Source organism: Symphalangus syndactylus, chromosome 14 (genome assembly GCF_028878055.3).
Source record: "Symphalangus syndactylus isolate Jambi chromosome 14, NHGRI_mSymSyn1-v2.1_pri, whole genome shotgun sequence".
In the NCBI taxonomy this organism is placed as follows: domain Eukaryota; kingdom Metazoa; phylum Chordata; class Mammalia; order Primates; family Hylobatidae; genus Symphalangus; species Symphalangus syndactylus.
The window spans coordinates 10,208,991-10,270,152 of record NC_072436.2 but is presented as its reverse complement, the minus strand read 5'-3'; the positions used below and the strand labels follow the sequence as shown (position 1 = coordinate 10,270,152).

Below are 61,162 nucleotides of genomic sequence, written 5' to 3'. Positions count from 1 at the left end.
CTGGGAGGCTGAGGCAGTAGAATCGCTTGAACCCAGCAGGTGGAGGTTGCAGTGAGTCGAAATTGTGCCACTACGCTCCAGCCTGGGTGACGTGGGTGACAGAGTGAGTCTTCGTCCCTCCCCCAAAAAAAACCAAAATCCCGTCTCTACTAAAAATACAAAAACAAAAAAATTAGCCAGGCATTGTGGCGGTGCCTGAAGTCCCAGCTACTCGGGAGGCTGAGGCAGGAGGATCGCTTGAACCCAGGAGGTAGAGGGAGGTTGCAGTGAGCCGAGATTGAGTCACTGCACTCCAGCCTGGATGACAGAAGTGAGACTCCATCTCCAAAAAAAAAAAAAGTTTTTTGGCCAGGCACGGTGGCTCATGCTTATAATCCCAGCACTTTGGGAGGCCAAGGTGGGCGGATCACGAGGTCAAGAGTTCGAGACCAGCCTGACCAACATGGTGAAACCTCGTCTCTACTAAAAACACAAAAATTAGCTGGGCTTGGTGGTGCGCACCTGTAATCCCAGCTACTCAGGAGGCTGAGGCAGGAAAATCGCTTGAACCCGGGAGGTGGAAGTTGCAGTGAACCGAGATCGCATCACTGCACTCCAGCCTGGGTGACAGAGCAAGACTCCGGCTCAAAAAAAAAAAAAAAAAAAAAAAAGTTTTTAAAGGCATGCATACAAAGATAGCGTCTCCCCACTTTGAAGGGCCTGGTGAGTCCTTCCCCTCGCCTGGCCCTGGCTTGCTCCTTGGTGGATTGAGAGGTTAGAGATGAAACGATCCCTGGGGCTGCTCAACCCTCTGCCAGCCATGACTTTGCATGGCAGCTTACTCACTCCTTGCGCCTGGAGCTCCACACTGATGTGGGCAGCTGGCAGCTCACCTGGCCTGGGACCTGAGCAAGAGGCTTGATCAGACCAAAAACAGTGAGACTCTCGGCTCCAAGACTGCCAGACACAGCTGGGCACATGTGCAGCCCGGCCACAGGGTGGCCACTTGGCAAGTATGCCAGCAGTTAAGCCCTCTGGTGTCCACTCTCTCCTCCAGCTCCGGGGCTCCTGTGGGGAGGCATTCTTCTCCCTGCTGAGGCAGATGGTGGTAATCGCCTCCTTTGCCCTGGGAGCCATAAGCTACCAGGCACCCATGTGTTCCTGATGAGGTGAGGCTTTGCTGCCTCAGGAAATTGCCCTGTTTGTACAAAAGCTCCGCTGCCAGACCCTTGGACCGAAGTTGAGTAGTGACCTCTTCCCTTCACTCCCTTGAACTGCTGAGCAAAGCAGAGGCACCCTCCTCCAGCTGGGCCTAGAGAAGCACAGTCTGGTGGACTGGGGGTTCAAGGAACCAGCTTCCTTCCATTGTCTGCAGGTATACGGTTGGGGGGTAGAGGCTGTGGCCCAGGAATCTGCAGGGCGACCAGGAGGAGGCTCTTTTGGCTGTGAGTCTGCCTAGCAAGTCTGATAAAAAGAACTGAAATGCCAAGGTCAGCCTAGAGAGAAGTAAAAGGTGGCACAGCTTGCCTAACCAGACAAGAGTGGGGAGGAACAGGTACTAGTGATTCCTTTTGGGACTTTTACAGGGAAGGTTTAGAGGAAGCAACTACCAAAACTCCAAAAAACAGAAAACAACCAAATCTTGTGTGTGTTAAGAGAGCAGGCAGGGGCCCGGGCGCGGTGGCTCACGCTTGTAATCCCAGCATTTGGGAGGCTGAGGCAGGCGGATCACGAGGTCAGGAGATCGAGACCACGGTGAAACCCCATCTCTACTAAAAATACAAAAAATTAGCCGGGCGTGGTGGCGGGCGCCTGTAGTCCCAGCTACTCAGAGAGGCTGAGGCAGGAGAATGGCGTGAACCTGGGAGGCGGAGCTTGCAGTGAGCCGAGATCGCGCCACTGCACTCCAGCCTGGGCGACAGAGCGAGACTCCGTCTCAAAAAAAAAGAAAAAAAGAGAGCAGGCAGGATTCCTCATACTAAATGGCAAGAAAGAGAACATACAGGGAGCCCCTGGAATCCTCAAAACCAAGGCTGCCTTAGGGTATCTGTCCCTCCCTCTGAACCATCCCCTTTTCCTGGGAGAAAGCAGACCCACAGCACCAGCCCCAGTTCAGCTGTAGGACTGGTGCTGGTGCAGCCCACTCCCCAGCACCTGCAGCCACCTGGTGCACGAGCCATCCCTGCATTCCAGAAGTCTGCAGCCCAGCCAGTCTTACTCAGGAACTGGTAGGCCCAAGGGCTCTGGGCCTCTCTGCCACCTTTAAGATAATAGCTGTCCTTACTAGCTAGGTCTGGGGACCTGCAGCCCTATTTTGGAGAAATGCAGATCTGACAGAGGCAGCCAGCTAACTGTCCATGCCAAGATAACAACCTGTGTGGCCGCTTGAGAAAACGTTCCACTGGCTGCACCACAGCAGCAGGGGTCTGGTGGCATCTGGCACTGTTCACTGGTCCGAGGGAGAAAAAGGTTTATAAAACAGACAAACATGAAAACGAAGGAACAAGCAGTTCTCATAGCTGCCTGATTTGCCACTATTGTCAGGAAGCTGGAAAGGGGAGGTTAAACCGCCCAGCAGACAGCCACTCATCAGACCCAAACTATTGTCTGAATGGCATTGCATAGACTTAGGAGGACTTCCTGGGAAGGGGAAGACAAGGACGCAGGCTGGCTGAGTGGAAGGCTTTCTCAGCTATGTGTGCCCATCGACTCAGGGTAGAGCAGCCCACACTCTCTTAGGGTCTGGGCTCAGAACGTTTTGGGGGAACCTCCTCACTGTCTCCTCCCAGCAACTTTGAGAGGCAGCCGCCCCTGTTGTACAGGAGCTGGAGCATGCCCAGAGGCAACAGACTAGTAAGTGCGGGGCAGGGATCCACGAGCTCGGAGGACCCTGGGCACCTGCTCTCTCTGTCTCACACCTCTTCTTGGGCAGCATGGGAGGCACTGCCTGGCCAGGACTTTGCACAGCCACACCCATCTCCATTCCATAGATGAGCCGCAGCTAACGTTACTCAGCTTTCACTGGCCCAGGTACCTGCCCGTCATAGCTGGATTGCTAGGTCAGAAGATCCCTGGGGAAGCACTTTGGGAGGCTGAGGCTGTGGATCACCTGAGGTCAGGAGTTCGAGACCAGCCTATCCAACATGGTGAAACCTCATCTCTACTAAAAATACAAAAATTAGCTTGGCATGGTGGCGCATGCCTGTAATCCCAGCTACTCTGGAGGCTTAGGCAGGAGAATCACTTGAACCCGGGAGGCAGAGGTTGCAGTAAGCTGAGATTGCGCCATTGCACTCCAGTGTGGGTAACAAGAGTGAAACCTCATCTCGGAATAATAATAATAATACCTCTAGCGGATGCTTGTAGAGCCCCTCACTCTGTGCCAGATGGTGCTCAGAGCAGAGGGTGGACCCAGAGGCCAGGGCCTATCTACTGTGTGCAACCCACACAGCCTGCCATCCCAGCTGGCCCTGGGCGGTGCCCCCAGCCACGGCCCCTCCCAGGTCCTGCTCCCAAATGTCTCTAACATCTAACAGAATAACAGGTTGGATTCTTCCAGTTGGTGTTGTCAGGATGCAGGCAATTTCCAATTTATTCTCTTTGCTTTGGAACATCGATAAATTTTACAGCTAAATCTGCTTTCCATCTCCTCTGTAGCAACAAGTGTCTTCAAACAAAAAATTAGAACCAACACATATTTTTGCTATCTTTGGATATTTTCCTAGACCTCTAAATGTCCCAGGCTTTTCAAGGCTGCAGATAGAATTGTGCTGTTTAGAATTCTGTGATCAGTTAGCTTTTTTGTGTGTGACTAATGACACCTCGTATGTGAAAAATTAGCACTGCCACAGCGATGACAGTGAACAGAACACAGTCCCACCCTCAAAGCCCCTGGCGTCGGCCTTCCTCTCCTAGGGGGGTGAAGCCTCTGCCTCTGCTTTTGGGAGGAAAGTCCCGGCTCTGGCCCAGGGCCGCTATGGGTTGAGGGTGCCCTGTCATCACAGGCTGTCACCTTGTGGTTGTGGTGACAGGCTCAGGTTGCCACCAGGGGAAGGGGTCGGAACCAAGCCTGGCACCGTTTCATTTCAAAGAGGGAATCCAAGAGTTCTCACCGATTTAATGTAAAACCAGAGAGGAGACAGCACATCCAAACAACATTCGGGAAGAGAGGAACAGGCCAGGAAACCCAGCAGCGAAGACCAGTGCCATCCTCAGCCACCTCGAGCTCCTGACCTCACCCAGCAGGCCTGGTGGGGCTTGCCTGGAAGAGAGAATAGAAACCATGATCGCATAGGCTGGGCGTGTTGGCTCACGCCTGTAATCCCAGCACTTTGGGAGGCCGAGGTGGGTGGATCACGAGGTCAGGCGTTTGAGCCTAACCTGGCCAACATAGTAAAACCCCATCTCTACTAAAAATACAAAAAATTAGCTAGGCGTGGTGGCGCATGCCTGTAATCCCAGCTACTCAGAAGGCTGAGGCAGGAAAATCGCTTGAATGGGAGGTGGAGGTTGCAGTCAGCCGAGATCATGCCACCGCACTCCAGCCCAGGCGACAGTGTGAGACTCCATCTCAAAAAAAAAAAAAAAAAAGGCCAGGTGCGGTGGCTCATGCCTGTAATCCCAGCACTTTGGGAGGCCGAGGTGGGTAGATCATGAGGTCAGGAGTTTGAGACTAGCCTGGCCAAAATGGTGAAACCCCCATCTCTACTAAAAATACAAAAATTAGCTGGGTGTGGTGTCGGCCACCTGTAATCCCAGATACTCGGGAGGCTGAGGCAGGAGAATTGCTTGAACCTGGGAGGTGGAGTGAGCCGAGATTACACCACTGCACTCCAGCCTGGGCGACAGAGTGAGACTCTGTCTCAAAAAAAGAAAAAGACAGAAACCACGATCACAGCCACAGCAGACCTCGGGCAGGCTTTAAAAGTATGAGACTGGGCCAGGCGTGTTGACTCACACCTGTAATCCCAGCACTTTGGGAGGACGAGGAAGGTGGATCACTTGAGGCCAGGAGTTCGAGACCAGCCTGCCCAACACGGTGAAACTCCGCCTCTACTAAAAATACAAATATTAGCTGGGCATGATAGCACACACCTGTAGTCCCAGCTACTTGGGAGAATGAGGCAGGAGAATTGCTTGAACCTGGGAGGCAGAGGCTGCGGTGAGCTGAGATCGTGCCACTGCACTCCAGCCTGGGTGACAGAGTGAGACTCTGTCTCTGAATGAATAAATAAATAAATAAATAAATAAATAAATAAATAAATAAATAAATAAAAGTGCAAGAGGACTGAATGGAGCTCTCTTTGTCCTCTCTTGATGTTGGAGACAGAAGCCTCCTCCAGGGTCAGAGCTTGCTGACAGCACCACAGTCCATCCTGGAGGAGGGACCGGAGCCAGCACGACACGGGAACACCCACTTGGAACAGACCCGTTCGCGGCCCCCAGGGCCTCATCTGCATGTCCCGCTCTGTGGGAAGGCAGGACAGTGTGGCCTCCGAAGTTTCTTTCTGTGAAAACCCCCAGCGAACAGCCTGCAAGGCCCAGGGGCAGTGAGGGCCTGACTTGAAACCTGCTCCCATCAGAGGCAGAGCCGCTTCCCAGGGCCTGAGGACAGGAGGCGGTCCTGCATCTGGCACTCTGCCCCCACGACACAGCCTGTGTAATGTCCAGGAATCCCATGTGAAGGGATGTGCGAGCTTGCTGGAGACCTTGGCCCTGCCAGATCTGTCTGCTTATGTAAACACCTGCTTTTAACACTAAACAGCATCACTGGCCGTTAACAGCCAATGCTGCTCAGAGCGCCTGGCGGGAGCACCGGGAGCAATGGAATTTGCAGTGTGGCCGCGAGACAAAAGCATTAGGCAACCTGAGAAGGAAAAGGTGCAGTTGGGATTAGCCTCCATCTCTAGTTTATAGGTCCTGGGTCCCCACTGAGGCCAGCACTCTAGAGTGGGAGGGGCTGGGAGGGCTGCAGGCAGGACAAAGGGACATCTTCCAGGACGATGAGCGGTTCCCCATGCCTGTCCCCCTCACGATGCTGCAGGCAATGTCCTGAGGCAGGCCTCAGACTGCTGCACACCGGGGCCTGGAATTGGGTTCTTGGAGCTGGAGGACAGCGCAGCTGTCAGCAGAGATGAGACAAGGGAGGTGCAGAATCTTGACCCATGGCCTTGGGGGGATGAGGACATGAAGACCCCCTAACCCCCAAACCGTGGTTCCTCAGCCCACAGGGACACTGATCTGATCAAAACCTAGGACCTCAACCTGAGACCAGTCATCTGTGCTATATATATTTTTCTTTTAAAAAAGTTTTTTTTTTGGTAGAGACAAGGTCTTGCCATGTTGTCCAGGCAGGTCTTGAACTTCTGGCCTCAAGTGATCTGCCTGCCTCGGCCTCCAAAAGTGCTGGGATTACAGGCGTGAGCCACTGTGTCTACCTATCTGTGCTATATTTTCAGAAGGAGGGATGAGGATAGTCCTAAATTTATATGGCATAGATGATGAAACTTTCAATTAAAAAAAATCCCAGCTTCCTGAGGCTCTCCAACCCAAAACAAACCCCAGGGCATCAGGGCCTCTCTGCGAGCACCTCAAGGTTCTAAGCCACCACACAATTCTAACAAGAAGTCTGATGTGTGTCTCACCATCCTTTCTAGCTCTTAGCCCTCCCTCCCTGCAACTTACTGGGAAAACAAAAGGCACAGCCAAGCCCACAGTGGCATTCTAAAACCACCTTTACAAAAATTTTAACGGTGAGATTATTAGAGTGAAAAAGGTCTAGCCTAACCCACTCCATCTTGCTTCTAACCTCCAAGCTGTCCTTGTTCATTCCTGGGAATAAGCCGAACTAACTTTGGGAGAAGCTTACAGTTTAACTGTTTAACTTTGAAACAAAGATGGTAACAGCACTTTCCGGAAATAAACCCCCTTCTTGCCTGGGGACCAGACTGCCTTTGTAGGACTAACAAATTAGCCACAAGAATTGAAATTATGGTTTAGGAGTCATGCAGCCAGAGGACCAAGATTCTGAACCTTCCCAGTTGCTCCTAGGGATGACATCACTGTTGTAAAACCTAAGAATGGTGCTCGAGATATTTTTCAGACCCTGCACTTTATGGATAAGCTGGCACCATCCATCCAAACTGGCTCATCTGGTCTTGTGGCCCTCACCCAGGAAACCGACTCAGCACAAGAGGCCAGCTTCAACTCCCTATGACTTCATCTCCAACTCCCTGACTTCATCTCCAACCTGACCAATCAGCACTCCCCACTTCCTGACCCCCTACCCACCAAATTATCCTTAAAATTCCCAGTCCCTGAATTTTCAGGGAGACCAATTTGAGTAATAAACTCCAGTCTCCTGTTTAGCCGGCTATGCGTGAAGTAAACTCTCTCTCTATTGCAATTCCTCTGTTTCCATGAATCAGCTCCATCTGGGCAGTGGGCAAGAACCCTTGGGGGGTTACAATGCCATCCTCAAACAATGCTCTTGGATTTTTAACCAGTCAGCCTTTTCTTCAAGCCACCGGGTTTGCTCAAAAACTGAAAACATCTAGGCCAACATTTCTCGTGGCGAATTTTCTTTCCTATGTGACAGATGAGTTTTGATTTCCAAAGGGAATCGTTAAGTGTCAGGTACATGTTTAAATCACTTTTATTCCTTGCTTTCTTACATTGTTTTTGTGACTTCTATTATTGATGTTATAATAGAAGTGAAAAGGGATGACTAAGAAAAAACAGGGGGTAACGAAGGGGATTAAAATGTAATGGCATCTAAAAATTACACATTGGGAAGTCCTGAAAAATAGTGCGTCTAACGTGTATCTGGCATCAGCCTCACCTAGTTGCTGGTAAGTCAGGTTACACTTGACCTCACCGGCTTCACACAACCAGGCTCCCGAGGAGAGAACGGGGACTGGACATGAGGGAGGGCACATAAGAAATGGGCACAGTCTCTGTCATCTTTGCCTTTTAATATAAGATTTGGTTTCATCATTTCTGAGTAACATTGTTTCTTCTAAAAATAGAGCTCTCTGCTTGTCTGAAACTTCTTAGCGTTCACTGGGAAGTGAAGGGGAATAAGGCTGACCGTAATTCTGGGGTGACGTTGCCAGTTTCATAGTCATAGATAAACTTCTCAAGGGATCCTGGATGCTCACAGCAAGGATGAGTTCATTTCAAATCCATGGTACTGAAGAAGCATGACAAAGCGTTTCAAGGCCCCATGTGTGCCTGGTGTGGACTCCTGAACGCATTACTGACCAAAGGCAATCAATCACAGCTCACAGGGCACCAGACAGCAGCGGCCCCTCTCCCAGGAGGTACAGGAGACAGGATGAACCCGCACACATTTACCAGAAGACAACAAGGTGCCCTCCTAACACACTACTTAAGAATGTGTACACACACAAGACGTAGGAATGCAGGGCCGAAGATGTTAAACCCTTGCCCCGGGCCAATGCAGACCTGGATTTAATATCATGGAACTTGCTGGGATTTTCTCACAATACAGATTAAGAGTCAGAATCTCCCCCGCCCCCGAGGAAGAGCCTGGTTAGCTCCTGAATCCAAAGATTCCCTTGATGTATCCAGTGAGGCCACTCTTGGTCTTCTGTTCCAACTTGTCCTCAAGGGGTGGGAAAGCCACATGGTTGAGGGCCAGGTCAAAGAACAAAGGCTTGCAGGGGATGGGCTGGAAGCCTGGTGGGAAGTGCACAAGGTTGGCTTGCTTGGTGACAAGGGAAGGGTCCAGGCAGAATGTCTCAAACCGTTCAACCAGAGGCTGGAAGTCAAATCAAAGGGACGTATGTAGCATCGGTCACAGAATACCCTTGGTGAACATTCCTGCGTGCTGACTGCCTGGTTCAGAGCTTTACAGGGGCCATCTCCCTCAATCACTCAATCCCGACAGCCTCCTACGAGGAGGGGCTACCACATCCCTGCCTTGTAGTCAAAGTCACTGAAACCCAGAGAGGCTGAGAGAGTGGCAGGCTAGGACTGGGGTGCAGGTCTGTTGGCCATGTTACGAGTTAGAGCTCTTACCCACGGGTGCTATTCTGCACAGCAACAGGTTCCTCAACCCTCTTCCCAGGGATGATCTGACATCTAGGAAGCTTTATGCAAGAAGCTTTGAGGTTGGGTAAGAGAAGAGAGGGAGGTAGGGGGTTTCCTTAGAAATTTAGGGTCCACTGCTCTATAATGAGCATGCATTCCTGGTTTGTTACTAATCCTGCTTCGTGTTCCTCAAAAACCATGGCCCAGACTTACCTTATTGTCCTTGACTTGGGAGGAGGAGGCCTCTGTTTGATGAGCGTCGTTTGCATCTGAAAGTTTCACAGGGATTCAGTAAGAACAAGGATTTATAATAGCACACTAATCACAAATGAGGCCTATCACACAGGTGGCCCCTACATCCCAAAAGCAAAAGGAGCCAGCATGTGGGGAAGCCAGTCCTGTCTCCTGCTGAGAAGTGGTGGAGATAAACAGATCAATCCCAGATCCAACGCCGTCGGCCCGGTGAAGCCAGCACAGTTGCATGAGGACAGTAACAGGGAGAAGGGCCAGTGTAACAGTGCATCTCAAAATGCTTCTACATGATCTGATGCCCAGCTGGCACAAGTAAAGGCCAGGAACATCTTACAGATGAACCAAGACAACCCTTTCAACCTTAAAACAGTAGTGTGGGGTGTGAGAGAGAAGGGGAGTGGCAGGAAGGGAAGTCTGGGGATACAAAGGCCAGGCAGGGGTCTCACCAAGGATGGCTGCGGCCTGCAGGGAGCACTTCTCCGACCGCACTTGAGTGATGAGCTCTTGCACGTCAGGCAGGTCCTGTAAGATTCAGAAAACGTGTACTCCCGAGCCAGGGCCAGGTCAGAGAAGCACACCAAGCTAACCTGAGTTAAGCAACCCCACTGGTATTTTCACAGGACTTTAGACTTTCTAAACGGTTTTCCCTATTAGAACAAAACAAAACAAAAAACTAGCCTGTTTCAAATGGGAAAAGCTATGCCACGGCTTAAGTAATAATGCCTGGAAATAAAGATGTTAATATTAATAAATTTATCATACACTAAACAGTGTGCCAGGCATTGTTCTAAGCAGGTTACATAATCACTAGCTTAACCTTCTCAATAATCCTGAGGCAGTTTGCACTCCCATTTTACAGATGAGAAAATGGAAGCATGGAGAGGTGAAGCAATGTGCCAGCCATGCCCCCAAGTGGCGGTGGGCTGGGGTAAAGAGCTAGGCCATCTGGCTCAAGGGCATAAGCCCTTAGTCGTTACATCCCACTGCTTCAATGAGGGTGATGAATCTTCCTGGCCTCGATCTCTTGCTTGGCATATTGGGAATGACCCGAGAAGGTCTGGATGCCACAGAATCCTTCATGCCTCCATTCTTTGACACCTCCCCCACAAAACAATTCAGCACATGAAATCAGGTCCACACTGGTTTGCACCGCGTCCCAAGATGATATTCCACGGTGGTGATGCTGCCATGCCCGTCACCCCCACCTGCCCACATCTCTCTGCTCTTTCCTAGCTCGGCCTTTGCTTGGGGTCTCTTTTACTTCTTCTGCATCCATGGGTGGGCTCCTGCATGCCAGTCTGTGGCTACAACAAAACTACAAGCTCTCTGAAGGCAGAGAGCTTCTTCTCTACCCTCTGAGCTTGCACGGGATCCAGCAGCTCCTACGCTGGCGTGAGTCCATCAACGACAGGAACCTTTGCTTGCTTTTCTTTTTTTTTTTTTTTTTTGAGACGGAGTCTCGCTCTGTCGTCGCCCAGGCTGGAATGCAGTGGTGCGATCTTGGGTCACTGCAAGCTCCGCCTCCCGGGTTCACGCCATTCTCCTGCCTCAGCCTCCCGAGTAGCTGGGACCACAGGTGCCTGCCACCATGCCCGGCTAATTTTTTTGTATTTTTAGTAGAGATGGGGTTTCACCACGTTAGCCAGGATGGTCTCGATCTCCTGACCTCGTGATCTGCCCGCCTCGGCCTCCCACAGTGCTGGGATTACAGGCGTGAGCCACGGTGCCCGGCCCCTGCTTGCTTTTCTAAATGGTCTCTACTTGTCAAATATACATGGATTCCTTAGACCAGCTGATGGTGCAAGAAGTTCTATATCATCACAGCAGGCCACAAGCTTCAGAAGCTAGTTATCGTTCAACAATCAGTAAAGCGCCGGGCGGGGTGGCTCACGCCTGTAATCCTGGCACTTTGGGAGGCTGAGGTCGGCGGATCAAATGGCTTGATCAGTTGAAGTCAGGAGTTCGAGACCAGTCTGGCCAACATGGTGAAACCCTGTCTCTACTAAAAATACAAAAATTAGCCGGGCTTGGTGGCACACGCCTGCAGTCCCAGCTACTTGGGAGGCTGAGATAGGACAATCACTTGAACCTGGGAGGCAGAGGTTGCAGTGAGCCAAGATCTTGCCATTACACTCTAGCCTGGGAGACAGAGACTCCATCTTAAAAAAAAAAAAAAAAAAAGTAAAGCAAAGAAAGCCTTCCATGGCTGTACTTTATTTATTTATTTTGAGATGGAGTCTTGCTCTGTCACTCAGGCTGCAGTGCAGTGGCTTGATCTTGGCTCGCTGCAACCTCCGCCTCCCAGGTTTAAGTGATTCTCCTGCCTCAGCTTCTCAAGTAGCTGGGATTACAGGTGTGCACCACCACACCTGGATAATTTTTTTTATTTTTGTAGAGACAGGGTTTCGCCATGTTGCCCAGGCTGGTCTCGAACTCCTTACCTCAAGTGATCTGCCCACCTCAGCTTCCCAAACTGCTGGGATTACAGGCATGAGCCACTGCATCCAGCCCTGTGGCTGTACTTTACATCAAGCATTTCCTTAGCTTTAACGGATCCCCAAATGGCCTGGGGATCTTGTTAAAATGCAGATACTGGCCAGCATGGTGGCTCATGCCTCCAGTCTCAAGGTTTTGGGAGGCAGAGGCAGGAGGACTGCTTGAGGCCAGGAGTTCACGACCAGCCTGGGCAACATAGTGAGACCCCCATCTCTACAAAAAAATAAAAATTGGCCTGGCATGGTGGCTCACGCCTGTAGTCCCAGCTACTCAGGAGGCTGAGGTGGGAGGGTCACTTGAAACCAGGAGTTCAAGGCTGCAGTGAACTATGATGGTGCCACTTGCATTCCAGCCTTGGTGACAGAGCGAGACCCTGTCTCAAGAAGGAAAGAAAGAAAAAAAACAAGCAGAAGGTTCCGGGTGGGAGCTGAGAGGCTGCATTCCTAGCCAGGCCCCCGCCACTGCTGCTGGTCTTGCACATGCCCTGCAGGACAGCTTCACCAGTGCTTCTCGCTTTGCTGCATGTCAGAATCACTAAGGGGCCTTTCAAAGTCCCAATGCCCACTTCAGATCCCTCACACTGATTAGAACCACAATCTCTGGGGGTGCGACCCAGGCATCTACCTTGAAAAAAATCTTTCTAAGAGATTTCAACGTGCAGTCAAGTCTGAGAGCAGTACTTCAGGTTTTCCTGTGGTGGTTTTCGTTTCTTTTAAATCAGAAAAATGCCTTCCCTTCTTCATACCTAAATCCTCCTCAGGCCTGGTGCACAGCCATGAGTGACACAGCCTGCAGCTCCTGGGCAGTCACGGCCACGCCAGGTCCCAGGGAAGAGCAGCCTGAGGTAGAGCCCAGCTGTTGTACCCTCACAGCTCCTCCACAGCCGACTCCATAACCTGCCAGGGCTTGCAAACAAGGAGAGGCCAACCTCTCACCTTTAGGCTGTTCTTGAAGGTGCCAGCATCAGAATTTACTTCATTTGCATATTTCAGGACTCTATCATACAGGACAAGGGCTTCGCTCCACTTCTTCACCAGCACAAAGGACTGAGCAATGAAAAAACACCTGATGGGGAGAGGAAAAGAGCCACAATATTCTAAAGCAGCAATTACCCAAGACCAAGGCTTTCCTTGCAGTCTAGGTGAAATTTCACATTTGGAAACAGGTTTCTTAACGTGGGATCACCGCATGGGAGCCCCCTTCATGGGAAGTGTTCAGATTTGTAGGCTACCCTGCAGAGATGCTTCCCAAAAATCAGAGATGCCCAGGTAGGCCCAACACTGAGCCACGGTTTTTTACTGATTGGCTGACTCTGCAGAGGAGGAACAGTTCCCAAAAGGAGCATGGTGAGGCCAGGGACAGGAAGGAAGGAAGAACGCTACCCAGCTCAAACAGAAATCCCAGCCCCATCCACACACCCAAGTCGCAATCATTCATCTCTGCTCATCACTTTCCAAAAACAAAACTCACAGAAGGTTCTTCCTGAGTCAAACTCCTCTCCTGGGCTCAGCAGAGCCTGAGCGCTGCTGGTCCCTGACAGGACAGAAGGGGCCATGGAGTAAAGGCGTGGCATGCTGGAGCGCCAGAGCACACTGGCGTGTGAAGGCCACAAGAGGAAGGGCAAGAATGCATGGTGCTCTGCCTTCCACCCTGGCTGGGCCCCATCGTGCTACCCAGCCCACTTCCAAGTTACAGATGACACAAGTCATTTAAGAAACTGAGTTTAGCTTTATCTCGAGTTAGTTCAAGTTCCTTGAACTGGCCACACTGGTTCTGCTAATTAACACCCTTTCAAGGCGTGCCCCTTTTCCCCTGGGAGGGAGGAGGAAAACAGAGGAAGACAAGTTTTTTTGTTTGTTTTTTGAGATGGAGTTTCGCTCTTGTCTCCCAGGCTGGAGTGCAATGGTGCGATCTTGGCTCACAGCAACCTCTGCCTCCCGGGTTCAAGCTATTCTCCTGCCTCAGCCTCCCGAGTAGCTGGGTTTACAGGCATGCACCACCATGCCTGGCTAATTTTGTATTTTTAATAGAGACGGAGTTTCTCCATGTTGGTCAGGCTGGTCTCGAACTCCCGACCTCAGGTGATCCACCTGCCTCGGCCTCCCAAAGTTCTGGGATTACAAGCGTGAGCCACCGCGCCCAGTGAGGAAGCCAAGTTCAACATGTGTGCTCCACTCCTCCGACCTGGCTAAAGGGCAGACATCATCACTGGCCACTACTGACCACAGCCTTTAGAAACTCCCCTTGAACATGCTGGGCTGACCTTCCTCTGATCACAGGCAAGGTAACCATACACTCAAGGCCAACGATCCCATCTGCTGTGGGCTGGGTCATGCTCCCAATGCTTATAGAACCTGGGAGGCAGAGGAAAACTCTGCCCATCCCATGGGACGTTACCTGTAAGCTTTGAACACCAGAGTCTTGAGGCCTATCTCTTTCTGGAAGGCTTTGTCTTCCTCTAAACCAGGAAGCTGGAGCAATTCCACCAGATTCTGTACAACAGATGCAACAAGAAAATTCATGAAGAGTAGATCTTAGGTTGAATTTTTGACAGAAGACCTTGTAAGAATGGACAAGGGTGAGGAAAAAAAAAGCCTGAGGTCAATACAATGGGGAAAAGCCTGTGAAGTGACCTGGCAGCAGCCATACCTGGTGTCACCCTCCATTCCCTTCTGATCTTGGAAACATATTTGCCCTTTACAACTCAACTCAGCTCACCCACCTTCAGAGACTTCTTGGCCCATCTTAGCTGGAAGGGATCTGTTCCAGCTCTGAGCTTTTATTTTGCTTAGCATCTACTCAGATGCCTTGACTATGTGTGTCTCACCGTCCTACTGACTGACAAACTCCCTGGGGGCCCAGATGGCATGGACTCAGGTCTCAGATGCTCTATGGCACCTGGGAGCGTCTTACACAGGTGAAGTGCTCAGTGATGATCTGGGGTCACTATTCTCTACAGATCAGCATGTCTGAGAGGTAGGGGCTCACAGACTGCAGAACTGGTGTAAGATCTTTGTCTTTTCCCAGCTACTAATAGGTCCTGCTTGTCACAGCCCTTCCATGATGCAAAGTTAAGTCATTTTGTGTCCGACACAGGCAAAGGAAAACGACAGGCCCTTGCCTTCCCGGTCCTCGAGGGTCACCTGTAAGATGATGTCATAGAGTCGGATCAGGTCCTGGGGCCGGGGTGAGTGCTTGCTGTCATCCTCTGTTTGCTGCTGCAGCAGAGCCCTCTGCAGACCTTTGGCCATGTTCTCATTACGCTTGATTGCCGTTGATAGCTTGATGTAAGTCAGGTAGCTGGAATGCACCACAAGTCAGCTCAAGTTATACTCAGAGAAGCGGAGGAACTGGGAGGACTGGACTAAGAGTTGGGGCTGACCCAGAGGAAGTGGGGGGCGGGTGGGGGCGTGGCCACAGCAGGGCCATTTGGCTTGGGCTTCAAGGGACCCTCCATTTGGCTACTATCCAGTGGCAAGTTTGCAGGGGACCCGTATGAGATCTTATCACAAAATTTGATTTTTAGCTTGATTTATACCTTCTGTATCCTTTTTCAAGAACCACACAGTGCAGAAAAAAAAAAAAACCCCAAAAACAGAGAGTGGGATCCCAGCAACTCATGAGGCAGGAGATCACCTGAGCCTGGGTATTCAAGGCAGCAGTGAGCTACGATCACACCACTGCACTCCAGCCTGAGTAACAGAGCAAAACTTTGACTCTAAAAATTAAAAAAACAAAAAACAAAAACGGGAGGCCAGGGGCGGTGGCTCACGCCTGTAATCCCAGCACTGTGGGAGGCTGAGGTGGGCAGATCACGAGGTCAGGAGATTGAGACCACCCTGGCTAACACAGTGAAACCCCATCTCTATTAAAAATACAAAAAATTAGCTGGGTGTGGTGGTGGGTGCCTGTAGTCCCAGCTACTTGGGAGGCTGAGGCAGAAGAATGGTGTGAACCCAGGAGGCAGAGCTTGCAGTGAGCCAAGATTGCGCCACTGCACTCCAGCCTCGGCGACAGAGCGAGACTCCATCTCTAAATAAATAAATAAATAAATAGGCCAGGCATGGTGGCTCATGCCTCTGGTCCCAGCTACTCAGGAGGCTGAGGTGGGAGGATCACCTGAGCCTGGGAGGCAAAGGTTGCAGTGAGCCAAGATTGCACCACTGCACTCCAGCCTGAGTGAAAGAGTGAGACCTTGTCTCAAATAAAAGAAAAAAGAGATGGGCCATGGATAGCAAGCCAGTTTCTGAAGCAAGGACTAGTTCCCTGACTAGCTCACACTACAGGAACAGTGTCCTCCCACTGCAGCTGCTCCTACTCATCTGAGGGCCTTCTCTGCTCAGAAAACACCAAGGTACAGTTGCTTGGGGTGGTTATGCATACTAACCATGTGCATAAACGGCAGAGACTATTTTAACTGTACCACCTGGCAAGTCCTTTTAATATTTGGGGCTAAAAACATGTTAACTGTTTAAACTCTATTTAAGTAGCCCTTCTGTCTCTAGAGCCCCATCCTACTCTGGCAGAAGACCGGAGGCCATAGCTTACAGAGGATACACAAGATGCTGTGGGCAAAGGACACCAGCACAGCTGAGGTCAGGGGCTCCAAAATGAGCATAAGATCCAGGGACTGTCAAGTTCTGAGCACTGACCCACTGGTCTCTTCTCTACTCAGCTTCCAGAACGACAGCAGCCTGGTATGTCCCAGAGATCTGAACAGCGCAATAGAAACCCTTCAAGATTCTGGAGTTGGAGTCCCTGGAGGAAGGGCAGAGCCAGACACCAAGATGAGCCTCATGCATGTATGCAGAGCTTGCATCTGACAAGCCACACCCTTCAACAGGAGTGGATGACCAAGGATGGCTAGACATTTAATTAAGGAAAGCCTCTACCAAGAAGGAAGAGGCCAGAACCAAGAGGGAAAAATAAGCAACCAGGAGAAACCACACTTTGCAGGGAGAAGAACTACAAAAAATGGTTATTAGTAACCCCAGAAAGATAAGGGAAGGCTGTGCAGTTGTGAAATTAGAATGAGACATTGTATCTTTATTTTATTTATTTATTTATTTATTTATTTATTTATTTATTTATTTATTTTTGAGACGGAGTCTCGCTATCGCCCAGGCTGGAGTGCAGTGGCGCAATCTCGGCTCACTGCAGGCTCTGCCCCCGGGGTTCACGCCATTCTCCTGCCTCAGCCTCCTGAGTAGCTGGGACTACAGGCGCCCACCACCACGCCCGGCTAATTTTTTGTATTTTTAGTAGAGACGGGGTTTCACTGTGTTAGCCAGGATGGTCTCGATCTCCTGACCTCGTGATCCTCCCGCCTCGGCCTCCCAAAGTGCTGGGATTACAGGCGTGACCCACCGCGCCCGGCTAGACATTGTATCTTTAAAAATAACATTCAGCTGGGCATGGTAGCTCACGTCTATAATCCCAGAACTTTAGGAGGCTGAGTGGGGGGTGGATTACTTGAAGTAAGGTCAAGGCCAGCCTGGCCAACATGGCAAAACCCCATCTCTACAAAAAAATACAAAAATTAGCCAGGCATGGTGGCATGCGCCTGTAATCCCAGCTACTAGGGAGGCTGATTCAGGAGAATGGCTTGAATCTGGGAGGCAGAGGTCGCAGTGAGCCAAGATCATGCCACCGCATTCCAGCCTGGGCAACAGAGCCAGACTCCATCTCAAAAAAAAAAAAAAAAAAGCCAGGCGCAGTGGCTCACACCTGTAATCCCATCACTTTGGGAGGCTGAGGTGGGCAGATCACCTGAGGTCAGGAGTTCAAGACCAGCCTGGCCATCACGGTGAAACCCTGTCTCTACTAAAAATACAAAAATTAGCCAGGCGTGGTGGTGCGTGCCTGTAATCCCAGCTACTCAGGAGGCTGAGACAGGAGAATTGCTTGAACCCAGGAGGCGGAGGCTATAGTGAGCTAACGCCACTGCACTCCAGCCTGGGTGACAAGAGTGAAACTCTCTCTCAAAAAACAAAAAACAAAACAAAACATTCAGAGAACACAAAGGAGCTCTTAGATGGTGTCAGCAATGAGGTTAGGTGGGAGTCAAGAAGGTCAAGGCAGGAAGAAGCAGAGTGGAAGAGTGAGAAAGGGTTAACAGTGGAAAGGTAGAAAATGATAAAATCCTAAATCTACAAGTTATTTAGAGATACTGAGGTAAATCCCATAGAAATGTGTTAAATGAATTAAAAGTGGATGCTTCTGAGAAACAGAAGGTCATGAGATGGATTTTCCTAAAAAGCTTTGCAGAAACCAGACTCAAAACAAATAAATATTATACGCAAAATGATATGGGAATTTAGATAGAGCTTTCCAAAGTTTTACTGAAATATAAAAGCTGGGCCGGGCATGGGGCTCACGCCTGTAATCCCAACACTTTGGGAGGCCAAGGCAGGTGGATTGCTTGAGTCCAGGAGTTCAAGGCCAGCCTGAACATGCTGAAAATCTGTCTCTACAAAAAATACAAAAAGTTAGTTGGGCATGGTGGCACACAAAGTCCCAGCTACTTGGGAGGCTAAGGTGGGAGGACTGCTTGAGCCCAGAAGGTTGAGGCTGCAGTGAGCTATGACTGCACCACTGCACTCCAGCCTGGGACACAGAGCAAGATCCTGTCTCAAAAAAAAAAAAAAAAAAGCAGCCTGATTCCTGATTCATCAGTTTACCCCAAAGCTGGCCTCTGACCTAACTGAAATCCATGGTGTGATACCAGCTATATCTTAAGTTGGGAACATGAATCCACGGGCAAGGGGGCTTCAAAGGCTTTCCTAAGCCTTGTTGAATGTTTCAAAGGGTCTTTTAAAAGGTTAGGAAGTTAGATTAACTCCTGATTCTTTGTGGCAGTTAACTACAAACATATCACTTAACCTCCTGGAACCTCACCTTTCTCATTGGGTTGTTGAAACAGACAGCATCTAAGGGCCATTCTTGCTGAGTCCTCTGGCAGGACATTTTGTGTGAATTTGACATTCACATAAAATAAAACTCCTAAGGTCAAGTTTAAGGGTAAAGAAGGGAGTTTTGGTGGTTTTGCTTTTATAGGAATCTGGAGAGGGGCAGGGGAATGGCTAAGGATATTGTCAGGCTCACCACATAAATTACAAGCAGTGACTAAGAAATCAAAATTTCAAGGTCAGATGGAAAAGAGAATCAGATGGGAAGTAGAGTTTTCCGAACTAACAATCTTCTCCCTGTACATTCCAAAAAAAAAGTCACTCTTCTTCTCTTCTGTAAAACAAAATGAATCATCTTTTTAAAAAATGAAACTTGCTGGGTATGGTGGCTCACACCTGTAATCCCAGCACTCTAAGAGGCCAAGGCAGGCAGATCGCGAGGTCAGGAGTTCAAGACCAGCCTGGCCAACATGGTGAAACCCCATCTCTACTAAAAATACAAAAAAAATTAGCTGAGCATAGTGGCGTGTGCCTGTAATCCCAGCTACTTGGGAGGCTGAGGCAGGAGAATTGCTTGAACCGGGACCCGGGACGCTGAGGTTGCAGTGAGCTGAGATCACACCACTGCATTCCAGAGCGGGCTATAGAGCGAGACTCCGTTTCAAAAAAAAAAAAGAAACCTGACAAGGTGATTGTACTTTATGTATTCATTTCTGAGAAGGGTCTCACTCTGTTGTTCAGGCTGGAGTGGAGTAGCATGTTCATGGCTCATTGCAGCCTAGACCTTGTGGGCTCCAGCAATTCTCCTGTCTCAGCCTCCCAAGTAGCTGGGACTACAGGCATGCACCACCATGCCTGGCTAATACAAATTTTTTTTGGCTGGGCATGGTGGCTCACACCTGTAACCTCAGCACTTTGGGAGGCTGAGGCGGGCATATCACTTGAGGTCAGGAGTTCAAGACCAGCCTGGCCAATATGGTGAAACCCCATCTCTACTAAAAATACAAAAAAAAGTAGCTGGGCGTGGTGATGGGTTCCTGTAATCTCAGCTACTCGGGAGGGTGAGACACAAGAATTGCTTGAACCTGGGAGGCGGAAGTTGCAGTGAGCTGAGATTGCGCCACTGCACTCCAGCCTGGGCAATAAAGCGAGACTCAGTCCAAAAAAAAAAAAAAAAAATTTTTTTTTTTTTTGCAGAGATGGGGTTTCACCTAGGCTGGTCTTGAATGCTTGAATTCAAGTAATCCACCTGCCTTGGCTACCTAAAGTGCTGGGATGAGGTGACTTTAAAATGTATATGATGAAAGAGGAAAGGAACAAGAATAGTCAAGATACCCTCGAGGACAAACCTGGCGAGAAGAACTTGCTCTATCAGATGTTGAGATTGGCACAAAGTTATAACACACTGTGCTGGTCCAAGTACAGACAAATGAATCAATGGAGCAGAAGAGTCCAGAGAAAGAGCACACATGGAGAAAATGGGACACATGCCTGGCAGGGCTGATGCTGCAGATCAGTGGGGAGAGGATAAAGTCGTCAATAAATCACACCAAAACAACCTACTATCTTTATGGAAGAAAATGAAGCAGATCATTACCTTACACAAAAACCAACTCCAGATGGAGTTAAACTCGAGTTGAAATTAAACTTCCATGTGAAATGGACTTTAACACATTCAAAACACAGAGACCAACTTTCACAGTTTGGCACTGGGAAGGAGAGCAGTTAGCTCTAGGAATGGAAGGAAATGAGGCAAGGGCCGCAGGGAGCTTCAAACACTGGTTGTGTTCTCGTTTTTGTTTTTTTGAGAATTTTGAGTCAGAGCTGTCTCAGGTTGGAATGCAGTGATATGATCGTGATGATGGCTGACCACAGCCTTGACCTCCCTGGGCTCAGGGGATCCTCCCACCTGGGCCTCTGGAGTATCTGAGACCACAGGTGTGCACCATCACACCCAGCTAATTCAAACTCTTGGGCTCAAGCAATCCATTTGCCTCAGCCTCCCAAAGTATTGGGATTACAGGCGTAAGCCACCATGCCTGGCTGTGTTCTAGTTAAGCTATGTAAAAATCTAATATGTAAATGTAGCATATATATTCATTTGATAAAATGGACATACATGCATTAGCATTTTTATGCATTAAGAAATTATAAATGTAAGCCAGGTGCAGTGGTTCACGCCTATAATCCCAGCACTGTGGGAGGCTGAGATGGACAGATTGCTTGAGTCCAGGAGTTTGAGACCAGCCCAGGTAACATGGCAAAATCCCATCTCTACAAAACAAATACAAAATTAGCCGGGTGTAGTGGTGCATGCCTGTAGTCCCAGCTACTCAGTGGGAGGCTGAGGTGAGAGGATTGACTGAGCCCAGGCCATTGAGGCTGCAGTGAGCTGAGATCACATCACTGCACTCCAGCCTGAGTGACAGAGCTAGATCCTGTCTCAAAAAAAAAAAAAACAAAGAAATTATAAATGTAAATATACATAAATGTTACACATACTCTTTTGTTCAAATGATATTTTAACAATATTAAAAAGTAAAAAAATTAAAATAACCCTTACCTATGCAAGTACTGAAGATTAGACACCTTCCCCGGCTCTCCTTCAAGGATATAATCTCTCTGTTTCTGCAGAAAGTGAAAAAGGTAAAAAGTAAAGCAACTGATGCTCTCCGTCGCTCTGACCACCTCATGGAATGGTGGGGTCTCCAAAGTGCCCTGAACAGACACAGACTCTAGTAAGACAGGAGTCCTCAAATATCAAAGATCTACTACTTGACATAATCTAGAACGACAGTGGCACTCAAGTTGCCACTGGCATCTAAAAACTGACCTCAAATAAGAGAACTGACAGTAACGGCCAGATGAGACTTCCTGTCCACTCCTCCCAGTGCCTAACCCCAAAGCATTAAAATCAGACGTTCCACAGTCCACGGCTCTGTGTGAAGGTCTATGCCACAGATCCCAGTTCCACCCCTTGTGCTGTCAGTGTGCCTTTTGTGGCTGGCTGAATAACGTACCCCAGAGATGTCTATATGCTAGCCTCCGTGCAATCTGTGAAGATGTTACCATATATGGTAAAAGAGACTCTACAGATGTGATTAAGTTAAGGATCTCTGAATTATCTGGGTGGGCCCAATGTAATCCCAGGGTCCTGAGAAGAGGGAGGCAGATGGGTCAGAGATGGAGAAGATGAAGGAATGGAAGCAGAGAGGAGAGGAGCTGATCGCTCTGAAGCACAAACGGAGAGCCACAAGCCAAGGACTACAGGCAGCCGCTAGAAGCCAGAAGATGCATTCTTGGGAATACTGGAAAAGGATTCCTCTAGGGTTTCTAAAGGAACACAGCCCTGTGAACCCACTAGATTTCTGACCACTAGAAGCATAAGATAATACATTTGTATTATCTTAAACCATTAAGTTTGTGGTAATATGATCGCAGCAACAGGAAATGAATGCACCTTTGCCGCACCACATTCCTTACATTCTGTGAGGTATCTCCCAACTGCTATGCATTCAAGGTGAATGACGGTGACAGGGGCTGGGACTCTGTAGGCACCTCTGTTAAGTCGATGAAGGGAAGCACAATACATAAAGGCAGCCTAATGGGGCAAGGAAGCAGGTGACTCCTTAGAGAAAGCAGTGATTCAAAACAAAGTTTACACTCAAGGCTTTGTGGCAGATGCTGAAAAAAAAAAAGTTGCTAGGCAACGAAGTTATTGTTGTTTAATGGGTTCAGCGTTTCAGTTTTACAAAATGCAGAGCGTTCTGGAGATGGACTGGTGGTGATGGTTGTACATTATGAATGTATTTAATTACCACTGAACCGTACACTTAAAAATGGTTAAGGTTTTATGTTTAACGTTTTTTACCACAATAAAAATAAGTTTTTATGAAAAGGTAATAATTAACTATCAAAACTTATAGCTGCAAGTATCAGATATTTAGAAACTGCAGAGATCTCTGTGGGCTAGGATGGTGCAGGCATATGCTTTTCAGAAATGTTAAGCTATGAGCTGGACCTTGAAAAACAGATGGGGTTGGGACAGGTGAAGAGGGGCAGGAAAGATTACCCAAGTGTGAGGAGGGAGGGGAATGAGAACAGTGTAACACAAGGGGTGGGAAAGGCATTACTGAGATGCCGGTAAGCAGAACAGCTTGAGGCAGAGGACTCAGAAGGATGCAGTGAAGTACAAGGCTGGGAACAGACTAGGGAAGGCTTGTACATCAGCTCAAGTCTGAACTGAGAGGCCAGTGGTCTCTAAGTAGGGCACATAAAACCCAGGGAGTCTGGGTATGAAAAGAAAATTAGAATTTCTATTTCTGTTTATCTCATTCAAAAAAGCCCTTATTTTAATGCAGTTTATATATGACAAATTAGTCAAATAATAAGGCATATAATTTATAAATAAATGCATCAGTGGTGCAGGCTCAATGCTGCCTATGGGGTTTATCAGCATAGAAGTTTGGAGGCCATTGCTCAATCCCTAGAGGAAATCACTGGGCTTTTTAAAATTAGACAGGGAAACTAGATTTAGAAAGATTCCACTGGTACTTCGTGAAAGAAAGGCCTGGAGAAGGGAACTGAGACCAAGACAGAAGAAGCAATTAGGAGACCTTTGCGGTTGCCCAGGCACAAGAGAAAAGGCTAATAGAAACAGGGGAATCAACAACAGGCAAGGGGCCCTGCAAAGGGAGAAGAAAGTGGGCTCGGTGACAGGGACAAAAGAGACAAATAGATCTGAGGTTTTCGGCCTAGATGCCTGAATGAATCACAGGGATAGTGTTTTCAGAAAAAGGAGGCACTGGAGAAGTCCACCTGGAGACAGAATTTGAGGCCACAGGCTTCACAGGCCATAAAGGAAACCATTATGAGGAACAGGGAAGGGAGAAATTAATTTCTCAATGTGATGGCACCCAGAGGCCCTTATTTGCTCCCTGACGACCACACCTCAAAAAAACAAAACGAAACAGTGGCCAAGAGAGCAGTGCACTCAGAGCACTGGGGTCCACCTGAGAAGGGGACACAGGCTGACCTGGACCCCCACCCAGAGCAAGGGCCAGGGCTCGGCTGAGGGTCCTACCTGATCTGGCTTGAGCTCCTCCCGAACCACCTGGATGGCGTCCCGACACTCGCTGAGCATTGATTCAAACAGGCGCTCCTTAGTTTCTTCGCTTTCAGCCTAAACAAGGGCAGATCAAAGTAAGAGACTTTCCTTTGAGCAAACCATAGTCATCTAATGGGAGGAGAGCAAAATCACGCTTGGAGTCCCCCGACCACACACTCACTCACGCACTCCACACCAGACATCATTCTAATTATTACTGTTCTCTACCATATAATGGTTTCTTATAGCCTTAGTCATTATTCATATGGAAAGGGGAGTCATATTTTTAAAAGTAAACACGCTGAAAAAGCTGTCTGCATAACTGATCTGAGACTTAGCAAAGGCTTTACGTCTCTTCCCAGCACAGCTTCCTGCTACTTCCCTGCAGCGCTTCGCCCTCTGCTCAGGACCTGGCACCCCTTGAGGGGCCTTACAGACTGGACTTGGGGCACTCTACACTGAAGCACAGCACACCAGAACCTTCTTTATCTTTTCCTTCCAGAACAAACTGTCAAGCTCTACTGTATGCCAACACAATTACCTTTTACAAATGTAATCCAACTCAAAGATTGTTTCTTTTAGGTCCAAGCAAATAATAAAAATGACTAATCAAGACCCACCAAAAAGGCAGTTCTCCTAAATATCACACTAAGTTCTTTTCGCCACAGACATGCTGCATTCAGATATTCCACATGACTACTCTGAGAACAATTTTTAGGACAGACAAGGTTGACATGCATGAGACGACAGTCTTTGCACAAGTACTGGGCGTCACCTGTCTGCTACACAGCTAGGGTAAGTGAGAAAGTGATTCACTAACTGAATACCTCCCAAGCCACATTATCATCCCAAAGAATCTGACCGAGCAGATAGAAATGGACAAAAGGCAGGAAGGAGATGAACCTGTGTGACTGGCAGACCCACTGTGAAATTAAAACATCAAGATTCCATTATGATATTTGACTTCCCATAGAAATTAACACTCAATCTGAAAAAACGTCTTAATATTCAATTGACCTCTAAGAAAGCTCAAACGAAAACCCAGTACTGCCCACCCCTTTAAGAGATGGCTGGGGGGCGGGGGCTTAAAGAAAAACCTTTTTTCTTCTCTTAAGAAAGCTTTTCTTAAAAGTTCCCTTAAGAATCTGTTTCTTCTCTTTTCTTAGTCTCCAGTGTGAAAAAAAATCTTCCTTGTAACTTACCCAATATAAATCAAACATACTTTTCCACTTATAAGTTACTCGACTTTCCTGTTGTTCACTAACTTGGGAACGAACTGGGGCTCATTCATGCTATAAATCTAGTAAAGCAAACTCGGCCACCATTCACTCCTGGAACCACCAGAGCAGCACCATCCAACAGAACTCTCTGCTGCGGGCAATGTCCTCTACGTGCACTGTCCAATGCACACCTGAGCACTCGGAAGTTTTATTTTTTATTATTTTATGTTTTTGAGGCAGAGTCTTGCACTGTTGCCCAGGCTGGAGTATAGTGCCATGATCTCATCTCACTGTAACCACCGCCTCCTGGGTTCATGAGATTCTCCTGCCTCAGCCTCTGGAGTAGCTGGGACTACAGGTGCCCGCCACCACACCTGGCTATTTCACCATGTTGGCCAGGCTGGTCTCGAACTCCTGACCTCAGGTGATCCACCTGCCTTGGCCTCCCAAAGTGCTGGGGTTACAGGCACGAGCCACAGCGCCTGGCTGGAAGTTTTATTAATTTAAATTTCAATAACCACATGTGTTGAGTGGCTACTGCACTGGACAGTGCAGCACTGGAGCACACGCTTTACAGAATATCGTTGGCCAACCCCAAGTTGGCAAGATTCTTTAGAATCACTCCATCAACCTTACTGGCCTAATTTTTCAAAGTACAAATCTGTGGAATGGTGCCACCACATAATACTCAGCAATTGGAATAAGATATGTAAATCTAGAGTGCTTAAAAACTCGAGTGAGACATGTGAATGGCAGGGGGTGGGAGGCAAGGGGAGGGAGAGTATTAGAACAAATACCTAATGCATGCAGGGCGTAAAACCTAGATGATGGGCCGGGCGCAGTGGCTCACGCCTGTAATCGCAGCACTTTCAGAGGCAGAGGCAGGCAGATCACGAGGTCAGGAGATCGAGACCATCCTGGCAACCCCGTCTCTACTAAAAATACAAAAAATTAGCTGGGCATGGTGGCAGGCACCTGTAGTTCCAGCTATCAGGGAGGCTGAGGCAGGAGAATGGCGTGAATCCGGGAGGCAGAGCTTTCAGTGAGCCGAGATCGCGCCACTGCACTCCAGCCTGGGCGACAGAGCAGGACTCCATCTCAAAAAAAAAAAAAAAAACCCCTAGATGATGGGTTGACAGGTGCAGCAAACCACCATGGCACATGTATACCTATATAACAAACCTGCATGTTCTGCACATGTATCCCAGAACTAAAAAAAAAAAAAAAAAAAAAGACATGTGAATGGACTTGGCACCACTACTTAAGAAACACACATGGCGTCGGATGCAATGGCTCACGCCTGTAATCCCAGTACTTTGGGAGGCAGAGGTGGGCACATCATTTGAGTCCGGGAGTTTGAGACCAGCCTGGGCAACATGACAAAACCCCATGTCTGGCCGGGCGCGGTGGCTCACGCCTGTAATCCCAGCACTTTGGGAGGCCGAGGTGGGCGGATCACCTGAGGTCAAGAGTTTGAGACCAGCCTCAACTTGGAGAAACCCCCGTCTCTACTAAAAATACAAAATTAGCCGGGCGTGGTGGTGCATGCCTGTAATCCCAGCTATTCGGGAGGCTGAGGTAGGAGAATTGCTTGAACCTGGGAGGCGGAGGTTGTGGTGAGCCGAGATTGCACCATTGCACTCCAGCCTGGGCAACAAGAGCGAAACTCCATCTCCAAAAAAAAAAAAAACCCCATGTCTATAAAAAACGCAGAAAAATTAGCCAGGTGTGGTGGTGCATGCCTGTGGTCCCAGCTATTCCGGGAGGCAAAGGTGGGAGGACCAACTGAGCCCAGGAGGTGGAGGTTGCGGTGAGTTGAGATTGTGCCACTGCACTCTGGCCTGGGTGACAGAGTTAGACCCTGTCTCAAAAAAAAAAAAAAAGAAAGAAAAGAAACACACATATACCACAGCCACATTCTCAGCAGAAAGGAAGAGCTACAGCGCCCGTTTTAATTCCATGCAATCCAACAAACATGCCACCAACACCCTTCTCAGACAAGTGGGGTTAAGTGGTTGGAGCAACAGGCGTTCAAGAAAAGAGCGAACTTCGTCTTACCAGCTACACAGGATTTGCCTCTTTTCCTGTCGGTAGGGTACACTTCAAGTTTAAAACCTCTTCACTGCCACATATCACCTCTGCTCCCTTTAACTAAGCCTCTGCATCGAGGTTCTGAAACCGGCAAACCTCCCCACTGCTCCCACAAAGCTCTAAGTTCCCACTGGGAATTTTACAAACATCTTAAAAAGCAATGAAGGAAAAAGTCGATTTGAAGGGCAGGACTTAAGTTAGTTGTGTTTTTCTTACGACGCCCACACTGCAATGACTCAGACCGCTAATCTCTGAAGGAGAAGCTCTCATGATTCTCCCTGGGCAGGGCAAAATGTCTCCAAACAGGAAGCCTTCAATATATTTTGCTATTTACACTTTTATTCTATAAATCTATATTCCAGGCTAAGATGATTCCTGAAAGGACGGTGGAATAAGAAACTCCTCTCAACACGCAAAGGCAGGATTCCTGGCCACCTGTACGCCGACCTTCTCCGCCAGCCACTGGACCAACCAGAATATGCTCTTAAACATAAGTGGCAAACTCCCTGCAAAAATTTGTGGTTTGACTAGACCTTTTCCCAGGTGTGCCTACGACAGTGAGAAATCTTAAGCCCAGAAGCAATATGTTACTGATTAGTCCAAATGAATCAATCAATCCTAGGTCAGCTTTTACAAAACTTGAAACCTTCAGCATGGGCTTTTCTGCAGTCTCAGGTTCTCTCGTCAGGCTCAGTTTCAAAACTGACTGGTGTGGAGGAAACTGAGCTGCAGTGTGTCCTGAGGTACAGACCTCCCGCTTTAAAAAGCACATTCTCAGATTGTTTTCACTTGTCTATGGAAATTGCTGGAAGGTGGTAGTATGACTAAGAGACACAAAAGGCAAGTCTGACCACATTCCCAACCACACCCCTACTATAGGGACAAGAATCAAACCTTACCCAGCCCAGTGAGGGTTAGGAAAAAAACACAGGGAAATCTGGTAAAGAAGGAAACAAATCTCACTTGAGAATATACATAAATATATATAAATATACATATATACATATATTTTTTAAGAAAAAGATAAATGGTCTCTCTTCCACTCAAATATTAAAATATTAACCATAACTTGAGGATAAGAATCACCGAGCCTGAGCCGGGCGCTGTGGCTCATGCCTGTAATCCCAGCACTTTGGGAGGCCGAGGGGGGTGGATTGCCTGAGGTCAGGAGTTCGAGACCTACTAAAAATACGAAAAATTAGTTGGGCATGGTGGTATGCGCCTGTAATCCCAGCTACTTGGGGGACTGAGGCAGGAGAATCTGTTGAACCCAGGACACGGAGGTTGCAGTGAGCTGAGATCGCACAGCACGTTAATAAAAACAGGATACAAAACTGTATCTTAGTCTAATTCCAACATGGGAAAAAAAAACATAAGAACTCTCATGAATATAAAAACATTAAAAGGAAACAGTGCTTTCCTCTCAGTATGACGTCATATCAATGAAGGTATACGGGAAGTGAGACAATAGGCTGACCTTTTCTTTTTTTTTTTTTTTTTTGAGACGAAGTCTCGCTCTTATCCCCCAGGCTGGAGTGCAATGGCGCGATCTTGGCTCACTGCAACCTCCGCCTCCCAGGTTTAAGTGCTTCTCCTGCCTCAGACTCCCGAGTAGCTGGGATTACAGACGTCTACCACCATGCCCGGCTAATTTTCTTTTTTGTACTTTTAGCAGAGATGGGGTTTCACCACGTTGGCCAGGCTGGTCTCGTTTCAAACTCCTGATCTCAGGTGATCCGCCAGGCTTGGCCTCCCAAAGTGATGGAATTACAGGCGTGAGCCACCGCACCTGGCCTAGGCTGATCTTTTAAAAATTAAATTAAATTAAATTTCAATAGTTTTGAGGGAACAGGTGGTTTCTGGTTACATGGATAAGTTCTTCTATGGTGATTTCTGACACTCTGGTGCACCTGTCACCCAAGCAGTGTACACTGTACCCAATGTGTAGTCTTTTTTTTTTTTTTTGAGACGGAGTCTTGCTCTGTCACCCAGGATGGAGTGCAGTGGCGTGATCTCGGCTCACTGCTAGCTCCACCTCCCGGGTTCACGCCATTCTCCTACCTCAGCCTCTCCGAGTAGCTGGGACTACAGGCGCCAGCCACCACGCCCGGCTAATTTTTTGTATTTTTAGTAGAGACGGGGTTTCACCGTGGTCTCGATCTCCTGACCTCGGGATCCGCCCGCCTCGGCCTCCCAAAGTGCTGGGATTACAAGCGTGAGCCACCGCGCCCGGCCTAATGTGTAGTCTTTTTATCTCTCACTCCCTCCCACCCTTTCCTGGCTGATCTTCTTAAAACATCATGTGGGCCTGGTGCAGTGGCTGATGCCTGTAATTCCAGCACTTTGGGAGGCTGACGTGGGTGGATCACGAGGTCAGGAGTTTGAGACCATCCTGGCTAACACGGTGAAACCCCATCTCTACTAAAAATAAAAAAATTAGCCGGGTGTGGTGGTGGGTGCCTGTAGTCCCACCTACTCTGGAGGCTGAGGCAGGAGAATGGCATGAACCCGGGAGGCGGAGCTTGCAGTGAGCAGAGATTGCGCCACTGCACTCCAGCCTGGGTGACAGAGTGAGACGCCGTCTTAAAAAAAAAAAAAAAAAAAAAAAAATGTGTATTTAAACTTTAAGTTATTAACTTTTTTTTTTCTTTTTTTTTTTTTTGGAGACAGAGTTGCACAGTTACCCAGGCTGCAGCATAGTGGTGTGATTTCAGCTCACTGCAGCCTCAAGCTCCCAGGCTCAAGTGATCCTCTTGCCTCAGCCTCTGAGTAGCTGGGACTACATGTGCACACCACCATGCCCAGCTAAATATTTGGTATTTTTTTTTGTAGAGATGGGGTTTCACCATGATGCCCAGGCTGGTCTGCAACTCCTGAGCTCAAGTGATCTGCCTGCCTCTGCCTCTCAAAGCACTAGGATTATAGCCATGAGCCACCGTGCCAGCAGTAACTTTTCAAAATTACTTAATAAATGCTAGCTTTTCCTGTTCTTTATTTGGTACATGTCTGTAGCCCCACTCTGAAAGAGCCCTCATTTAACTTGCCCCTATGGATCTCTCTCCCCCAACTCCTCTTCAAGTCAGAATTCCTGCCCCACTGTCTCTGCTGTCTGGCACTGAACTGAAGACTGAAGTAGTTTCTTTCTTCCAGCATTGATCACTTTAAAACCAAAGCACTAACCCAATCACATAATCTAAATAGTTGCTACCAGAGCCCTTGTCCGGTGGAGGTAGCACCATACAACAGTGCCAATAGAACGCTCTCAAAAAAAGTTGCTCAGCCTTTCAGTTTAAGGAAAAATTAACTTTCTAGTACTGTTCTAGTCTTCTGTCCTTTAAGCAAATAAAAGGGATATGAGACAGGCAATACGAAACAGGCAAGGACACACATCAACTCTTCAGCTGTTGAAAGCCGCCTCCAACCCATAGTAGCCATTCTGGAGCAAGTTGCTGAAAACTTTAGATGCTTAAGCCAATTCCTCAATATATTAACAAAACACCACCCCCCCCCCCAACCCATACACAAATTATTCAGGGTGCAAAAGATAACTGTGAGGTCTTTGGAAATGCCATTGTTCCCTGATGAGGCAGTAGACTGTCAGCAGCCAGTTTTTTTAAAGATGTCTTTTAACTCATGGAAAAGCAGCTCTAAAAAGTGCCCCCATCACTGTCTAAGTCATACAAAGGTCACCAGGATGTCTTATCTTTTAGGATGCATTTGCTTGTTTGCACCCACAAACAGGTAACTATGTCAGTAGGCAGTATCAAGTGATACAGCTTTGCGTGAATATTACATGTACACCGCACACAAAACAAGACATTCTGGTTTAACCAGGCTATCCTGCAAAGCCCCAGGACTAAGAGGTGAACCCTTTAGGGCTAGGAGGTTACGACAACATGTCAGAGAGACTTCAGAGACATCATAGTTAAGCTGCTGCACCACCTGCTGGGCCAAATGTGACCCCTTACTTTAAGCCAGCCTCTAATGCCTCCCGTTTTTATGTTGATGACTGTTGCTGTCAATTTCTTTACCCTCTAAACATTAAGAATTCCTCTATAAACTCAGTTTTCAAAATAATTTTATTCAATAAGGCACATCTCCGTACTTACCAAATCCAAAACAGCATTAAAAGTTTGTTTTGTGAGAACTGAATGCCAACGAGCCACTACATCTTCAACACACAGGACAACCTTCAGACACGTACAGAAGACAGCACAGTAAGTTCTTCCTTCTCACCTGGACAATAGCTGCTTCGTTATCAGCCAGTCCCAATAAGAAAATGCGCACTTTGTCAATCTTCACTGGAACCGTTCTCCCTCTCCACTCCACTTCACTCATGGTAGCTGCCTGTTTGGCTCGAGTCTGAGTGATCAAAGCCTGAAAAGTAGTTTAGAAAAGTTAAAGCTTTAACTGGGGATATGAGTGATGGAGGTGAAAATAAGTGGAATCTATCATTTGTCTCTTTGTATAACCAACATATTATACCCCATAGAAAGTAGAGTATACACCAATTTCTTTCGTTTTTTTTTTTTTTTGAGACAGTCTTGCTCTGTCACCCAGGCTGGAGTGCAGTGGCGCTATCTAGGCTCACTGCAACCTCCGCTTCCCAGGTTCAAGGAATTCTCGTGCCTTAGCCTCCTGAGAAGCTAGAACTACAGGCACATGCCACCACGCCCAACTAATTTTTGTATTTTTAGTAGAAACGGGGTTTCGCCACGTTGGCCAGACTGGTCTCAAACTCCTGGCCTCAAGTGATCCACCTGCCTCGGCCTCCCAAAGTGCTGGGATTACAAGCATGAGCCACTGTGCCCGGTCTCTTTAATTTTTTTAATAGACAGGGTCTTGCTCTGTTGCCCAGGCTGGAGTGCAGTGGCCCAATGACAGCTTACTGCAACCTCCAACTCCTGGGCTCAAGTGATCCTTTTGCCTCAGCCTCCCGATTAGCTAGGACTACAGGTATGTGTCACCATGCCTGGCTAATTTAAGAAAAAAAAAAATTTTTTTTTTTTTTTTGAGACGGAGTTTCGCTCTTGTTGCCCAGGCTGGAATGCAATGGCATGATCTCGGCTTACTGCAACCTCTGCCTCCCAAGAAGCTGGGATTACAGGCATGCACCACCACATCCAGCTAATTTTATATTTTTAGTAGAGACGGGGTTTCTCCATGTTGGTCAGGCTAGTCTCGAACTCCTGACCTCAGGTGATCCATTCACCTTGGCCTCTCAAAATGCTGGGATTACAGGCATGAGCCACCGTGCCCAGCCTCTGAAATTTTTTTTTTTTTGTAGAGGTGGGGTCTCACTGTGTTGCCCTGGCTGGTCTTGAACTCCTGGGCTCAAGTTATCCTTTCACCTCAGCCTCCCACAGTGCCAGGACTACAGGTGTGAAACACCCCACTGGCCACCAATTTCTATTTGTTTTAAATTTCTCCTTGGCATCATATATTTTAGTTATAGAAATTCAAATATTAAAAGGACATAACGGAACGTTAAAAAGAGTAACACTAAGTTTTGGTAAGGATGTAAGGAGAAAAGCATATCTGTATACACTACAAGCAGAAATGCAAATCAGTAGAAACTTAAAGACATTCGTCAGTATGTATCAAGTTTTCAAACCATTTAATTCCAGTTTTAGGAATTTATCCTAAGGAAATAATCAAGAATGTGTGCAAAATCTGAGGACATGGATATTCATGGTAATACTATTTACCACTTAATGAACAATGAATGGTTAAATAAAACAGACTTCTATGCAATGGAGTACCATGCGGCCATCAAAAGATGATAGTGTATGGCTGGGTAAGGTGGATCATGCCTGTGATCCCCTGTGATCCCAGCACTTTGGGAGGCTAACGCGAACAGATTGCTTGAGCGCAGGAGTTCGAGAATAAGACCAGCCTGGGAAACACAGTGAGACTCTGTCTCTACCAAAAAACAAAAAGTTAGCTAGGAGTGGTAACCTTCACCTGTAGTTCCAGCTACTCAGGAGGCTGAGGCAGGAGGATCACTTGAGAGCAGGAGGTCAAGGCAGCAGTGAGTCAAGATCAAGCTACTGCACTCTGGCCTGGGCAACAGAGACGCTGTTCAAAAAAATAATAGTAAGTAAGCCGGGTGCGGCGGCTCACACCTATAATCACAGCACTCTGGGAGGCAGAGGCAGGTGGATCACGAGGTTAGGAGATTGAGACTATCCTGGCCAACATGGTGAAACCCTGTCTCTACTAAAATACAAAAATTAGCTGGGCGTGGTGGCGGGCGCCTGTAATCCCAGCTACTTGGGAGGCTGAGGCAGGGGAATCGCTTGAACCTGGGAGGTGGAGGTTGCAGTGAGCCAAGATTGCACCATTGCACTTCAGCCTGGTGACAGAGCAAGACTCCGTCTCTAAATAAATAAATAAATACGGCAACTATGTGGTTTATATTTTTCCCCGATCTTTTGTATTTCTTGCTTTTTCTATATTACTTGCTTAGAAAATAAATGTAATGAGGTTAAACAATTGAATACTTGGCCGGGAACAGTGGCTCATGCCTGTAACCCTCGAACTTTGAGAGGCTGAGGCGGGCAGATCACTTGCAGTGAGCTGAGATCACACCACTGCACTTTAGCCTGAGCAACACAGTAAGACTGTCTCAAAAAAAAAAAAAATAATAATAATAATACTTTAAGTGTTAATTGAAAAAAGTTTTTTGGGCCGGGCGCGGTGGCTCACGCCTGTAACCCCAGCACTTTGGGAGGCCGAGGTGGGCGGATCACGAGGTCAGGAGATCGAGACCATCCTGGCTAACGCGGTGAAACCCCATCTCTACTACAAATACAAAAAAATTGGCCAGGCATGGTGGCGGGTGCCTGTAGTCCCAGCTACTCGGGAGGCTGAGGCAGGAGAATGGCGTGAACCTGGGAGGTGGAGCTTGCAGTGAGCTGAGATCACGCCACCACACTCTAGCCTGGGTGACAGAGCAAGACACGAGACTCCATCTCAAAAAAAAAAGAAAGAAGTTTTTTGTTCAAACTTTTAGCAAATGTAGATATTTGTTAATACAGATTTAAATATCCATATATTAATATCAAATATCCCTAGGGGATTATGAATTACTCCTTCTGGATTTTGTCCAAAGACTTTTCACAAAAATGTACACACTAGATTACCTCCAATTTTTCAGCCAAGAGACCCTCAGTGCCCCCAGACCTCAATCTCATCTGCATGAGTTCATTGATGGCTGACTGGTCACCTAAGAGAGAAAGACAGGAAAATCTTCAAGGGTCTGGTCTGTTTTCTTGAGAATCACTAGATTCAACTCAGACTTAAAGAGCTCTTCCCCCTCCACATGCTACTTCAATGAATCTGCAGTATGATCTGTTCTCTGAAGACAAGTCTTTTATAAAGAATGAAATTGACTGGGGCAATGAAAATACTCCATATGAAAAGTCAATCCTAAGCCAAAAGAACAAAGCTGTAGGCATCACGCTACCTGACTTCAAACTATACTACAAGGCTACAGTAACCAAAACAGCATGGTACTGGTACCAAAACAGAGACATAGATCAATGGAACAGAACAGAGCCCTCAGAAATAATGCCGCATATCTACAACTATCTGACCTTTGACAAACCTGACAAAAACAAGCAACGGGAAAAGGATTCCCTATTTAATAAATGGTGCTGGGAAAACTGGCTAGCCATATGTAGAAAGCTGAAACTGGATCCCTTCCTTACACCTTATACAAAAATTAATTCAAGATGGATTAAAGACTTACATGTTAGACCTAAAACCATAAAAACCCTAGAAGAAAACCTAGGCAATACCATTCAGGACATAGGCATGGGCAAGGACTTCATGTCTAAAACACCAAAAGCAATGGCAACAAAAGCCAAAATTGACAATTGGGATCTAATTAAACTAAAGAGCTTCTGCACAGCAAAAGAAACTACCATCAGAGTGAACAGGCAACCTACAAAATGGGAGAAAATTTTCGCAACCTACTCATCTGACAAAGGGCTAATATCCAGAATCTACAATGAACTCAAACAAATTTACAAGAAAAAAACAACTCCATCAAAAAGTGGGCAAAGGATATGAACAGAGACTTCTCAAAAGAAGACATTTATGCAGCCAGAAAACACATGAAAAAATGCTCATCATCACTGGCCATCAGAGAAATGCAAATCAAAACCACAATGAGATACCATCTCACACCAGTTAGAATGGCGATCATTAAAAAATCAGGAAACAGCTGGGCGCGGTGGCTCACGCTTGTAATCCCAGCACTTTGGGAGGCCGAGGCGGGCGGATCATGAGGTCAGGAGATCGAGACCACGGTGAAACCCCGTCTCTACTAAAAATACAAAAAAAAATTAGCCGGGCGTGGTGGCGGGCGCCTGTAGTCCCAGCTACTTGGAGAGGCTGAGGCAGGAGAATGGCGTGAACCCAGGAGGCGGAGCTTGCAGTGAGCCAAGATTGCGCCACTGCACTGAACACTTTTACACTGTTGGTGGGACTGTAAACTAGTTCAACCATTGTGGAAGTCAGTGTGGCGATTCCTCAAGGATCTAGAACTAGAAATACCATTTGACCCAGCCATCCCATTACTGGGTACACACCCAAAGGACTATAAATCATGCTGCTATAAAGACACATGCACACGTATGTTTATTGCGGCACTATTCACAATAGCAAAGACTTGGAACCAACCCAAATGTCCAACAATGATAGACTGGATTAAGAAAATGTGGCACATATACACCATGGAATACTATGCAGCCATAAAAAATGATAAGTTCATGTCCTTTGTAGGGACATGGCTGAAACTGGAAACCATCATTCTCAGTAAACTATCGCAAGGACAAAAAACCAAACACCGCATGTTCTACTCATAGGTGGGAATTGAACAATGAGAACACATGGACACAGGAAGGGGAACATCACACTCTAGGGACTGTTGTGGGGTAGGGGGAGGGGGGAGGGACAGCATTAGGAGATATACCTAATGCTAAATGACGGGTTAATGGGTGCAGCACACCAACATGGCACAACAAACCTGCACATTGTGCACATGTACCCTAAAAGTATAATAAAAAAAAAAAAAGAAAATACTCCATATGGTATATAACGGTAAATACACGTCATGAAACATTTGTCCAAACCCATAGAATGTGCAATATCAAGCGTGAACCCTGATGTAAACTATGGACTTTAGGAGATTATGGTGTGTCTATAAAGGGTCATCAATTGTAACAAATGCACCCCTCTGGTGGGGGAAGATGCTAATGGGAGAGGCTATGGATGTGGGGAGGTGTGGTTACATGGATCTCTGTATCTTCCTCTCAGTTTTGCTGTGAACCTAAAACTGCTCTAAAACAGTAAAAAATGAACTCAGCCAGAGACTCAAGACTGCTCTTCGGGGATACACAGCACAGCAGGACAGACACAGAAGCAGAACCGTCTTCTATAATTTTGGGCAGGGCTGGCTTCAACAGTTCTGCTTTTGCCATCAACCAAAACTCAGGGCAATGATGGAGGCAAGGGAAGAAGAAAGTTACATCAACTCTCTAGGCTCTCTGAAATGAGCTCCCAGTAGGCCATCTGTCAGTGTTCAAGTTGAGTATAATGCCTTGATCCCTGCTCTCACCAATATTATATGCACAATAGCGGATGTTGGGTGAAATCTCTTCCACACGTTGGTTATACAGCACAGCCTGCTCCTCTGTGAAAGCACTGGCTAGCTTCTCATAGATAGTTCTGCGAGAAAAGAAAAGCCAGGTTTTACATCAGCTGTATATAAGAAAAACTCATGGGGAACACAGTGACTAAAAACAAATTATGGCCTTTTGAAGCTCTCCTACCAACTACCACAACTGGTATGTCTAAGGGTGAAAGAGAGTCATCAACATTTCTATAGGAAAGAAAAGTCACCCTCACTTTCACAGAAACAATCCACTATCTGATCTGCAGCTTAAATTTGACTATCTATAATTAAAACTGGCCACAGCCTTTGGACTATAGGACTTACTTGCATTTGTTAAAAGCCTCAATGGCAGCTTTCCATTCTTGATGTTCAAAACGTAGCATTCCTGAGAGGTAAGCTGTGTAAGCCTGTGAGGAGATGGAAGAGGAGGAACTGCTTCAACAGCAAACCAGTGCTCCCACTCAATCTTCCTTTATTGGCTTCTAACTTTGATATCAAGAATATGGGTATGCGCCAGGTGCAGTGGCTCACACCTGTAATCCCAGCACTTTGGGAGGCCGAGGTGGGAGGATCACTTGAACCCACAGTTCAAGACAAGCCAGGGCAATATAGCAAGACCTTGCCTCTACGAAAAACTTTAAAAATAAAAATAAATTTTAAAAAAGAAGAAAAAAAAAAGAACATGGATATGGGCTGGGTGTGGGGGCTCACACCTGTAATCCTAGCAATTTGGGAGGCCGAGACAGGAGGGTTGCTTCAGCTCAAGACTTCAAGATCAGCCTGGGCAACACAGCAAGACCTCATCTCTACCAAAAATTTTAAAAAAATTACCCGGGTGTTGCCAGGCGCAGTGGCTCGTGCCCATAATCTCAACACTTTGGGAGGCCAAGGTGAATGGATCACCTGAGGTCAGGAGTTGGAGACCAACCTGGCCAACATAGTGAAAACCTGTCTCTACTAAAAGTACAAAAAAATTAGCTGGACATGGCAGCAGGCACCTGTAATCCCAGCTACTCGGGAGGCTGAGGCAGGAGAATCGCTTGAACCTGGGAGGCAGAGGTTGCAACGGGCTGAGATTGCACCATTGCATCCCAACCTGGGCGACAGAGTGAGACTCTGTCTCAGAAAAAAAAAAAAAAAAAAAAAAATTAGCCAGGTGTGGTGGTGTGCACCTCTAGTCCCAACTACTCAGGAGGCCATGGCAGGAGGACTGCATGAGCCCAGGAGTTCATGGCTGCAGCGAGCCATGACTGTGCACTCCAGCTTGGGACAGAGTGAGACTCTCTTTCTAAAAAACAAAAAACCCAAACAAAGAATATGGAGAGAGAGAGACAGAGAGAGAGAGAGAGAGAGAGATTTTTTTTGAGATGGAGTCTTGCTCTGTCCCCCAGGCTGCAGTGCAGTGGCACAATCTCAGCTCACTGCAAGCTCCGCCTCCTGGGTTCACACCATTCTCCTGCCTCAGCCTCCTGAGTAGCTGGGACTACAGGCGCTCGCCACCACGCCCAGCTAATTTTTTTGTATTTTTAGTAAAGACGGGGTTTCACCGTGTTAGCTAGGATGGTCTCGATCTCCTGACCTCGTGATCTGCCCACCTTGGCCTCCCAAAGTGCTGGGATTACAGGCGTGAGCCACCACGCCCGGCCTAAGAATATGGATATATTAATCACAGGTTGATTTTTAAAGAGAAATATGTATTTAACCAATAAAATGTGATACATAGGCAATTTGTTATGATTCATTCACTTCCCAGGAAAGAACTTCAAAAGAAGGAAATTTGTTTTCTTCATTTTACTTAACAACCATTTTCTGAGCTATAACATAAGCATCGGAAGTTGAATAAAACCTTGCAATATCTACCATCTCTTTTTTAAAAAACTCACTTCCAAAAAAAGTTCTTACTTTGTGAACTTTCCAGGTACAAGATTGTAAGCTTTCATCTATGTATCAAAACATGACCTTTCTTAAAAAGTTACAGCTAGTCGGCCACGTGCAGTGGCTCATGCTTGCAATCCCAGCACTTTGGGAGGCCAAGGCAGGTGGGCAGATCACGAGGTCAGGAGCTGGAGACCAGCCTGGCCAACACAGTGAAACCCTGTCTCTACTAAAAATAAAAAAAATTAGCCAGGTGTGGTGGCACGTGCCTGTAATCCCAGCTACTCGGGAGGCTGAGGCAGGAGAATTGCTTGAACCTAAGAGGCTGACGTTGCAGTGAGCTGAGATCGCACCACTGCACTCCAGCCTGGGCGACAAAGCAAGACTCTGTCTCAAAAAAAAAAAAAAAAAGTTACAGCTAGTTATAAAAAACCAAGAGCTTGGGAATACTATTTTATGGAATGAAGTGTTGCCCAATTTTAAAAAAAGGATAAAACAATCAAGAGCTGATAAACAAAACATGCTAACTTCTCCTCTTAAAAGCAAGTTCAGAAAGTTTTTTTCCTCTCCTATCACTTTCTAACACTAAGAAACTCTGTTCTGTTTAACCGTAGGTTTTTAAAATGTCTTTAATCTCCATAATAAACAAGCTCAATGTTAAGGCACTAACCTGAGCCTCTAATTTGGTCTTGGCATCCACGCGATTGCTCTCACACAAGCGTTCCAGTTCCTCTGCATGCTTCACGGCTTTGCGTAGGCGAGATAACAAGTGAAACCGTTTTCGGGGTTCAGTGTTGGCTTCCTGTTTCAGCTGCATGGCATAGCTCCAGGCTCTTTCAGCATCCATCAGAACCAGAAGCAAGTATCTAGACCAGAGACAGAAGTGGGGAGACAATAAAGGCCATCAACAGACCCAGATATTCTCTGAGGCGTAATCTTCGGCTTCTCGGCTTTTCTTTATACTCTCCCTCCTTTGCCACTCTCAAAACAACTCTTCTGATATTCTCAGCCATGACTCTAAACCAGTATCTCTATCCCAACCTGGGCTCAATCTCAGGTTTCTCATCATCTACTAGACACATCTCACTGAAAAGCCTCTACCACCTCAAACTCGGTAAATCCAGAATCGTGACCTACCCCTCCCGAATGCTGTCAAACAGACACAGTCTAGGCACACGATCTGGCCTCATCTTTGAATCAACACCTCCTTCATCTCAATCCAGTTAGAAAAGTCCTTAAGAGGCAGTATATTGGCTGAGCGCGGTGGTTCACACCTATAATCCCAGCACTTTGGGAGGCCGAGCCAGGCGTATTACCTGAGGTCGGGAGTTTGAGATCAGCCTGGCCAACATGGTGAAACCCCATCTCTACTAAAAATACAAAAATTAGCTGGGTGTGTTGGTATGCGCCTGTAATCCTAGCTACTTGGGAGGCTGAGGCAGGAGTATCTCTTGAATCCAGGAGGCAGAGGTTGCAGTGAGCTGAGATCACGCCACTATACTCTCGTTTGGGCAACAGGGCAAGACACCATCTCAAAAAAAAAAAAGAGGCAGTATATTAAAGTGGTGACGAACAAGGGCTCCAGAGCCCGGGATAGAATCCCAGCGCCACCGCTTACTAGCTGTGTGACTGTGGGCAAAGTACTAACCTTTCTGCACACCACTCTCCCATGTAGTAATACAAATAACACATTTAGACCAGAACCTGGCACTTACTAAGTGCTCAGTAAGTTCGTCAACTACTTTATTATTATACAGGTGAATCTTTCTTTACTGCCTTGATCAATCTGTCTTAAACTTCAGCTTAACCTTGTCTCTTCAGAGTAAAGGATCTTGCTATCATAAGATAGTCCAGGTTCGGTGTAGTGGCTCATGTCTGTAATCCCAGTACACTGGGAGGCCGAGGTGGGAGGATCACTTGAGGCCAGGAGTTTGAAACCAGCCTGGTCAGCACAGCAAGATCCCATCTTTACAAAAGAAAAAAGTTAGCTGGGCATGGTGGTACACGTGTATAGTCCCAGCTACTCAGGAGGGTGAGACAGGGGGAGTTCAAGGCTGCAGTAAGCTATGATCCCACTGCTATACTCCAGCCTGGGTGACAGTGAGACCCTGTCTCAAAAAAAAAAAAAAAAAAAAGGGAGAGTCCAGATTTCTCCCAACTGGTTCTCATGAGATTTAATCACTACATCCTGCTGCATCCTATTATGGTCTCCAGGCTCTAGCTTTCTGACTGTACACACCTAGCTCACGGCCTTTTCACTGCCTGAGTAGCAGCTAACAAGTGTCCAGAGCTTTACAGTTCCTAGACTGCATGCACGGATACCAGGGCATGCTGCTTCCCCCAACACAGAATGTTCTTCACTCTCGCAAATCCTTCAAGGTCAAGCCTCCTCCATGTGGGCTTACTGACTTCCCTGTCAAAAGCCTTCAAGCTCAAGTCTCCTTTCCAAGGCTTCAGAATGCTGAACAGTAAATGATATACAACATGGCACTTTTACTGTAGCATTCCCTGGTTTGCACTGACCAACATTTTTCAACAAGATGAAAGTCAATGAGGTTCAAGGACCATGCCTCCTCTCCTTCTATATCTAGTGTGTCACAACTACTCTGCTGATGTAGCACAAATGCAGCTCTAAACAATACCTATGTGAATGGGCATGGCTGGGTTCCAATAAAACTTCATTTACACAAAAGGTGGCAGCAGCGTAATTTGGCCCATAACTGTGAGGAAGACCCGGAGGCCTTGACTACATGTTGCTTGACAGACTAAAAATTATTCAGCAAATGCCAAACACTGGTGTATTCAGCACTGAAATACAGGACTCTTCTATAATAATTTACACACCAGCCAGGCGCAGTAGCTCACATCTGTAATCCCAGCACTTTGGGAGGCAGAAGCGGGTGGATCACCTGAGGTCAAGAGTTCAAGACCAGCCTGGCCAACATGGTAAAACCCTGACTCTACTAAAAATACAAAACTCAGCTGGGCGTGGTGTCACGTGCCTGTAATCCCAGCTACTCGGGAGGCTGAGGCAGGAGAAGCTTGAACCCAGGAGGCGGCGGTTGCAGTGAGATGAGCTCACGCCACTGCACTCCAACCTGGGCAACAGAGTGAGACTCCGTCTCAATAAATAAAAATAAAAAAATAAAAAAATTACACACCCCTCAATTTCATTAAGATATACTGATATATGCATCTAGTTTCAGACATTGAAATTTATATTCTAGAAACCTTACCTAATAATCAATCAGATTCTAATCACTGACTTCAATATTTGCCATCCCAACTTTTTTTTTTTTTTGGTTTTAAAAAGCAGAGTTTAATAGGCAAGAAGGGAGAAGGAAGAAGCTTCCCTGTACAGAGACAGAGGAAGGGGGGCTCCAAAGCTGAAAGAGTGAATCCCACCCCCTCCTTTTTTTTTTTTTTTTTTGAGATGGAGTGTCACTCTTGTTGCCTAGGCTGAAGTGCAATGGTGTGATCTTGGCTCACTGCAACCTCTGCCTCCTGGGTTTAAGTAATTCTTGTGCCTCAGCCTCCTGAGTAGCTGGGATTACAGGCGCCTGCCACCATACCTGGCTAATTTTTATATTTTTAGTAGAGATGGGGTTTTGCCATGTTGGCCAGGCTGGTCTTGAACTCCTGACCTCAGGTGATCCACCTGCTTTGGCCTCCCAATGTGCTGGGATTATAGGCATGAGCCACTGCACCCGGCCCCAACACAGTTCTTGAACAAGCTAATGAATCTCTTTAAGCCTCAGTTTCCTTGCCTTAGAACACAGGAATAGTGAACAATGCCCATCCCACAGAGCTGCAAAGAGTCACCAGAGATAATTAAAAGGTTTGGCATGAAGTCTAGCACATGTCATTGTTCAATAAATGTATTAGCAAGATGTAATTTGCAACTAGCATGGAGCAGTCAATACCTGTTATCAGTCAGAAGCTCTTCGGTCACTTTCTTCCCTGTGAATTTGTGTCTGTTCCCCATCTTGAAGTTGAGTGTTTTTCGAAGACGTCTTTGTCTACGGGAACAGTAGCCCCTGTAAGAAACCACAAACAAAACTCACTCAGCCAAGCTGAGAGTATTTTGAATAATAAATTCTGCAATAAGGCAAGGTCAAGGGTCAATGGTTTGGGGTATTATACTTATGGTTACTAGAATTATCACATATCAGCTTCCAAACATTTTTTTCTTTTCTTTGAGACAGAGTCTCGCTCTGTCACCCAGGCTGGAGTGCAGTGGTGTGATCTTGGCTCACTGAAGCCAGGCTCAGTCAATCCTCCCACCTCAGCCTCCTGGGTAGATGGGACCACAGAGGTGTACCACCACACTTGGCTAATTTTTGTACTTTTTGTAGAGATAGGGTTCACTATGTCACCCAGGCTGGTCTCGAAGTCCTTGGACTCCAGCAATCCGCCCACCTCAGCCTTCCAAAGTGCTGGGATTACAGGCATGAGCCACCATGCCTGGCCCTAAACATTTACTGAACAACTAAAACATGGAGGGCAATATGATTGGTATTATAGGAAACGCAAAGAGATGGAGGACACAGTGCCCATGTTCAAGAAACCCACATTAAAATTGAGGAGAATCATGCAGAGAAAATGGCAACCAAGAAAACAAGGCAGGCCGGGCGCGGTGGCTCACGCTTGTAATCCCAGCACTTTGGGAGGCCGAGGCGGGCGGATCACGAGGTCAGGAGATCGAGACCACGGTGAAACCCTGTCTCTACTAAAAATACAAAAAATTAGCCGGGCGTGGTGGCGGGCGCCTGTAGTCCCAGCTACTCGGAGAGGCTGAGGCAGGAGAATGGCTTGAACCCGGGAGGCGGAGCTAGCAGTGAGCCGAGATCGCGCCACGGCACTCCAGCCTGGGTGAGAGAGCGAGACTCCGTCTCAAAAAAAAAAAAAAAGAAAACAAGGCAAAGGTCAAGTTCAATGAACATGGGCAATCATTCTCTTGTTAGCTGCAGTGGACTGATGGTGGGGCCTAGAAAGAATGAGGGGCTGGGTGCAGTGGCTCACACCTGTAATCCCAGCACTTTGGGAGGCCAAGGCAGGTGGATCACCTGAGGTCAGGAGTTCAAGACCAGCCTGGCCAACATGGTGAAACCCTGTCTCTACTAAAAATTAGCCGGGCATGGTGGCATGTGCCTGCAGTCCCAGCTACTCAGGAGGCTGAGGCAGAAGAATCACTTGAACCTGGGAGACGGAGGTTGCAGTGAGCCGAGATCGCACCACCATACTCCAGCCTGGGCGACAGAGTGAGACTCCGTATCAAAAATAAATAAAATAAATACTACTTCAGCATCTCAATCAAAGCTATCAGGGTATAGATTATTTAAAAGAAAAAGAAAAAAAAAAGAAATAGGCCAGACACAGTGGCTCACGCCTGTAATTCCAACACTCTGGGAAGCTGAGGCGGGTGGATCACCTGAGGTCAGGAGTTTGAGACCAGCCTGGCCAACATGGCGAAACCCCATCTCTACTAAAAATACAAAAATTAGCCAGGCATGGTGGCACATGCCTGTAATCCCAGGTACTCAGGAGGCAGAAGCAGGAGAATCACCTGAACCCGGGAGGCAGGGGCTGCAGTGAGCCAGGATTGCGCCACTGCACTCCAGCCTGGGTGACAGAGTGAGACTCCATCTGGAAAAAAAAAAAAAAAAAAACAGCTACTCAGGAGGCTGAGGCAGGAGAATCGCTGGAACCCGGGAGGTGGAGGTTGCAGTGAGCCAATATTGTGCCACTGCACTCCAGCCTGGCGACAGAGCGAGACTCTGTCTCAAAAAAAAAAAAAACAAGGCAAACAAACAAACAAAAAAAACAATGCTCTAGACTTTCTAGTATATTTTCTGATATAGCAGAGTAAACAGGATATTAACAAAAGCAAAGCAAGTCCCACAATGATTTCCAAACATCTTGTATGTGATACTAACCTGTATCTCTGAAAATCTCCATGCCGTAAACCATGCTGCTGCTGGGATTCTTTAATAATCTGAAGAACTAGAGTCAAGATTAAGGAAAATCTTACGATGGCAAGAATCCAAACAAATCAAAACCTGTACCATCAGTCTATATCTGTGTCAAACCACAACACATTAAATATTTGTGAAATATAGCTGGGTACGGTGGCTCATGCCTGTAATCCCAGCACTTTGGGAGGCCGAGGCGGGTGGATCACCTGAGGTCAGGAGTTCAAGACCAGCCTGGGCAACATGGTGAAACCCCGTCTCTACTAAAAACACAAAAAATTAGCCGGGCGCAGTGGCAAGCGCCTGCAATCCCAGCTACTCGGGAGGCTGGGGCAGGAGAATCGCTTGCTTGGAAGGCAGAGGTTGCAATGAGCCAAGACAGTGCCACTGCACTCCAGCCTGGGTGACAGAGCGAGACCCAGTCACACACGCACACACACACACCCAAATCTGTGAAATATTTAGTACACTGGTGAGATCTTTTGTAACCATTTTCAATATCTATCTTGTCACAGGACAGAGCTAACCTACAGAAAAATTGATTGCCTGAACTGTTACTACTTGCAAACTGAAAAAGGAGAGCACTACTGGCCACTGGAAACTGCCAAAACCCAGTTTAAATTAAGCCGATGGATTCTAAATGCTGACTATAATTGAGGTGCTTCACACCAATTTACACCTGGACCCCACATTTTATTCATTCATTCAGATTCAGGTTATAAATGACGTCTACTAACCCTCCATTTGCATAATCTCCAACACCTGCCAAATCTAACTTTCCTTAACAGCTGTGATGCTTAGAGAGTCTATGATTAGCACATGTCAACCAAGCTAGGCCACAGTTTGCATAAAAGTATTAAGGTTTTTCTTTTAAAAGAAGAACGACTGACCAAACTCTCCTTTTAATAATCTTAAAATATTTAAGATTATGTACTAAACTTTAGAAAGTCCAATGACCTTCATTATATAGGTATAGTTTTCTCTTAATGTTTCCTCAACACTTCTCTAGAGACATATTTTAAAATAGTGAACACTAAAAGGACTCTTTAAATTACTAAAAAGGGCCGGGCGCAGTGGCTCATGCCTGTAATCCCAGCACTTTGGGAGGCTGAGGTGGGCGGATCACCTGAGGTTGGGAGTTCAAGACCAGCCTGACCAACATGGAGAAACCCTGTCTCTACTAAAAATATAAAATTAGCTGGGCATAGTGGCGCATGCCTGTAATCCCAGCTACTTGGGAGGCTGAGGCAGGAGAACTGCTTGAACCCAGGAGGTGGAGGTTGCGGTGAGCAGAGGACGTGCCATTGCACTCCAGCCTGGGCAACAAGAGCAAAACTCCATCTCAAAAAAAATAAATAAATACAAATAAAATAGATAAATAAATAAATAAATTACTAAAAAGGGACAAAGAGATATAAAGGTCTCAGTAAAATCAGAGCTTGCTAACGTCTACTTGGAACATTACCACTAATTCAAAAAATTTAACTCCAAACCTCTGAGAACTTTAAGCACATTAAGATGTCAAATTGAATGTGTTATTTCAGAAACTCGCCTACATTTTCTCCATTTGTTATTCATTTCAAAAGGTCACAAACTAGTACCACAAGCACTCGGTTGAGATACACACTGATGGAAACTAGAAACCGATTCCTCCAGCTTATATGAATGACCGTCAGCAAGATAAAATGCCTACAGACCGATCAGAAAAAAAATGACACAATCGATATTAACTACGGTAACTTACAATCAAAATGGGCAACAAGCTTTTCCTGAGTCAATCTTTACCTCCACTTTCAAAGTATCAAGCTGTAGGTTTTACTACTCAGTCTACGACAACTGTCAGACAAGAGTATTAAGCCAAATGTCAAGACTGCAGTTTCCTCTCCCCAGTTCAGTGGCTCAAGGTGCCAAAGCAAGGTGCTCAAGGTGTCACCTGGTCACAAGCCCTCCAACTGGACAACTGCGGGGCACCAGGGGAAACCTGCCTGATATCCCAGTGCCACTGAAAAGGACCTAGCCAAGAGGGCGAGGGGGACACGAGGAAAGATTAGTTGAGAGACAGACCCCCCGGAATTCTGAGCACCAAAAAGTAAGGGCGAGAGAAACTGCAACCCTCGGCCTCTCCTGCCAGGACTTGTCGGGACCCGCCGCCTCTCCCGCCCCCAGCTCTCCAGTTCGACACGTAATCATTGCGAGTTAGGCCCGATTACTCTAGGATACTCTCCAAACTCAGGCTATCCCCAAATTCTTTGTTTGCCTTCGATCCGGCCGAAGGGCGTTCGTTTTCTTTGTTTTCTTCCCCTCCGGCACCACGTCCACCGCCGCTACCGCCGCTGCCACTGCCGCCGCCGCCGCCGCCGCCTGGGACCTGCTTCTCAGCAGCCATCTTGCCCCTGCGCCGCAGAGCAAGACGGGATAGGGGAGGCGGGACGACCCGGGTAGGTGAGAGCCGGACCTGCGTGGCCGGGCTGATGGGATAGCGGCGGACTCCGCCGCCGTCGGCCCTTGCTGCAGCAGGGCGCCATGTGCTGGAGCGCGCCTGCGCGAGGGATCCGGTCATCCCGGGTCCGGAATTGTGGCTGGCTAGGTGGGGACTTGAGGCCGCAGTGAGACCGTAGCTGCTGAGATCTCAGGGGTAGTCCCACCTCTCACCCACCAAGGGCGGAGAACCGGAGGTGGACCCCACGTCCTGCATCCTGGACTGGGGATCTGGTTCATGTCCTGCCCAGCAGAAAGCAGGAGACCAAAGACACTGGATTTCGGGGTGTCTGCATCCCCAGGGACTCAAGAGATGGGATCCTCCCTACCGGAACGGAACACCCCGTCCCTAAGGAACCCGCCTCTGCCTGCCCTTTCCTCTAAGGCTGACCATAAGAAAGCCAAGCCGGAGGAAGCGCTGCGAAGTCAGCAGACGGTGTCCTAATTGGGGACTTTCTCAGACCACTTGGGACGGTGGACCCCTGCACTTTGGGGCCATTAGTCCAAAGAGGGAGAAGTGTTGAGACATGGGAAAATATGAATTTTTGCTTTGCACCTTCTAGAGTCTGAGACCTGGGATTCCAATCCCCGCTCCGTCATTAGCGGCAAGGAGATGTTGGGCAAATAACTTAATCTCCCTGTAAACCTGTTCCTTCATCTATGAAATGGGGATAACCAATTTAAGTGGTTGTTAGGAAGATTAAATGACGGATTTTTTTTTTCTAGGTAGAGTTTCGCTCTTGTTGCCCAAGCTGTAGTGCAATGGTGCGATCTCGGCTCACTGCAACCTCTGCCTCCTGGGTTCAAGCCATTCTCCTGCCTCAGCCTCCCAAGTAGCTGGGATTACAGGCGCCTGCCACCACGTCCCGCTAATTTTTGTATTTTTAGTGGAGACAGGGTTTCACCATGTTGGCCAGGCTGGTCTCGAACGCCTGACCTCAGGTGATCCGCCTGCCTCAGCCTCCCAAAGTGCTGGGATTACAAGCGTGAGCCACTGCTCCCGGCCTCAGAAGTCAGGCGTTCCAGACCAGCCTGGCCAACGTGGTGAAACCCCGTCTCTACCAAAAATACAAAAATTAGCCCGGTGTGGTGGCGGGCGCCAGTAATCCCAGCTACTCGGGAGGCTGAGTGCTTAAAACTCAGGAGATGGAGGTTGCAGTGGGCTGAGATCGGGCCACTGCACTCCAGCCTGAGTAAGGGAGTGAGACTGTCTCAAAAAAAAAAAAAAAAAAGTAAGTGTCTGGCCAGGTGCGATGGATCACATCTGTAATCACAGCACTTTGGGAGGCCAGGCTGAAGATTGCTTGAGGCCAGGAGTTCAAGACCAGCCTGGGCAACATAGTGAGACCCCTGTTTCTACAAAAAAAAAAAAAAAAATTAAATTAGTCAGGAGTGGTGGCACCCACCTGTAGTCCCAGCGACTTGAGAGACTGAAATAGAAGGATTGCTTGAGCCCAGGAGTTTGCGGTTACGATGAGTTATGATCATGCCACTGCACTCCAGGCTGGGTGACAGAACAAGACCCTATCTCTAAAAATAAGTAAATAAATTTTTTTAGAAAGTAAGTTTCCCAAATATTCATTGATAAGTGAATGGAAAAATAGAACGTGGTGTAACGATACAATGGAATATTATTTTACCATAAAAAGGAGTGAAGTGGCCAGGCGCGGTGGCTCATGCCTTTTATCCCAGCATTTTGGGAGGCCGAGGCAGGTGGATCACCTGAGGTCGGGAGTTCAAAACCAGCCTGACCAACATGGAGAAAACCCATCCCTACTAAAAATACAAAATTAGCTGAGTGTGGTGCACATGCCTGTAATCCCAGCTACTCAGGAGGCTGAGGCAGAAGAATTACTTGAACCCGGCAGGCAGAGGTTGCAGTGAGCCGAGATTGTGCCATTGCACTACAGCCTGGCAAAAACAGTGAAACTCCATCTCAAAAAAAAAAAAAAAAAAAAAAGAGTGAAGTACTGATTATGCTACAATGTGGATGAACTTTGAAAAACATCATCCTAAATGAAAGAAGCCACACACAAAAGGCCACATAGTGTATGATTTTGTTTATATGAAATTTTAAGTATAGGCAAATCTGTAGAGACAAAAAGTAGATCGGTGGTTGTCTGGGCCTGTGGAGATGGGGTGGGGATGGAGACGGGAGATTGGAGGCTAAAGGCTAATGGGTATGAGTTTCTTTTGGTGGGGAAGAAAATGTTCTAGAAGTAGCTGTGGCAACTGTCACACAACTCTGAATATACTAAAAGCCAAATGAACACTTTAAATGGGCAAATGGTATGATATGTGAATTATATTTCTTTTTTTCTTTTCTTTTCTTTTTTCTTTTTTTTGAGACGGAGTCTCACTCTGTCGCCCAGGCTGGAGTGCAGTGGTGCAATCACGGCTCACTGCAACCTCCACCTCCCAAGTTCAAGCAATTCATCTGCCTCAGCCTCCCAAGTAGCTGGGACTACAGGCGCGTGCCACCACGCTCAGCTAATTTTTTATTTATTTTTTATTTTTTAGCATAGACGGGGTTTCACCGTATTGGCCAGGCTGGTCTCGAACTCCTGACCTCGTGATCCGCCTGCCTCGGCCTCCCAAAGTGCTGGGATTACAGGTGTGAGCCACTGTGCCTGGCCATGATATGTGAATTATATTTCAACAAAGCTGTTACCAAAAAAAAGTGGGATTATGTTAGTCCTCTAGTCAAAACCATGCACTGCCGCCTCATTTTATGGAGACTACATGCCACAATCCTTAGATTGGGGGAGAAAAAATCCCTACACGCTGTGTGTCTCATGTCTCCTACCAAACCCCTTGCTGGTTCAACTCAGGTCATACCATCTTCCCTGCCTCAGGAACACAGGCACACTCCTACCTTATGGCCTTTGCACTGGCTGTGGTCTCTCTCTCTGAAATGCTTTTCTGGCCAGGCATGGTGGCTCATGTCTGTAATCCCAGCACTTTGGGAGGACGAGGCAGGCGGGTCACCTGAGGTCAGGAGTTTGAGAACAGCCTGGCCAACATGGTGAAACCCCATCTCTACTAAAAATACAAAAAATTAGCTGGGTGTGGTGGCGCATGCCTGTAGTCCCAGGTACTCGGGAGGCTGAGGCAGAAGAATTGCTTGAGCCCTAGAGGCGGAGGTTGCAGTGAGCTGAGATCGCACCATTGCACTCCAACCTGGGTGATAGAGTAAGACTCCATCTCAAAAAAATAAATAAATAAAAGAAAGAAAAGAAATGCTGTTCCCCTACATATTCGCTTTGCCAGCCCCTCCCCGCCTTCAAGTCTTTGCTCAAATGTCAACTTAATGAGGTCTGCCTGACCATCCTGCTTTAAATTGTACCATCACCACCACCCTGGTACTCCCAAATCCCCTTGCTCTAAGGGGATTTTTTTCCCGAAAGTACTTATCAACTTGCAGTAGCTTAATGCGTTATGTTTATTGTATGTCTCTGTTGCTAGAAAGTTCACGGAGGACCTTGATCTTTGTAGAGCTCACTGGTATAGTATATCCTAAGGACACAGAACAGTGCCTAGTAAGGAGCAGCTGCTGAATAAATATTTGTTGAATAAATAAATGGTAAGCATCTCATAAACACAAACTGTTATCATCTTCCTCTTCAGTGAGTAGGCAGGCAGGGCAGGGGTGTAAATAAGTTTTCCTTACCAAGAGGAGGGAGTAGCTGGGCTCCTGAGAGGCTTTTTTCTTGGGGGAAAAAAGAGGAAAAAGAATATTCTTTTTTTTTTTTTTTTTTGAGACGGAGTCTCGCTCTGTCGCCCAGGCTGGAGTGCAGTGGCGCAATCTCGGCTCACTGCAAGCTCCGCCTCCCGGGTTCACGCCATTCTCCTGCCTCAGCCTCTCCGAGTAGCTGGGACTACAGGCGCCCGCCACCGCGCCCGGCTAATTTTTTGTATTTTTTAGTAGAGACGGGGTTTCACCGTGGTCTCGATCTCCTGACCTCGTGATCCGCCCGCCTCGGCCTCCCAAAGTGCTGGGATTACAAGCGTGAGCCACCGCGCCTGGCCGAAAAAGAATATTCTTGACACTGGGCTCCAGGGACCAGGACAGGGGAAGGTGAGGCAGATATGAAGCTGCAGAGACAGAAGGTGGTGATTTTCAGACCCAGCGGACTGTGAGGCTTAAGTTCTACTTAAATAGTAATGATTCATTGTCCCAAATGCTTGATGCAGAAACAAATGTTTAAGTTTTATTGCAACCTAAACACCATCCAGGGAAATGCTGCTTGTGTGTGGAACTCTACTATTTTGTTTTTTGTTGTTGTTGTTGTTTTGTTTTGTTTTGAGATGGAGTCTCACTCTGTCGCCCAGGCTGGAGTGCAGTGGCGCGGTCTCCGCTCACTGCAAGCTCCGCCTCCTGGGTTCACGCCATTCTCCTGCCTCCACGCCATTCTCCTGCCTCAGCCTCCCAAGTAGCTGGGACTACAGGCGCCCGCCACCACGCCCAGCTAATTTTTTGTAGTTTTAGTAGAGACACGCGTGAGCCACCGCGCCCGGCCCTGAACTCTACTATTTTGAATTTCCTCAAAGTATACGGAATAAGGTCAGGAGAACAAGAATAAGGATCTGATGCATTCAGATTTAACTAACTGGGTTCAGGCCTCTCCCATACATCTCATTCCCTTCTCAGCAGATCCCTCTTAGAAGAAAGTGTTACCATTTCCTTGTTACAGCCGAGGAAACTGAGGCACGGAGCCAAAGACAGAGCCTGACACAATAGATACTCAATATATTGGATTGAATTGGAGGGAAAACGTTCAATGGGTAAGAGAAGGGAAAAAGGTGGCCGGGCTCGGTGGCTCACGCCTGTAATCCCAGCACTTTGGGAGGCCGAGGCGGGCGGATCACTTGAGGTCAGGAGTTTGAGACCAGCCTGGCCAACATGGTGAAACCCCATTTCTACTAAAAATACAAAAATTAGCCAGGCGTGGTGGCGGGCGCCTGTAATCCCAGCTACTCGGGAGGCTGAGGCAGGAGGATCCCTTGAACCCGGGAGGCGGAGGTTGCGGTGAGCCCATATCGTGCCACTACACTCCAGCCTGGGCGACAGAGTGAGACTCTGTCTCAACAAATACAAATACAAAAAAAAAAAAAACTAGCCAGGCGTGGTGGCGGACGCCTGTAGTCGCAGCTCCTCAGAAGGCTGAGGCAGGAGAACCCTTTGAACCTGGGCGACGGAGGTTGCAGTGAGCCGAGATCGCGCCACTGCAGTCTAGCCTGGGCGAAAGAGCCAGACTCAGGGGCCCCTCATCCGCCTCCGCCCCGCGTCTCCTCCCCCCGATCTCCCAGGGGTCCTCTTTTGAGGGCACCCCTTCCCCTCGACGGTCCCGGGATGTCCTGCGCGCCTGCCAGGCTGCAGGGAAGCGCCGAGGCGCGCGGAGGCCGAGGCCGGTGCTTTCTGCCGCGCGGCGCACACGCAGGGTCCGGGGTCGACCCCTCCACCGCTCCGGCGTCTGCCGGGGAAGTCAGTCCACCTGGTCAGCCCAGAACCCCCGACTCCGCGGGCTGGAGCTCGGGAGCAGGCACAAGCGCCATTCTCCGCCCGCGCCATGGAATGCGCGCCGGGACCACTCCGCAGCCCTTCCCCCAGCGCTGCCGGCCGCTGCTGGGGACAACCTCGCCCTCCTGTCTCTTGCTCCTCCTCCTGACCCCAGCGCACCCCCATCCCCGCCCCAGATGCGGCAAGGCTCCCTCCGCCCTCAGCCCGGCAGAGTCGCACTAGGAGTTGCAGCGGCCGCAGCCCCGGGAGCTTCCCGCTCGCGGAGACCCAGACGGCTGCAGGAGCCCGGGCAGCCTCGGGGTCGGCGGCACCATGAACGTCTCGGGCTGCCCAGGGGCCGGGAACGCGAGCCAGGCGGGCGGCGGGGGAGGCTGGCACCCCGAGGCGGTCATCGTGCCCCTACTCTTCGCGCTCATCTTCCTCGTGGGCACCGTGGGCAACACGCTGGTGCTGGCGGTGCTGCTGCGCGGCGGCCAGGCGGTCAGCACCACCAACCTGTTCATCCTCAACCTGGGCGTGGCCGACCTGTGTTTCATCCTGTGCTGCGTGCCCTTCCAAGCCACCATCTACACCCTGGACGGCTGGGTGTTCGGTTCGCTGCTGTGCAAGGCGGTGCACTTCCTCATCTTCCTCACCATGCACGCCAGCAGCTTCACGCTGGCCGCCGTCTCCCTGGACAGGTGAGCCAGCGCCTTGGCCTCCCTGGGAGATGGGCATCCACGCGGGGGATGGAGCGGGAGGCGGGACTGAAGATCAAGAAGGGACGCGCAGAGTGGAAGAGGACACTAAGAAGGTAGTGGAAGACAAGCGGGCGCGGAGGAGGAAAAAGAGGAATAAGAATGGGGGACCGTGGTGTCCCTCGGTTAGATGCGTCCTGGGGCCTCGAAGCCTGGAGAATGTGGCTCTCCAGCGCCGCCCGCGCCTGCCAACGCGCAGCATTTCCCAGTACGACGCGTTTGTGCGCGTTTGTCTCGCTTGAGCTTAATGCCCCCGTGAGGGTGGGATAGGACAAAGTGCCCAATGTACAGAAGAGTTGAGTTCCTAAGTAACTCGCTCAGAGTCGCCAGCCAGGGATCGGGTGCGTGAAGTGACCGTCTGTCTCCTGCAGCCAACTTCAGGCGCCTCCACTGCGCTCGCCTCCAAGCCACGGTTTGGTTGGTTGGTGCAGCTGGCTCAGGTCCAGGCTGTGGATCTTGGGTCCTTTGCGAGGATCCACTCCGGAGTCCCAGCAAGCGTGCCTAAAGGTCCCTAGCTCAGTCCCAGCCCACTCTGCCCCTCGCCTCCAAACAAAACAAAACAAAATAAAACCCAAAACAAGTCAGCGGCCGGGAGAGGAGCGTGCCCTGGGGTTCTCCCTCCCTAGCCAGAGGAGAGGGAGAGAGGCACATTCGGGAGAGCGCGGGACTCAGGTGGAGCTTGAAAGGACACTGGGATGGTTCCTGGGGAGGAAATCCGGGTATTTCCCCTCTTCCTCCTCTGGAAAAACAGAGAGGCGAGGCCAGACTGCCCCCACACCTCCTGTAGCCACTGAGCGCGAAGTGCGTTGGTTGCTTCCGAGCGCGCTGGTGGGATCCACAAAGCTCGGATTCTCTCAGGAATCCCCTGAGAAATTAACTGTCCCTTGCCCAACATGTCTTCTCCAGGCTGTCTGCTAGAGCCTCAGGCGCCTCCGCCCTCCCTCCCGCGGCACCTTCACTAGTGGGTAGTCACAGCCTCCCGGAACCCATAGCCGGTTCTCCAACCTTTAGTCTTCAGTGGCTTTGGGGTGCCCTCTCGGTGGAGTCTGTCTGTGGTTGCAGTCCCCGGGGGCAGCGGGAGAATGGCTTGGAGGCGCACCTTTCCTGCTGCGGGGCCCGCCCCGCCCCATTTCCAGGCCCCGCTGAGTGTCTGGGACACGCTGGGACGCCCCCACCTCCGCCCTCACGCCGAGCCTCACCCCCACCTCTTGTGTGTGCGGTGTAACCATGCGCTAAGGACCTTCCTCGAGAGCAGCCTTGGGGGCCGAGGTGCAGGGGTCGCGGCCCGCCAGCGTGAATGCGCCCGCTCAGCCGACGTCTCCCTTCCCGGTCTGACCGCAGGTATCTGGCCATCCGCTACCCGTTGCACTCCCGCGAGCTGCGCACGCCTCGAAACGCGCTGGCAGCCATCGGGCTCATCTGGGGGCTGTCGCTGCTCTTCTCCGGGCCCTACCTGAGCTACTACCGCCAGTCGCAGCTGGCCAACCTGACCGTGTGCCATCCCGCGTGGAGCGCCCCTCGCCGCCGCGCCATGGATATCTGCACCTTCGTCTTCAGCTACCTGCTTCCGGTGCTGGTTCTCGGCCTGACCTACGCGCGCACCCTGCGCTACCTCTGGCGCGCCGTCGACCCGGTGGCCGCGGGCTCGGGTGCCCGGCGCGCCAAGCGCAAGGTGACACGCATGATCCTCATCGTGGCCGCGCTCTTCTGCCTCTGCTGGATGCCCCACCACGCGCTCATCCTCTGCGTGTGGTTCGGCCATTTCCCGCTCACGCGCGCCACTTATGCGCTTCGCATCCTCTCGCACCTGGTCTCCTACGCCAACTCCTGCGTCAACCCCATCGTTTACGCGCTGGTCTCCAAGCACTTCCGCAAAGGCTTCCGCACGATCTGCGCGGGACTGCTGGGCCGTGCCCCACGCCGAGCCTCGGACCGTGTGTGCGCTGCCGCGCGGGGCACCCACAGTGGCAGCGTGCTGGAACGCGAGTCCACCGACCTGTCGCACGTGAGCGAGGCGGCGGGGGCCCTTCGTCCCTGCCCCGGCGGTTCCCAGCCACGCACCCTCGAGCCCGGTCCCGGCCCGTCCTGGCAGGGCCCAAAGGCAGGCAACAGCATCCTGATGGCTGATGTGACCTGAAAGCACTCAGCGGGCGCGCTCGGATGTTACAGAGTTGGAGTCATTGTTGGGGGACCGTGGGGAGAGCTTTGCCCGTTAATAAAACGCACAAACCATTTAACATGCAGTGACAGCGCTGTTTCGCGTTTCTCATTGTCTTGAGACCCCGTGAGAAGAAGCCTCTGGGGCTTCACAGAGAGGCTCCCTAGGAGTGACTGCAGGACCCTTTGCAGAGCTACCAGGAAAGAGGGCTGACCACACCCAAGGCAGCCGGGTTACAATCCGCATAAAAATCTGAGTCTGGGGAGCGTGCGACAGAGGCAGGCAGACTGTTTAAGGCGTTCGATAAAGTTGGTCGATGACAGACACAGATGTGTGTTCCCAGTCGCATTTGTGCTCTGTTGTGTGACAGGTCCGTCCTCGCCTGCTTTCAGCTCCCGGGGCCCCTTTGAGTCTGGGCAGCCCAGTCAGTCCCCGTCCATTTTTGGCCTTAGCTTTTCCTTCCCTGGCTGCATCTGGGCCAGGATCAAGTCTCCAGCGGCTGTTTCACTCCCCGGGGGCCAGGAAAGTCTTTCCCTGGCAGGTTGGGCTCCAGGTGCACAGCACTGCTGGGCCGGGGCAAGCTGAGAATCTGCTTCAGGACAAGAATGTCCCAGGGCTTTGCTCATGAGTTGGCGTTTACCTGTTGTCAGGTAGAACTCCCTTCCCAGAGGCTTTTTTTTGCTTCTGTGTTTGTTGTTGTTTTTTTTGAGATGGAGTTTTGCTCTTGTTGCCCAGGCTGGAATGCAATGGCACAATCTTGGCTCACCGCAACCTCTGCCTCCCAGGTTCAAGTGATTCTCCTACCTCAGCCTCCTGAGTAGCTGAGCTTACAGGCGTCCACCACCATGGACGCTAATACAGCTAATTTCTGTATTTTTAGTAGAGATGGGGTTTCACCATATTGGCCAGGCTGGTCTCAAACTCCTGACCTCAGCCTCCCAAAGTGCTGGGATTAACAGAGTTCTTTTGTTCTTTTTTTTGGGGGGGGGTGTGGAGGGGGGTGGAAGGCAGAGTCTCGCCCTGTCGCTCAGACTGGAGTGCAGTGTTGCAATCTTGGCTCACTGCAACCTCCACTTCCTGGGCTCAAGTGATCCAGCTTCAGCCTCCTGAGTAGCTGGGACTACAGGTGCATGCCACCATGCCCAGCTAATTCTTGTGTTTTTGATAGAGACAGAGTCTCCCTATGTTACTCTGGTCTCAAACCCCTGGGCTCAAGCAATCTGCCCTCCTTGGTCTCCCAAAGTGCTGAGATTACAGGCATGAGCCACCATGTCCAGGGTTCTTGAGCCAAGGATCTTTACACAAAATCACTTCAGTGTTTAAGGAGAGCAGGGAGACTCTCAAGACTGTCCCCATCTCACATCGTTAAGCACAGAACACTCTGACCAAGGGTTTGGGTCTTAGGTAGGCTGGTGTCAGCCACTGAAATGCAGGGGACACCCGTGGGTCCTGATTGGAAGGACAAAGTCGGGGAGAGGTAGAGGTCCTGTGCCTGCCAGGTCCCCCTGGGCAGGCATTGAGCGTCTCAACGGGTTCCAGGTGGTGGAAATGGAGCGGGACAGGGACACTAAGGCAGGTGCAGTGTGGGCGGGGCTGGGTCCTGGGCTTTATCTTTGGGCGTTTGCGGAACTGGGGCAGGGGCTGCCAAGTCCACAGCCCAAGTCCCTGCCCAGAGCAGCTGCCTCTGGCAAATTGCTCAGCTGCCAGAGAAGTGACTGGAATAGAGGTTGTAGCTTAGGCACCGCTGCTCCCTCCAGTCCCTCCGTGCAGCTGATGATGGCCCTGTGGCGCCTGCTCCATCTCACCTTCCTGGGGTTCAGCATTACCTGTCCGTTGGTCCACGGGCAGGGCTTCCAAGGGACAGCAGCCAGTAGGTGGAGGGCAAGGTCATAAGCTTTGGGATTTGGGCCCTAGGGCATCTGAGTGACCTTGACCTTTATCTCTCAGTCTGGCCATCCCTCTTCAACGTCAACTTGTCCAAGAAGGTTCAGGAAAGCATCCAGATCCCGAACAATGGGAGTGCGCCCCTGCTCGTGGATGTGCAGGTGTTTGTATCCAACGTGTTTAATGTGGTAAGTGCCGCTAGGCCAAGGGCCCCAAGTGCTGAGCTGGGCAGGGGACAGGACTCAGCCCTGGATAGTGCTGCCGCATTCTTTCAACACAGCGCTCACCCTGAGGTGACGCATTGCCCTTCCCCCAGGACATCCTGCGATACACAGTGTCCTCCATGCTGCTGCTTAGGCTGGTGAGCTCCTATCCCTGGGGAGGTGGGATGGGAAAGCCCAGCTGAGTCCAGCTCAGAAGTACCAGGCTTCATCAACATGCTGAGCTTAGGGGCATGGGTATGTGGAGAGCAGGAGCCTCAGTGGTGCCCTTGTGTCCCCAGTCCTGGCTGGACACTCGCCTGGCCTGGAACACTAGCGCACACCCGCGGCACGCCATCACGCTGCCCTGGGAGTCTCTCTGGACACCAAGGCTCACCATCCTGGAGGCGTAAGTGAGACAGTTCCTGCCCCAGGAATCTGCCGTGCACAGCCCTCCTTTTCCCCATCTACAACCTAGAGGCTGAGTGAATATGCCCCTCCTGGAGGTCCCCGCCAGACTAGCAGTGCACCTCCCCTGCCTTGAATTCCCCTCCCCCTGCCAGAACTCTGATAGCAGCTGGGCTTGGGGGTGGGATGCCAGGGTCTCCCCCTAGCCCCATCCAAGAAGGGGCTGGGGCTCTGGCTGTGGTGCCTTTCCCCACAGGCTCTGGGTGGACTGGAGGGACCAGAGCCCACAGGCCAGGGTAGACCAGGACGGCCACGTGAAGCTCAACCTGGCCCTCACCACGGAGACCAACTGCAATTTTGAGCTCCTCCACTTCCCCAGGGACCACAGCAACTGCAGCCTCAGCTTCTACGCTCTCAGCAACACGGGTGCTGACAGGGCAGGGCCTGCAGGGTTGGGGAGAGGAGGAGGAAGGTGGGGGAGGGGAACTCCCAGGTCTGTGGTGCAGGGGCAGGGTGCGGGGCAAGGGGAAGGGGCGAAGGCAGACGGAAGAGGAACTCCCAGGTGTGTGTTCAGAGCAGTCTACCCCAGGCTTAGGCGGGCAGCAGCTGCTCTCCCACTGCGCCCCCCCACCCCCGCTCGAGTGGCAGCCCATCTCTGTGCTCAGCAGTAGCCTCAGGGCCCCTCTCTAAGGTCACAGACTCAAAGATTCGCAGCAGCTCTGCAATCCTAGAGGTCCAAGCACATCAGTCTTCTATCCTCCCCGGAGCAACTGCCCTCCACAGCCATGGCCTGACTGCAGTGGCTTGGCCCCTTGCAGCAAGGCCAGAGGCTCAGGTTGCTGTGGCCTCACTCCTGGAAACTACCTGAAGATGCAGCCACCCTATATAAACCCATCGGGTGACATCTAACTTGGCAGAGAAGTCCTACCCTTCCCTCCATGAGAGACCACAGCAGTAGCCCTGGGGATCCTGCTTCAGGTGTGAGATGATAGACTGACGAGCCTGTGACCACTTCTCCCTCCATCATGAAGTGGTGCAAAGTACATTTAGTTTTACAATGAAAGCTCTTCTATGAATCTGATAAAGGCCTTCCTTTAACTGGAGACAATTTGGGATGTTGCAAAGCAAGGTTTGGGAAGCCCTTCTATGCATCGGTTTTGTCTCCAAGTCTGTCCCTGCCAAAAGCCATCAAAAGTCTCCGTCTCCCCTGGGCTCCAGTCTGCTACCCCCAGACTTGGCAGCTGGGATCTCTCCTTCCTAGTTCATAGTTCTCATTCCCACCCCTCAGCCACGGAGTTAGAGTTCCAGGCCCACGTGGTGAACGAGATTGTGAGTGTCAAGAGGGAATACGTAGTTTATGATCTGAAGACCCAAGTCCCACCCCAGCAGCTGGTGCCCTGCTTCCAGGTGACGGTGAGTCAAGCCGGGAGGAGGCCGACAGACGGCTGCTGGAGGCGGGTGGGGGTAAGGATGCAGGGCCAGAGGCCAGGCCCCATGCCCCCGCTGTCCACCTCCTTCCTCCCCCTGGAAGGCCCTGGCTTTTCGCCTTCTAGCTGAGCCTGAAGAACACGGCACTCAAGTCCATCATCGCTCTCTTGGTGCCTGCAGAGGCGCTGCTGTTGGCTGACTTGTGTGGGGGGCTGCTGCCCCTCCGGGCCATTGAGCGTATAGGTTACAAGGTGACATTGCTGCTGGGTTACCTCGTCTTCCACTCCTCCCTGGTGCAGGCCCTGCCCAGCTCCTCCTCCTGCAACCCACTGCTCAGTAAGCCCTGCTCCCTTACCCAGCCTGCCCTCTTTCTCCCCGGTCACCCTGGTGCTCAGCTCGCTGGGTACCAGAGACACAGGGACTGGCCCCTGAGCATCTCCCCGTGCCCTGCCTCCCCCAGTTTACTACTTCACCATCCTGCTGCTGCTGCTCTTCCTCAGCACCATAGAGACTGTGCTGCTGGCTGGGCTGCTGGCCCGGGGCAGCCTTGAGGCCAAGAGCGGCCCCAGCCCAGCCCCGGGAGGGGAACAGCGAGAGCATGGCAACCCAGGGCCTCATCCTGCTGAAGGTGGGCAGGGGCTGGGGGGTAAGGAATGAGGCCTAGGTGCACACCTAGGGCTGGGGGGAGGGCGCAGGGGTCCAGGCGTGCATAGAGGCTCGTCGCATCCACCCTGCTGGTCCTCCTGGTCTCCACCATGTCCTCCTCCCTTAGAAGAAACAGGTCTGGGGCAGGGAGCAAGCTTAGCCTCCCTGAAGTCCCAGGTGACCTCAATCCCCTGATAACCCAGACCTTGCACAGCCTAAGAGGGTGTTTCTTCAACTGAAGATGGCCTGAAATGGGCCAGACCCAAATTTTCATCAGCTGAGAATCTAAGAAAGGAGGAGATACAGGCTGATGACCCCTGGGGTTCACTCTTCTGCTCATGTTGGGGGGACCCTGAAGAACAGCTCCTTTCCCTGTATCTCTCCCCACAGAGCCCCCCAGAGGAGTAAAGGGGTCACAGAGAAGCTGGCCTGAGACTGCTGACCGCATCTTCTTCCTCGTGTATGTGGTTGGGGTGCTGTGCAGCCAATTCGTTTTCGCCGGAATCTGGATGTGGGCAGCGTGCAAGTCTGACCCAGCCCCTGGAGAGGCTGCACCCCATGGCAGGCGGCCTAGACTGTAACGGGGCAGGGCCTGGGCTGCACACCTTAGGATGAGGTTTGCCTTCCCATGGCTGGGGGAGGGCCATGACAGGGTCTCTGGATTAAGCCACCCTGAGCTCTCCCTCTGCTAATACAAGCACAGAGTGTGAAATAAACCCATCTCCAGTGCAAGTGTGCCTCAAGGGTCAATCTTCATTCTCGTCCTAAATAGGTGGGGCCCTATTTTTTGCTTCCAACCCCCACTTTGCTCCTGAACTTTTCCCCATTGTCCCCGTCTCCCAGCCCACAGGCAGGCAGCCTGATTGCTCCTTCTGCAACCACCACTGCTTGGCCCTGGGCCAAGAGGCACTGAGGCTGGGGACCAGAGACAGGGGCCTGAAGACGGCGGCAGAGGGTGGGGCGGAAGTCCTCCTCCGAACGCCTCCTGCAGTGTGCTGGACTCCAGGGAAAATGGCCAGTGAGCCTGCCTCCCCCAGCCACCTAGGGGACTCCTGGGAGGGAAAGGT

The 61,162-nt window shown here is 49.4% G+C and overlaps 3 protein-coding genes across 5 annotated transcripts; 2 read left to right on the top strand and 1 right to left on the bottom strand.

Moving 5' to 3' along the window:
* Window positions 1-7,935: 7,935 nt before the first annotated feature.
* SRP68 (signal recognition particle 68) lies at window positions 7,936-47,274 on the bottom strand. 3 transcript variants are annotated; one of them, XM_055242135.2, is made up of 16 exons: window positions 46,857-47,274; window positions 44,601-44,667; window positions 42,588-42,701; window positions 39,335-39,530; window positions 37,114-37,196; window positions 36,733-36,842; window positions 34,253-34,335; window positions 31,344-31,484; window positions 23,773-23,871; window positions 21,253-21,317; window positions 14,925-15,081; window positions 14,179-14,273; window positions 12,717-12,846; window positions 9,732-9,807; window positions 9,247-9,302; window positions 7,936-8,761 (listed from the first exon to the last, which is right to left on the bottom strand). In XM_055242135.2, the coding sequence occupies exons 1-16, from the start codon at window positions 47,194-47,196 to the stop codon at window positions 8,534-8,536; spliced, it is 2,040 nt and encodes a 679-aa protein (XP_055098110.2). In that variant the 5' UTR covers window positions 47,197-47,274; the 3' UTR covers window positions 7,936-8,533. The 3 variants fall into 3 exon arrangements, with proteins under 3 accessions (XP_055098110.2, XP_055098111.1, XP_055098112.1); XM_055242136.2 differs by lacking the exon at window positions 34,253-34,335 and having other exon boundaries at window positions 31,344-31,462; window positions 36,715-36,842; window positions 46,857-47,054; XM_055242137.2 differs by lacking the exon at window positions 42,588-42,701 and having other exon boundaries at window positions 46,857-47,054.
* A 5,673-nt stretch (window positions 47,275-52,947) lies between these two features.
* GALR2 (galanin receptor 2) lies at window positions 52,948-55,615 on the top strand. The gene is made up of 2 exons (XM_055242177.2): window positions 52,948-53,315; window positions 54,714-55,615. Exons 1-2 carry the CDS (start codon window positions 52,948-52,950, stop codon window positions 55,507-55,509), a joined length of 1,164 nt encoding a protein of 387 aa, XP_055098152.1. The 3' UTR covers window positions 55,510-55,615.
* Window positions 55,616-57,062: 1,447 nt separating this feature from the next.
* Window positions 57,063-60,827, top strand: ZACN (zinc activated ion channel). The gene is made up of 9 exons (XM_055242157.1): window positions 57,063-57,400; window positions 57,478-57,602; window positions 57,731-57,775; window positions 57,917-58,023; window positions 58,279-58,448; window positions 59,311-59,435; window positions 59,576-59,786; window positions 59,911-60,078; window positions 60,486-60,827. Exons 1-9 carry the CDS (start codon window positions 57,079-57,081, stop codon window positions 60,674-60,676), a joined length of 1,464 nt encoding a protein of 487 aa, XP_055098132.1. The 5' UTR covers window positions 57,063-57,078; the 3' UTR covers window positions 60,677-60,827.
* Window positions 60,828-61,162: the final 335 nt, after the last annotated feature.

Excerpts from the sequence above, each read along its gene's own strand:
- SRP68 (XM_055242135.2), bottom strand. The coding sequence starts at position 47,196 with ATGACCGGATCCCTCGCGCAGGCGCGCTCCAGCACATGGCGCCCTGCT. Across the intron at positions 14,274-14,924 it reads TCTATGACATCATCTTACAG|AATCTGGTGGAATTGCTCCA; the intron begins GTGACCCTCGAG and ends TCTGTTGTACAG. Across the intron at positions 8,762-9,246 it reads CCCAAGTCAAGGACAATAAG|CCTCTGGTTGAACGGTTTGA; the intron begins GTAAGTCTGGGC and ends TTTGACTTCCAG.
- ZACN (XM_055242157.1), top strand. The coding sequence starts at position 57,079 with ATGGAGCGGGACAGGGACACTAAGGCAGGTGCAGTGTGGGCGGGGCTG. Across the intron at positions 57,401-57,477 it reads CTTCCAAGGGACAGCAGCCA|TCTGGCCATCCCTCTTCAAC; the intron begins GTAGGTGGAGGG and ends TTTATCTCTCAG. Across the intron at positions 59,787-59,910 it reads CTCCTGCAACCCACTGCTCA|TTTACTACTTCACCATCCTG; the intron begins GTAAGCCCTGCT and ends TGCCTCCCCCAG.
- GALR2 (XM_055242177.2), top strand. The coding sequence starts at position 52,948 with ATGAACGTCTCGGGCTGCCCAGGGGCCGGGAACGCGAGCCAGGCGGGC. Across the intron at positions 53,316-54,713 it reads GCCGCCGTCTCCCTGGACAG|GTATCTGGCCATCCGCTACC; the intron begins GTGAGCCAGCGC and ends GTCTGACCGCAG.